General features: G+C 41.1%; 1 protein-coding gene across 1 annotated transcript; it reads left to right on the forward strand.

Moving 5' to 3' along the window:
* The first annotated feature begins 23015 nt into the window (after nucleotides 1-23015).
* Nucleotides 23016-39114, forward strand: LOC140191177 (keratin, type I cytoskeletal 19-like). Its single transcript, XM_072248329.1, has 8 exons — nucleotides 23016-23456; nucleotides 25958-26040; nucleotides 28091-28247; nucleotides 30789-30950; nucleotides 33227-33352; nucleotides 34279-34499; nucleotides 37715-37773; nucleotides 38932-39114. The coding sequence occupies exons 1-8, from the start codon at nucleotides 23016-23018 to the stop codon at nucleotides 38952-38954; spliced, it is 1272 nt and encodes a 423-aa protein (XP_072104430.1). The 3' UTR covers nucleotides 38955-39114.
* The last annotated feature ends 32975 nt before the right edge of the window (nucleotides 39115-72089 follow it).

A 72089-nucleotide genomic window follows, 5' to 3' on the forward strand; every position in this document is an offset into this window, starting at 1 on the left:
AATCACAAGCTGGGACTTCCTGTCCAACCCTCAAAGCTCCTTGCTGATTCACTTGGCAAATGGCTGAACTGCTTACTGTATTTTGCACTTTGCTCTGTAAATCTGGTTTCAGGAGGTCTGTGTGAGATCTCAGATTCCTGTTTGTGAACAGCATTGCAGTTGTTGAATTTGTCATGGCATGAACAGAGTTCTGATGCACAAAAAAGGAAACTGCCCATCTTGTTCTGTAGAGAAATGTCCTCCTTGTCCATCACTTTAATGGACTTCTCAAAGGTTTGGATAAACCCTTCAGCCAACCCATTCACAGATGGGATGCGAGGACCTGACTTGAAATGTTTCCTGCCATTTTTCTTCATGAACAGTCAGAATTCTTCTGATGCGTATTGTGGTCCATTGTCACTCACAATTTGTTCTGGTAAGCCATTTCTGACAAAAATACTCCTCAGAGCAGAAACAGTCTTTTCTGATATGGTTGACACCATTGGCATGACCTCTGGCCAATTTGAATGAGCATCCACAGCAATCAGAAACATGCAGTCCGGGAATGGCCCAGCAAAGTCAATATGCACTCGTTGCCATGCTGAAGCCAGCCACTCCCACTGGTGAAACAGGGCCTGTGGGGGTCTATTTTGAACATTTTGGCATCCTGAACTGCTTTAGGTCATCTTCAATCTGTCTATCTGTTCCTGGACATCACACATAGCCCAGGGTGAGACTCTTCATCTTGACTGTACCCAGGTGTCCTTCTAACACTTTGGTCCGCACTTTATAGAGGGAACTACAACACGAGATCCACATATCAGTATTCTTTGACATACAGACTGTCTCATCTCACTGAGAACTCTGGAAATGTAGGGTTACCATGAGCTGGCTGTCCTTGCATTGTGATGCCACAGACTTTTGAAAATGTCGGGTCATTCCTTGCTTCTCTTTCGCTTTTAAGAATTTGTTACTGGCAACTGGTCCCCCAATGCTGTGTGAAACCCTTCTGCTGGGTCACAGTATGAAGACTTTTCTACTTAGTTGCCAACAGTGGAAGACATGACAAGCCATCAGTGTTGCTCTGTTGTTTGTTACGCTTGAACTCTGAGTGATGAGAGTGGGCTCCAAGGAAAAGTGGCCAACATTGTAACTGAGCAGCAGTCATCATTGGGATTCCCTTCCTAGGATTGAAAATGGACATAAGGAGCTAGAGATCTGTCACTAGCATAATCTTCTGTCCATAAAAGTAGTGGTGCAAATTCTTTATTCCCCATACTAGACTAGCACCTCTCATTCGATCTGTGCATGGTTGTGTCCTGTGCTTGTCAGTGAACGGGTGTCCAGATCTATCTTCCATAGTGTGTGACAAAATGGCTCTAATGTCAGAAGGGGACACATCGCATGCCAGTCTGATGGGCAGAGATAGGTCAGTACGCAGCACAGGATTGACGCTCATCTTGAAATCGCCACATATGTGAATGGCCCCAGCCTTCCCTTTCTTGATCTCTGGGACAATGGGCATGGCCCAATCACTCCACTCAACCGTGGAGAGAATGCCAGCTCTGAAGTTTAGCATCCACTTTAGGATGTAGTGCATAAGCCCCAGACAAGCCTTATGGAAATCTTGGTGTTGTTGCTTCATCCAGTTCAATTCTGGTCTTCATGCCTTTGAGTTTATCAATACTCTTCTCAAGTACTTCCTCATTAACATTAAGCAGCTGCGACAATCTCTGGTTTGTGCAATCATTTGGGCTCCAGTTGCCTGTTGATGACACCTTGAGAGCTTTGAATGAGTGCCAGACTGGTTGGATTTTTCTCAAGCATTGACATCTGAAAAATGCTGGCCCTTCACTTTTCAACACATAAAGCTGTAATTGCTGTCATTTGCCTCCGTATGTCACATTCACTTTTAGTTTATCTTTGGGAGACAACTTTTTGCTTATATAGTTCTTTAGTATCACCCTGAGGCCTTTTCTAATGGTAGCTTATAAAACAGTCTGTTGTAGTCAGGCTCAGAAATTATAGACAAAACTGACTTTGTATACAGACGCATTTTCAGTTTTACATGAGATACATCTATTGTCATTCATATGATTTTGTGATTGGCTTCAGTAATGCTTTGCAGTTTTAGGCATGACAGCTCCACTTTCTCAGACTCTGTGGTGTCTGATTCAGTTGCACATACAGTCACTTTATGCATTTGTTTGGTTTTGTGTTTGATACTTTTCAGTCTGTGTGTTCTTCCCCTTTGGTTGTGCTTTTTGTCTGACTTGCACACTCTCTCTCTGTGACCTTGTCTGTGACACATTCTATAAACATTTTCTTTGAACCAAGTGTCATTTGCATCATGGGAGGATTTGCCATATTGATAACATTTATGGCATTTTGCTCCATTCAGGGACATTTTGTGCATTTCACATTCTAAAGTCTTTTTCTGCAGTTCTGCTGCATCCTTTGTTGCAGTCTGTCATGATATTGCAATGGTCAATGCCCATTTTAAGATTAGGTCTCTTTTTGCCAATAGCATCTTTTGAGTGTTTTGACGAGGCATGCCACATACCACCCTGACCTTTAATGTATCAGAAAGTCAATCTCTAAAGTTACAGTATTGTGAAGGTTTGCACAGTTCTGTGATGTAGTCAGAAATGCTTTCATCCTTTGACTGGTTCCTTTTGTAAAATATAAGTCTCAGCTATTACCAGCTGTTTGGGGATCAAATGATTTTGTAAAATTGTAACAATGTCATCAAATGTCTTGTTTGCTGGCTTTTCAGGAGTTGCTAAGTTGCATAAAAGCCTGTACATTTTAGCACCATTAAGCTAAGAAGCGTGACGGCTTTCTTTTCCTCTTTCACGTTGTTCGAGTTACAATACAGTTCAACCCTCTTGATATACGATTTCCAGTCCTCAGTAGCACTATCAAATTCATCAACTTTTCTAACTAAGGTCATCATCACGTTATTTTCACTCTCACTTTGCTAGTTGTGTGTCTTTCACTGTGACCCATGCAGCTACTTACGCTCCCTTTGTTAGAGCCTGTGACATCCTTCTGTATACTGATAAACTCTTTCCTCTCACTGTCTCTCTCCAAGGTCTGTCATCACATAACTGTCAGTGCTGGTGGTCATGTTCGCTGACATTCACGTTCGTACTCCATAAGACCATAAGACAAAGGAGTAAAATTAGGCCATTCAACCCATTGAATCTGTTCCGCCATTCCATCATGGTTGATCCTGGATCCCATTCAACCCCATATACCTACCTTTCCCATATCATTTGGTGCCCTGAACGATCAGGAAACTATCAAGTTCCACCTTAACTATATGAACAGACTTGGCTTCCACCGCAGTCTGTGGCTGAACTTTCCATAGACTCACTACTTTCTGGCTAAAAAAATTTCCTTCTTACCTTACCTCTGTTCTAAAAGGTTGCCTCTCTATCTTGAGACTGACTGTGCCCTCTACTTCTGGATAACCCCACCACAGGAAACATTCTCTCCATATCTACCCTATATAGTCCTTTCAACATTCGGTAGGTTTCAAAGAGATTCCACCACATTCTTCCAAATTCCAGTGAGTACAGGCCCAAAGCTGCCAAACATTCCCCATTCCCCAAACCCTTCATTCCTGGAATCACCCTCGTGAACCTCACATGAACTCTCTCCAATGACAATACGTCCTTTCTGAGATATGGGGCACAACACTGTTGACAATACTGTAAGTGTGGCCTGACTAGTGTCTTATAAAAGCTCAGCATTACATCCTTGCTTTTATATTCTATTCTCTTTGAAATAAATACAACGTTGTATTTGCCTTCATTACCATAGACGAAACATGTAAATTAACCTCATGGGAATCTTGCACGAGGACTCCTAAGTCCCTCTGTACCGCTGATGTTTGAATCTTCTCTCCAGTTAGATAATAGTCTGCACTTTTGTTCCTTTTACCAAAATGCATTATCATACATTTGCCCATTCTTCCAATTTGTCTAAGTCCTGCTGCAATCACATTGCTTCCTCAGCACTACCTACCCCTCCACCTATCTTCATATCATCCACTAACTTTGCCACCAAGCCATCAATTTCATTATCTAATTCACTGACAAACAATGTGAAAAGCAACGGTCCCAATAGACCTCTTGAGGAACACCACTAGGCACCGGTAGCTAACCAGAAAGGCCCCTTTTATTCCCACTTGTTGCCTCCTGCCTGTCAGCCATTCCGTTATCCATGCCAATATCTTTCCTGTAACGCCATAGGATTTTATCTTGTTAAGCATCCTCATCCTCATGTGTGACAACTTATCAAATGCCAAGTAAATGACATCCACTGCTCCTCCTTTGTCCACCCTGCTTGTTACTTCCTCGAAGAACTCTTAACAGGTTTGTCCAGCAAGATTTCCCTTCACAGAAACAATGCTGACTTTGACTTATTTTATTATTAGTCTCGAAGTACATTGAAACCTCATCCTTAATAATGGACTTCAACACTTTCCCAAACATTGAGGTTAGGCTAACTAGCCTATAATTTCCATTCTTTAGATTTCCTCCCTTCTTAAAAGTGGAGTGACATTTGCAATCTCAATAACTACTATACCCTCATAGATGAGGGATGAACAAATAAGAACAGAGAAAGAGTAACTTACAAAACAATTTGCCCCATCCAAGCCTGATGAGCCAAAGCCACGCTAAAGACTGGCAGACTCCAAAAGAATGGCCACTCCAAGGATAAAGCAGCATCCATCTTTAAAGTCCCTCTCCATTCAGGCATGCTCTCTTCTCTCTGCTGCCATTGGGAAGGAGGTAAAGAAGCCTCAGGTCCCACATCACCAGGTTCTGGAACAGTTATTAACCCTCATCCATCAGGCTCCAGGACCAGCATGGATAACATCACTCACACCAACACTGAACTAGTTCTGTAACCTAAGGACTAAAGGACTCTCAACAACTTTATTTAATTAATTCATTCATTCATTCATTTATTAATTACTAGTTTTCTTTTTCTATTTGCACATTGGTTGTCAGTCGGTGTCCAGGTAGGAGATCGGTGTGTCGTGGGAGATGGAAGATCTAAGACTGTGTGCCCAGAGACCCGAGATCTTCGGGCACAGAGCTCAGACAAAGCGATGCAATGGACTTTTAACATCATAAACCAGCAAGTTGTTTGTTATGTCTCCCCTCTCACTGTGAAACGGACACACCTGTTTCTCCCTTATTAGGGAGAGAGAGAGCCTGTGGTGTGTCGAATACCGGGTGAACAAGTAGTCTTTGGAGTACTGCAAGTCTGTTTCTTTACTGTTGCTTTGCTTACACTTGAGAGCTCGGTGACAGGTGCCAAGGCATTTTTTTGCCTGTGGGGGGAGGGGGGTATCGTTGCTTGCTGCCGTTTACGTGCGGGAAGGAGGGGGAGCTGGGGGTGGTCTTTGGGGTTCTAACATTTAACTCATTCATTCTTTGGGGGCATCCTCTTTTTTCATGGACGGTTGTGAAGGAAAAGCGTTTCAGGATGTATATTGTATACACTTCTCTGAAATTAAATATACCTTTGAAACATTTGAGTCTTTGTGTGTAGATTTTATTGATTCTATTTTTATTTCTTTGTTCCATTGTGAATGCCCGCAATAAAATGAAGCTCAGTGTAGTATATGATGACATATGCACTTTGATAATAAACATACCTTAAATTTTAAATTTGAACAGCAACCAGTACATGCCCATGGATCCTGAACATAAATATGTTGAAGGCTACATAAAGTATTCTAAAAGCAAATTCAATGAACATGAATGTTCTGTGTACACAAAGTTTATTCCTGGCGCAGAGTTTTGTTAGTGAATGATCTCCTAATAAGACCTTTAGGCAGTTTCCGAATGTTTTTCTTGGTCATGCATTACCTGCGCTATTGCGGTAGAGCAAGGAAATTATGCACACAGTCTATTGTCAGGTCGCACAGAAATGTCATTATTTGTTTGACTGTTTTACTTCGGGGGCGGGGAGGGCCGACACCAGCCCCCTAGGCCTGAGTCGATGTAGTAGTAATAGTTTACTCCAATGAAAAGAATTCTCTCTAAAACTTCAAAAAGGAAATCAAACTTGAGCTGGAAAGGAAATCAAACTGCTTACTTAGGCTGTGTGGTTATTTGGCTTGATCCCAGAATTAATTGGAAAAAAAAGATTGAAAGAGATAGGAGAATAGGCAAAGAAGTGGCAGACAGAATACAGTGTACAGAAGAGTAGAACATCGAAATCTACGGCACATTACAGGCTCTTTGGCCTACAATGTTGTGCCAACCATATAACCTACTCTAGAAACTGCCTGGAATTTCTCTAGTGCATAGCCCTTTATTTTTCTAAGCTCCATGTACCTATCTAAGAATATCTTAAAAGACCCTGTTATATCCGCCTCCACCACCGTCGCTAGCAGAGCACCCACCAATCTCTGTGTGAAAAACTTACCCCTGACATCCCCCTTCTACCTACTTTAAAGCACTGTAGAACAATGCCCCTTGGGCTAGCCATTTCAGCCCTGGGAAAAAGCCTCTGGCTATCCACATGTTCAATGCCCCTCATCATCTTATACACCTCTATCAGGTCAACTCTCATCCTCCGTCACTCCAAGGAGAAAAGGCAAAGTTCACTCAATCTATTCTCATAAGTCATGCTCACTAATCCAGGCAACATCTTTGTAAATCTCCTGTGCACTCTTTCTATAGTATCCACATCCTTACTGTAGTGAGGAGACCAGAATTGAACACAGTACTCCAAGTGGGGTCTAAATAAAGTCTTGTATAGCTGTAACATTACCTCACGGCTCTTGAACTCAATCCCACGGTTGATGAAGGCCAACACACCATACGCCTTCTTAACAACACTGTCAACCTGTATAGCAGCTTTGTGTGTCCTATGGACACGGACCCCAAGATCACTCTAATCCTCCACACAGCCAAGAGTCTTAACATTAATATTATATTCTGCCTTTAAATTTGACCTTCCAATATGAACCATTTCACACTGAACTTCTCATTCCAATTCTTCATCCTATGATGTTCTGCTGTAACCTCTGTCAACCCTCTAGACTAACCACAACACCCCAAACTTTTGTGCCATCAACAAACTTCCACTTCCTCATCCAAGTCATTTATAAAAATCACAAAAAGGAAGGGTCCTGGAGCAGATCTCTGCAGAACATCACTGGTCACCGACCTCCATGCAGAATATGAACCATCTACCACCACACCTTGCCTCTGTGGGCAAGCTAATTCTGGATCCACAGAGCAAGGTCTCCTTATTTTCTGAAGGAGCCTTGCATGGGGACATTATCAAATGCCTTACTGAAATCCAAATACACTACATCCACTGCTCTACCTTCGTCAATGTGTTTTGTTACATCCTCAAAGAATCCAATCCTTTGGTACTTCTCCCGTCCCTGTTGATGACGCAAAAATCATCGCCAAAGGCTCAGAAATCTCCTCCCTCACTTCCTACAGTAGCCTGGGGTATATCTCGTCCAGACCTGGTTTAATGTTTTTCAAAAGCTCCAGCACATCCTCTTTCTTAATGTCTATATGCTCAAGAATTTCAGTCCACTGTAGGTCATCCCCACAACTGCCAAGGTCTTTTTCCCTGGTGAATACTGAAGCAAAGCATTCATTAAGTACCTCCACTACCTCCTCCGATTCCATGCACACGTTTCCACTATCACACCTGATTGGTCCTATTCTCAAACAGCTCAACTTCTTGCTCTTCACATATTTGTAGAATGCCTTGGGGTTTTCCTTAATCCTGCCCGCCAAGGCCTTCTCATGACCCCTCTAGCCCTTTCATAATTTCATTCTTAAGCTCCTTCCTGGCAACCCTATAATTTGTTAGAGCTCTAATAGTACCTAGTTTCTTGAACCTTTTGGAAGCTTTTCTTTTCTACACTCCCACCTCTTTTACCTCCCTCCCTGTTCCCTTTTAAACATCTAAAGCCCGGCACACTCAGCAGCTTTTCCTGCTCCTGAGAAATCCAAGTCTCTGTAATGGGCAAAACGTCACCGTTTCACATATTGATGCATGCTCTAAGTTCATCTGCCTTGTTTATGATATTCCTTGCAATAAAGTAGACACATCTCAAACCATCTGGCTGAGTGCATCTTTGCACTATTATCTGCTTATCCTTCCTCACAAACTCCTTACAAGTTGTTTCCTCTTGTGCACCAACCACCCCATCCTCTGCCTTTTCTTTTCAATTCCACCCCCCTGCAAATCTAGTTTTAACCGTTCCCAATAGCATTAGCAAACCTCCCTCCCAGGATATTGTTTCCCCTCCACTTCAGGTTCAACCTGTCCCACGTATACAGCTCACCCCTTCCCCAGGAAATGGTTCCAATGATCCAAGAACTTGAAACTCTGCCCCCTGCACCATCTCCTCAGCCACTCATTCGTCTGCACTATCTTCCAGTTCTGACCTTCACTAGCCCATAGCACCAGGAGTAAGCCAGAGATAAGCACCTTGGAGGTCCTGCTCTTCAACCTCCTTCCTAACTCCCTAAACTTACTGTGCAGGATATCTACCCTCTCCTGCCTATGCCATGGGTACCAGTCTGTAACACATTATCCTGGTGTCTATTTGCTGCTGCAGAATCTTGTATCTGTCCCCCTAGCGATCGAGTCTTCTATGACTATTGCTCCATCTGACTTCACCCTACCCTTCTGAGATTAGAGCTGACCACAGTGCTATTGGTCTGGCTGCTGCTGCCTTGCCCAGATAGGTCATCCCCCTCAGCAGTATCCAAAGGGGTGTACCTGTTGCTAAGGGGATGGCCACAGGGGGACCCTGCACTGACTTCTTTTCCCTTTACCCCTCAGTGTTCACCCATCTACACCCTGAATTCTGCACTTTGTCTTATCTATCAATTGCTCTGCCTCCCGGATAATCTTTAACTCATCCAACTCCAGCTCCAGCCTCTTAATGGGGTCTTTCAGGAGCTGGAGTTGCCTGAACTTCCCCCAGGTGTTGTCCTCAGGGGGACCAGCAGGTTCCGTGAATTCCCACATCCTACAGGAGGAGCTTTCCACTGCCATATCTGCCATCCTGTCTGCACTGTACAATGGATAACCAAGACCAAATCAGCAATAATGAAAGGAAAAGCCTACCCTTCTTACCAGTTTCTTTGGCCTCAGCCTCTTCTCATCAAAGCCTTTAAGGTCCCACTCTGACTCTAGCCCCCACTCCGACGATGGTCACTCCAACGCTGGCTGCTCCACAAGACTCTATATCTCTTTAATAGTTTAAAAATTTTTTAAAAACGATGCAAGGAGAACAACTCACCATGCTTAGGGGTGCTCCACTTGCCTTTCCTTGCCGCGGATGCCTCTGACACTTCCAGTGCCTGCGCATAGAATATCTTCTAAATGAGGAGCAAATCAGAAATCAGAGGTGCAAAGGGACTTAGGAATCCTTGTGCAGGATTCCCTGAAGGCTAACTTGCAGCTTGAGTTGCAAATGTAATGTTAACATTTATTTTAGGAAGACAAGAATATAAAAACAAGGATCCAATGCTGAAGCTTTCAAAGGCATTGGTCAGACACACCTCAACTACTGTGACCAGCTTTGAGCCCCTTATTTAAGGAAGGATGTGCTGTCATTGGAGATGGTCCAAAGGACATTCACAAGAATGATTGTGGGAACAAAAGGCTTAATATGTAAAGAGAATTTCATAGCTCTTGGCCTGTAGTTGTTGAGCTAGAGGAATGGGATCTCATTGAAGTATATTGAATATTCAAAGGCTTAGATAGAGTGGACGTGGAGAGGATGTTTCCTATCGTGGGGGTATCTAGGACCAGAGGGTACAGCCTCAGAATACATAGATGAAGAGGACTTTCTTTAGTCAGAGGGTGGAATTGGATTGCTGAGGAGGTCAAGTCATTGGGTATATTTAAAGTGGAGGTCGATAGGTTCTTGATTAGTCTGGATGTCAAAGGATATGGGGAGAAGGCAGGAGAATAGAATTGAGAGGCATAATAAATCATACATGATGGAATGAAGATGCAGTTTCAATGGTACAAGTGGCTTAATTCTGCACTTATGATCTTATTGTCTGAAAGGTTGCAGATGCCAGAAACCTAAAATAAAAAACAAAGAATGCTGAAGCACTCAGCGCATGTGTCAACATGGCCGAGGAAGGTGACAGGGAAAGGGCCCAAGAACAGAAAATGTGAAAACAAGTTAATCTTTCCTTGTATTTATCATGGTTTAATATTTAGCTGCAGAGAAAATGTTGGATTAGTCTTTTCTTACTCAGAAGTTGGGAAACAGGGTGTCATCTCTGTAAGTTTTGTGAATCAGGGCACCTTTTGGCTATGAAGTTCATTTTAGGGACGGTCCAGGTAGGACGAGTAGTAGTAGTGTGGTAGTACAATCACTCTAGTGGAGTATGATGTTTTCCTAAGGGACTGTCTATTGGTGGGTCTTCAGGTGGTTGTAGAACCCATTCTGGGGTCCTCAGATTCTGGTGCATTGTGGGCAAGAGTAAATGGTTGCCATGGTCAGTGGCTAGGTGTTTTGTTTGTTCAGTCTCTGCTTTGACAAGTAGAATTCAGTGAATTCAGACTAGTGAATGGCTTCATGCAAGGGTAAACACAGCAGAGCTGCTGTTGAGTATAGGTGCAAATGGGATTGAGTTAGTGGGCAGAGGTATTAAGAGGATTATACGTATATGAACAAGTCACTGATGTATTCATCTCAGGAGTGCTTTTCTTTCCACCTTGCAGTATGTTCTGTGAAAGACTACATTTTTCCATCGAAAAGTAGGAGAGCACTCTATAGTATTTTGCTCAATGCTCCCTCATATTTTTTCTGTTCTCGCTATTGCTTATGGGAACCTGTAGTGTGAAACCAAGTTTTCTGTATTCTTATAGGGTCTATACTTCAAAAACACTTTGCCACATTTCATCCAATGCATTGAGATCTAGTGATGGGTGGTAGGATTGTGAATCCTCATTGAGGGGTTCAGTGGTGGCAAGGGTCAGCAGTTATGAATTCCTGGGTATCAACACAACACAGGATCATAAACACAAGAGATTCTGCAGATGCTGGAAATCCAGATTAACCAACACAAAATGCTGGAGGAACTCAGCACCCTAGCGAATATCTATGGAAACTAATAAACAGTTGATGTTTTGGGCAGAGACCCTTTATTCGGACTGGAAAAGAAGGAGGAAGAAGCCAGAATAATAAGGTGGGGGAAGAGGAAAGAGTACAAGCTGGCAGGTGACAGGTGAAGCTAGGTGAAGGGCAAGGTAGGTGTTTGATTAGGGGTTGTTACCTGTCCCATGAGTATCTCGTGAGCATGATGTAATTGTCTCGTGATATTGGCATGATGTAATGGTGGTGATAGTGGAGTGATGTGTTGTCATGTGATGGCATGTTCTAACCAGTATAAAAGGGGAGACCACAGTTTGTTGCGTAATTGTTTTGTTGGGGAGTCACAGTCGGTGGTTATGTAATCGTGGAAAGAGAGAGAGCGAGAGTGAAGAATTTGCCAGTTTCGTACGAACCCAAGAAATCAATGGCGTTCTGTGATTGACATTTGGTATGGTCCATACGGATATTGTGGCACGCACTTTTGGTTTACCCCTGCATGGTCTCGGGTGTTGTGTGGTGACCACCTCCGCCAAAAGGTCAGTTATTGTGAGAAATCTTATTCTTCGTGATTTTTTCGGACAAGGCATTTCTTGGCTCGGATCTGCGTCAGCAGTTTCGCCTTTTCTTCATCATTGGTTTGGGAAGTCTCCCCTCTCATTTATTTCATAAATCACTTGGACTCTTTGAACTACCACCTTAACACTGTGCTTGAGTAAGATCTGTTAAGAATTGTCTTTAAGTTCAACTGTTTGACAACTAAAGACGCATAACACTGTTAACTTCCGTTTAAGTTAGTCGTTTGTTTACTTTTCTATGTTTTTGAGTAGAGGTTAATAAATTTCATTGTTTATTTATAAAAATCCGACTCAATTTCATATCTATTGCTGCTGGTGTGTAACGGGGGATGAAGTGAGAAGCTGGGAGGTGATAGGTGTAAAGTAAAAGGCTAAAGAAGGAGAAATCTGATAAGAGAGTTGACCGTGGGGGAAAGTGAAGGAGGAAAACCAGAGGACGGTGATAAGCAGGTAAAGAGAAGGTTAGTGGTAATAGGAGAGCCAGAATGTGGAATGAAAAGGAGAGAAGGTGGAGGGGGAGAGATTACCATAAGTTAGAGAATTTTTCTTCATGCCATCAAGTTGGAAGTTACCCAGATGCAATATGAAACGTTGCTCCTCCAAACTGAGAGTGGCTTCATTGTGGCAGTAGAGGAAGCCATGGATCAACATTTTGGAATGGGAATGCGAAGTAGAATTAAAATGGGTGGCCACTGGGAAACCACTTCTTTTAAGGCAGATGCTTGACAAGAGGGCCTCCAATCTACATTGGGTCTCATCAATCTAATGGAGGCGGCACTGTGAGCTCTTGGGCGCAATGCATTGATGCAGTCATGAAGAAGGCACACTAGTGGCCCCACTTCATTAAGAGCTTGGAAAGATTTAATAGAACCTCTTGCACTGTCGCTGATGGGATTAATAGAGAAAGCGGCGTCAGGTTAAATCTACGTCAATGTGGTAGGTTTTAAGAAGAAAGAGGCAGAGAGAGAGTGGGAAAGAGTGAGAAAGGGATATAAAAGGAATAAGATTGACTGAGAAAGAGAAACAAGAGAGACACTGAGAGTGGGAGAAAGAGAAAGAGAGAAAGAAATCGAGGAGGTGAGAGAGAGAGAATTTCAAGTGTTAGTTGTGCAAGGTGCAACAAATGGTATACGGATATACTGAGGGAAGGAAAGAGACCAAACTGCAGGTGTGAGAAATCTAAGTCGATTATATGATCAGAAAAATTTATAGAAGTAGGAGGAGTACCACGCAGAAATTTGTAAAATAGGAAGTTCTTAATCCAAGGTGACGGAAGCCAGTCAATGAGCAAGAGATATATTGATATGTGTTTATGTGAAATTTAAATTGGCTATGTAACGTCCTGTGCTGCTACTGCAAAAAGGCTAATTTCCAGGACATTTATATTGTGTGTACTTATGCCTGTGACACCAAGAAGCTTTGACTTGAATTAGAAACTGTGGCTCCAAGTCAGGAAGTTGCAAATATCTGTTACACTTCATTGGTAATTTAGTCAAGGACATCACAATCAATAGATGTACACTCTGTGGCCACTTCATTTGATACACCTGTATACTTGCTTGTTATTGCAAATATCTAATCAGCCTATCATGCGACAGTAACTCAATGCATAAAAGCATGTAGATATGGTCAAAAGGTTCAGCTGTTCTTCAGACCAAACATCAGAATGGGGAAGAAATGTGATCTAAGTGACTTTGACCGTGGAATGATTGTTGATGCCAAGTGGGGTGGTTTGAGTATCTCAGAAATTTTCACGCACAGCATCCTCTAAAGTTTACAGAGAATGGTGCAAGAAACAAAAAAAACACTGCAACGAGTGGCAGTCCTGTGGGTGAAGACGCCTTGTTAACGAGAGAAGTCAGAGGAGAATGGCCAGACTGGTTCAAGCTGGCAGGGAGGTGGCACTAACTCAACTAAAGATGTGTTACAGAGCATCTCTGAACACACAACATGTCAAACCTTGAAGTACATGGGCAAGAGAAGCAGAAGACCATGAGCATAGAGCGGAGACGAGTGGCCATTTTATTAGGTACAGTTGGCCACTGAATGTATGTTCATGTTAACTTTTGTTTGTCTTGGCTTGTGCAGTATAATGCTGCTACTTCTGTGGAAAAATAATTTCCATGGCATTTATACTGTGTGTACTTATGCCTGTGATGACAATAAGCTTGAACTTGAACTAGCAACTGTGGCTCCACACCAAAATGCGAATACCTGCTACACCCTATTCGTGATATAGCCCAAAGACATCACAATCCTTTCAGATAATAGGTCAGTGCCTACTGGCCCTTAGAGAGTAAGTTTTGTGTTTAATTTCCAGTTCACAGTTTTGTGTACAAGAATTAATGAAGAATTGGGAAGGAGTTGCACTTTTGTTTGTTCTAAACCTAGACCATGCCTTTAATGTGAATGTAAAAAATCCAATGGCAGGATTGCATTGACAACCCAGGCACTTTCCTCTGGGGCTCAAATTAATTTCTCAATCAATGTCACAGATAAGCAGGTCACTCCCACTCTGCAGCTTGTGGGAGCTTGTTGTGCACAATTTAACATTAGAATAGTGAGTACCCTTCAGAAATATTCATCGGCTATAAATGGATCTAGGGTATCTTGGAAAGGCCACAGTTTATTTCAAGTTATTCATACTTTTGCAGTCTGAATTCATGTGATTAAACTTAGCATTATCCATGCAAGTGTTCATTGATTCATCATCAGCCCTTCCTAACTTTGGAATCTGGATGATTGCCAACTTTTCAATTTCAATCCTTTGAAACAGCTTTTTAAATGAATGCAAATTCACAACTATCACTCAGCACTCAGTCAACAAACTAAAGGGCCAGCCTTTATCTTAGACCAGGTGGTGGTCAAGATTATTTTGATTTAAGCATTCAGTAAACTAGGCTTCAGAAGTATTTCTTTTACTTGTTATTTTTCGTCAGATTAATAAATACGGTACATATATTTACCTAGACCTAAGGTTAGGTTTCATCTTATTGGGCTTGGTAACATTTGCTCTCCAAACCAGTTTGAACAGAACACTTGACAATGTTAAATATTAATCTGCTTTGCAGGGAGGTAACAAGACAATGTTTTTATTCCAAATCTACCATCAAGATTTACCATGGAAACCGTAGAAACCATAGAAACTACAGCACAGAAACAGGCCCTTTGGCCCTTCTTGGCTGTGCCGAACCATTTTCTGCCTAGTCCCACTGACCTGCACACGGACCATATCCCTCCATACACCTTCCATCCATGTATCTGTCCAATTTATTCTTAAATGTTAAAAAAGAACCCACATTTACCACCTCATCTGGCAGCTCATTCCATACTCCCACCACTCTCTGTGTGAAGAAGCCCCCACTAATGTTCCCTTTAAACTTTTCCCCCCTCACCCTTAACCCATGTCCTCTGGTTTTTTTCTCCCCTTGCCTCAGTGGAAAAAGCCTGCCTGCATTCACTCTATCTATACCCATCATAATTTTATATACCTCTATCAAATCTCCCCTCATTCTTCTACGCTCCAGGGAATAAAGTCCTAACCTATTCAACCTTTCTCTGTAACTGAGTTTCTCAAGTCCCGGCAACATCCTTGTAAACCTTCTCTGCACTCTTTCAACCTTATTTATATCCTTCCTGTAATTTGGTGACCAAAACTGAACACAATACTCCAGATTTGGCCTCACCAATGCCTTATACAACCTCATCATAACATTCCAGCTCTTATACTCAATACTTCGATTAATAAAGGACAATGTACCAAAAGCTCTCTTTACGACCCTATCTACCTGTGACGACACTTTTAGGGAATTTTGTATCTGTATTCCCAGGTCCCTCTGTTCCACTGCACTCCTCAGTGCCTTACCATTAACCCTGTATGTTCTACCTTGGTTTGTCCTTCCAACATGCAATACCTCACACTTGTCGGTATTAAACTCCATCTGCCATTTTTCAGCCCATTTTTCCAGCTGGTCCAAGTCCCTCTGCAGGCTCTGAAAACCTTCCTCACTGTCTACTACACCTCCAATCTTTGTATCATCAGCAAACTTGCTGATCCAATTTACCACATTATCATCCAGATCATTGATATAGATGACTAATAACAATGGACCCAGCACTGATCCCTGTGGCACACCACTAGTCACAGGCCTCCACTCTGAGAAGCAATTCTCTACCACCACTCTCTGGCTTCTTCCATCGAGCCAATGTCTAATTACACACAATTTACAAAAACGCAATTTTTCCTGAACTAGTATGGACAACTTCACTCACCTCAACTCTGAACTGATTCCATAAACTATGGCTTTACAGCCTTTGTTCTGAGTATTATTGATTAGTTACTTGCACGGTTTGTCATTCACATATTGGCTGTTTGTCAGTGTTTGCATGTAGTTTTTCATTATTGTATTATATTTCTTTATCATACTGTGAAAGCCCACAAGAAAATAAAGCTCAGTGTGGTATATGGAGGCATATACATATTTTGGTAATAAAGTTACGCTAAACTTCGATGCACTTGTACTGGTTGCAGTGCGAAATATTAGCTTCAGAAACACACTGAGTGTATGTTCATGGTCTTCTGCTGCTGAGGCTTATCCACTTCAAGGTTCAACATGTGCATTCAGAGATACTCTTCTGCACACCACTGTTGTAACACTTGGTTATTTAGGTCACCGTTTCCTTCCTGTCAGCTTGAACCAGTCTGGCCATTCTCCTCTGACCTCTCTCATTATGATATGACGTGTCAGAATGTGACTGGAGAGAGTTCTGAGCATGCGCAGAAATGTTAGAATCTGGAACATGGCTTGGTAAAAACGTGGTTTGGTTTTGTTGATGTAATTAAAAGTTCTAATTCTTCCAGAATATGATTCTTTATTGTTAACCCACGGTACGTATTAATATCAAGAACACAACATGGTGTCAGAAGTCGGTCTGGAAGAATAATATGTTCGCTAACATGGGAGAAGCGAAGATAATCGAAGAAAAAGGAGTTCAAACTGTTTTGGTGTATGTGTACAATTTTAAAAATGGAAGGTTTCAACCTCCACCAACACTTCAGCTGACTTGGAACGTAGCTGAGAACGAGAAAATTCAAGCAGCATTTTGAAATATATTTATCGGCGATCGAAGCTGATGGAAAACCGGAAAAAAACAAAAGCTGCGCTTCTACTCCACGTAATAGGTGACAACGCAGTTGAGGTATATAATCAGTTTATTTTTGAAGATGGAGATAATTTAAAATTAAAACCGATAATGGACAAATTTGAAGCATTTTATATACCGAAGCATAATTTGACGTACGAAAGGCATAAATTTTTTACACATGTGCAGAGAGCTGCTGAAACAATTGATCAATATATTACGGAGTTGAGACACCATAGTAAAACATGCGAGTTTGGAGAACTGACAGACTCTCTCATTAAAGACAGAATTATTTGTGGCATTCGGAAGAAAGACTGTTAAGAGAACAAGACTTAGACTTGGAAAAAACTTTGATGCTCTGCGAAGCTTCGGAAACAGTGACATCGCAGGCTACAGAACTTTTCATTGAAAGTTGCCACATAGACGCTGTAAAAAAGCGCGAACATATTAGAAATAATATTAATACGACAATGAAACCGACAGGGAACAAGACATCATCTGAGAGAAAAAAAGCAACGTGATTGCTGTGGACGGCAGCTTCAGCCGAAACAGTGTCCAGCATATGGGAAAATGTGCAATGACTGGGGTAAGAATAATCATTTTTCACGCTGTTGCGGAAGTAGAAAGAAAATAAAAAAAGGAAATACAGTGCTTGAAAATGAACTTGAGTGGTTTTATATAGATGTGCTTTGTGAAAACAAACAAAGTAAGAATGACTGGACTATTCCATTGCAAGTGAAGTCTCAGCATAAAAAATGAGATTACACAGTTAATGAATGAATTAGGTGAAGAAAAGAAAATTCGTATTTCATTACAAAAGGAAGTGAAGGAATTAAGAAAGCTACAGTACTTGAAGAAGTACAACTAAGATCATACATGGTCCAAACAGAAGAAGGAGCAGTGTTAACAAGAAATCGCAAAGACCTTAAGAAGTCAAGTCAAGTCAAGTCGCTTTTTATCGTCATTTCGATCATAAACTGCTGGTACAGTACACAGTAAAAATGAAACAACGTTCCTCCAGGACCATAGTGCTACATGAAACAACACAAAACTACACTAGACTAAGTGAGACAACACAAGGCTACACTAGACTACATAAAACAACACAAAAACTACACTAGACTGCAGACATACACAGGTCTACATAAAGTGCACAAAACAGTGCAAGACAGTACAATAAATAATAAACAAGACAATAGGCACAATAGAGGACAAGTTACAATATAGTAATAAATGATGTAGATGTCAGTATAGACTCTGGGTATTAAGGAGTCTGATGGCTTGGGGGAAGAAACTGTTGCACAGTCTGGTCGTGAGAGCCAGAATGCTTCGGTACCTTTTGCCAGATGGCAGGAGGAAACTTCAGAGCCAACCTCAGAGTTTCAGATAACTGATGCAGACCAGACAAAACATGGAAATAATAATGAAACACAAGAACTGTGTGAACCACCTAGATCTACTCGTGTTCGTAAACCCCCAGAGAGACTGATAGAAACACGTTAAATTATGCATTTGTTCTGGTTAATGTTGCTAATTGTTTTTCTTTTCAAGGAAAGGAAGATGTGGTGGTTTGACATGTCAGAACGTGATTGGAGAGAGTTCTGAGCATGCACAGAAATGTTAGAATGATCTGGAACATGGCTTGGTAAAAATGTGGTTTGGTTGTGTTGCTGTAAATAAAAGTTCTAATTCTTCCAGAATATGATTCTTTATTGTTAACCCAAGGTACGTATTAATATACAGGACACAACACTCATTACAAGGTGTTTTCACCCACAGAACTGCTGCTTAATGGATGTCTTTTGATCTTCACACCATTCTCTAGAATCTCTAGAGACTGTTGTGTGTGAAAATCCCAGGAGATCAGCAGTTCTGCGAGACTCAAACCATCTTGTCTGGCACTATCATTCCACAGTCAAAGCAACTTAGATCACATTTCTTCCCCAATCTGATGTTTGGTGTGAACAACAAATGAAACTTTAGACCAGGTCTGCATGGTTTTATGTATTGAGTTACTGCCACATGATTGGTTAAATAACTTTTTGCTTTAAAAAGCAGGTGTACAGATATACCTAATAAAGTGGCCACTGCGTGTATTATTAGTTTTGACACATAAATCAAATAACAAATATATTTTTCAATGCACATTTCTCACAGAGTAAGGTTTGATAATCACACTTTATCATTTATCTAAATATTATAAGGCAGGTTAAGTTTAGAAAATGATTTGGATGAATCCTGTTATGTTGCTTTGAGTTATAGTCAACAGGGTGTGTATTGATAAACTTTTGACAGCTAGATGGTTGGAAGTGATATGTGTAGGTGAGTGGGTGTGGGTATGTGTGTGTGTGCATGTGTGAACACGCATCAAGTTGTCTATTGTACGTCAAATAAAGTTAAATGCATTGGAGAGACTGAAGAAGAGATTTATGAGATTGAGCCCAACAATGAAAGGGAAAGCTATGAGAAGTGTTTGAAGGCTCTGGGCCTGTGCTCACTGCAGTTTAGAATAATGAGGGGGAGATCTCATTGAAACCTTCTGAATATTGAAAGAAGTACAAAGGGTGGACATGCAGAGGATGTTTCCAATATTGTAAGGGTCTAGGACAGAGGTTCCCAACCTAGGATCCAGAGACCTTTGGTTAATGGAAAGGGTCCATGGCATAAAGAAGGTCAATGATGAGAAGGTACAACCTCAGAATAGAGAGATGCAGGGTATTTCTTTAGCCGGAGGCTGTTGTATTTGTGAAATTCATTGCTACAGATGGTTGTAGAGGCAAAGTCACTGGGTATTTTTAAAGCAGAGGTTAGTAAGTTCTAGATTACTAAGGGCATTGAGGTCTACACAGAGAAAGGAGGAGAATGGGTTTGAAAGGTATAATAAATCAGCCATGATCAAATGGTGGAGCAGAATCAATGGGCTGAAAGGTCTAATTCTGCTCCTTTTGACATGGTCAAAATCCATTCTGAAAACATTCCATTTATTGAGAGGGGAATAAGACACCAATGCAGCTATTACCAATAAAAGCAAGATTATATCACCAGATGAATGTAATGCATGAAGATCAGTCACATACAAATCAGGAGCAGAATAGCACCCTCCGATAATCAGGCCTGAATAACAAAGCAATTGCCAAAGTGTCTTCACCCATTCTGCGAACTGCATTGATATTTCAAGGTAAGAATTTTGTTGCTATTCTTCATGGTGCATTTTTCTAGGATGTAGGCTTTAATCCAATGAACGGATCTCACACAGAGATCTCAGCCAAGGCAGAATAGATGCAGTTCTCTGTATTTTCTCCCATTACAAAAATACATACGGGAATTCAGTTGAACAAAGTAATGGGGAATGAATAAACAGGGACAAAATAAATTGGCATCAGGTCAAAAGAGGCAATATATGTGTGTGCTATCTATCCATAAGATATTCCTCCAGAGGTCTGTACCTCTGAAAACCACAAGAGATGATAATGCTTGCATTCTATGCAAGTTTGAAGTCTGGGTGATCCTCACTTTTAGGAAACTTCTCAGGATACTAAGATCTGCTGAAGTTCTGTCCCATTTTGCACCTACTACTCAATGCTGGGTGGCAGTTCCGAAACCCTTACTACCAAACTGGGAGCCTTGATTCTGTGCCATGAAATTTCTATACTCTTTGCAATAACCCTATATTCTATCTGAAATTCCAATAGCCTCTGTAATAACTGTTATACCTGCAAGTTAGCCCTTCATGTTTCAAGCACTAGGATTTCCACGTCCACCTGTAGTATCTCTACATCTAAATAATAATTTGATTTTTCATTCTTTCTTTCAAAGTGGATAGCCTTACATTTCCCTACAGTATACTCCACCTGTCAAACTCTTACCCATTTGTTTAACCTATCTATAACCCCTTGCAGATTCTTTGTATCCTTCTCATAAGTCACTGATCTTTATACCACTGGAAAAAGTGGAAATAATACCCTTGGTACTTTCATCCAAGATATTAACACCAAATGTAAATGGTTGAAGTTACTGACTATCATTCTGAAAATAATGCAATCATCCTAATTGTTTGGGTCCTGTTATTCATTGCTCATGTGAAAACGTTGCCATTTTTTAATAGTTCTCATTACCTGTATCCATTTCATCTCGAGGCACCACTTTAACTACAAACACTCTGCTAGAGGAACTCAATGGACTGTGCAGCCTCTCTTTGAGGAAAGGAATTGTTGATATTTTGTGTTGAAACCCTGAATTAGGACTCATGTGGAACTAAACAATTGTATCATACTTGTCACTAACTTCCACCCTTTCTGACACTTCTCTCCCTTTTCAAGATCTTCCTGACTCCATCCGAGGAAAGCCACTAACTCCCACAGCTCTCCTACAGCCCTAATATAGGGTGTAGACTAGGTGCTACCTGAGCCAGTGTCCAACAGATTGTATGTGGCTCCAGATTCGATCATCTGCTGTTTGTTGTGTCTAAACTTAACTACCCTTTTCCTTTTGTAATATTGTTTTTAAATACTATTCTCGAGTTTGCTGTCACATTCCAATTTTCTCTTTATTGTTTTCTGACTCCACGTTTCTGAGTATTTCACAGTTCTCCAGTTTAACACAACTCCACAATATTGTATACCTATTTTAGTTATTTATTTATCGGGATACAGTATAGAATAGGCCCTTCTGGCACTTTTAGCCTCACCACCATTGAGAACATCTTCAAAAGGCAGTCTCAAGAAGGCAGCACCCATTGGTAAGGACACTTACCATCCAGAGCATTCCCACTTCTCATTAATACAGGGAAATATCTCATCTAAGTGGTCAGGGAATTCGTTGATGGGCTAAGAGCTGATATTTTTAATCTTTCCTTCTCCCAGTGTAGAGTGCCCTCCTGCTTCAAATTATCCACCATTGTCCCTTTAAGAGGTGCAGGAGCCTGAGCAGCCATACTCAGTGTTTTAGGAACAGTTTCTTCCCCTCCGCCGCTGGATTTCTGGACGGTTCATGAACATTGCCACATTATTCGTCTTTTGTATTATTTATTTATGTTTGTTTATGCCTTGAACTGTACTGCTGTGAAACAACGTATTTCACGGCATATATTAGCGATAACAAACTTAATTTTGATTTTGATTCTGCACCCAGAGATAAATCCTGAGGCTCTGGTACAGAGAAGGAGTTTGGACCTGTATAAATCAACTGTGGTCATATTGGGTGATGGTGCAGATTAGAGAACCTGAGTGTCTGACTCCTCCTCTTGTGCATTTGTGTTCAATCAAACTTCTGTCGTTTTTCCAAACTCGTGGATAAAAGCCTAGCTTTCCAATATTTCCTTCCCATTGAATGCATTAGCACGCAAACTTTTTCTGAGTTACAGTACTTCAATTGTGATTACATTTGTCCATCAATGAGGGGCTGCTAATTCAATGGTGACACATCACTGCCAACCCTAGCTTCTGATTCTGGAGAGAAATAGCCACTCCAGAGAGCAATGAAGTTTGTCAGAGTAGAGTGTGAAAGTCTGTGTATATGTGTATGTGTGTGTGCTTGTATGTGTAAGATGGGGAAGGTGGGTCTATGGGGAGGATTAGAGGAAGGGAATGGGGTGGTAGGATCGGAGGAAGAGAAGGCTATGGGTATCGATCATAGTGAAGGATAAGGTTGAGAGTGGAGGAGGGAGGGGAAGGATTGGAAGGAGAGCAGAGGATGTGGGGAGGATAGAAGGGAGGGTGGGGGGAGGTAGGAAAGTGGAAGAAGATCCAGATAACATTGAGTGCATTGCATCTTCCAGAAAGCTCTTGTTTTATCCCCCTGCAATAGATATACTTTTATATAAAATTGAATGGGGTTGTCATAAATATTGCCACTGTCAGCACTCACAGAGTAGAAGAGAAAACAAAGGGAGGCTTTGATCACTTCTGCTGGCACCCAGCCTATTGGGAGGAGATGGTTGGAGACCAATAAGATTTGAGTGGGTGGGGACATTCACCTCATTCCTCATCTATAAAAGTAGATGTAAATCCCTGGTCAATAGGATGGTTGAGGAATCAGGGGACTTCCCAACTAGATAACTCCATCCTGTGACTTTCGGGCCAACAACTCACGCAAAATTAGCTTGTGCATTCAGAGGCTTTGCTTCATCCTCTTTTGAAAGCTAGAGCGAAATAGTCACCATGGACTTTAGTTTAGGTAAAATGTCTGGCATGCAAATGTCAGGAAGTTTAAGATCATCCAGATCTGGGGGCAGTGGAAGCTTCTCATCCATGAGCTCTATGCCATACCTAGGAAGAGGTGCGGGGTCAGGGTCTTTGGGTGAGTTTTCTAGATCTGCCCTTACTTTTGGTAGCTTTAGGGGAAGAGGACTTGGTGGAGCAGGATTTAGTAGAGCAGGACATGGTGGAGCAGGATTTGCTTCATCAAGCTTTAGTGGAAGCTCTTCCTTAAGCAGTATGTCAGGAGGCATTAGCAATGAGAAAGAAACCATGATTGGCCTGAACAACAGGCTGTCCACTTATCTGGAGCAGGTGAAGAGCCTGGAGAAAGCAAACACAGAGCTGGAACTGCAGCTTAAAGAGTTCCAAGTGGGCTCAGCTTTGAAAACGTTCGACTATTCTGCCTATGATGAAATAATCAAGCCCCTGAGAGAACAGGTAAGAAGTAACTTCTGTAAAAACACAAGCACAACAGTATTTTCCTTTTATTGATACTTAATATGTTTATTTTCGGGGGGGGGTGGCAGTGGAGATGGACATTTACTGGAGAACTGTCTTATTTACTTCTGTTGTTCTGCTTCGTTCTCTGACGGTGTTCTGAAGTGCACTTCTTGACATATCAATCATTCTTACCATGTTCCAGAAGTGGCATAGAACTTAACTTGATGGCTCACAATGTGCAATTTTTTGCGCAGAGCTCAGGACAAGGAACAAAGGAGGGGGGGAAGGGCTGATAAATTGCCAACAGATAAGGAAACGAGATTGAAGGTCTTACACTGAATTTTTTTTATAAGAAGGAAAGAATTGAACTTCAGAAGATTCAGTGAGCATGTTCAACTGGTTCAGACCCTAAGCAAAATGGATACAAGTCTAGAGAACTATTTTGAAATCTACACTACTTTAATTTCGAATTCAGGTTGGTAAGTCAGGCATGTTAGTATAGAAGGGGCCTTCATTTGACACAGAAGGAACATTTTATTGGACAGGAATGACAGTTGATGACTTTTAATTGTTGCTTATATTTGCATAGCTGAAAGGCGATCTGTTATTTAATATCTCAGTTTTTTTCTACGTAATGACAACTCTGCTGTTTTAAACTATTTCTGAAGTTGAACCTATCTCCGCAAGCAGACAGCTGTTCATTAATTATTCCACAGGCTGGTTGTTCAGTTGTGTGATAACATTTTTTATGCAGAACCTTAAGACCATAAAACATGCATAAGAGCAGGATGAGGCCACTCGGCCCATCATATCTTGTCTGCCATTCAATTACGCATTTATTTATTGATTGATTGAGACACAGAACAGAACAGGTCTATCCAGCCCTTCGAGCTGGGCCATCCAGCAACCCCCGATTTGACCCTAGCCTAATCACAGGACAATTTACAATGACCAATTAACCTCCCAACCGGTATGTCTTCAGATTGTGGGAGAAAACCGAAGCACCCAGAGGAAACGCATGTGGTCACAAAGAGCAGGTATAGGCAGTGGCAGGATATGGCTGATATATTATCCCTCTTAACCCCATTCTCCTTCCTTCTTCCCATAATCTTTGATATCCTTACTAATTAAGAACCTATCAACCTCAACTTCAAATATACTAATGACTTGGAACCCACAGACATCTGTGCAATGAATTCCACAGATTCACCACCCTCTGGCCAGAGAAATGTCTCCTCATCCCTGTTCTAAAGGGATGTCCCTCTATTCTGAGACTGCCCTCTGGTCCTAGACTCCCCACTGTTGGAAACATTCTCTCCACTATTTGGGCCTTTCAGTAGTTTTCAATGTGACCCCCCCCCCCTTTCATTCTTCTAAACTCTAACAAATACAGGCTCTGAGCCATCAAGCACGCTTCATATGTTAACTCTTTCATTGCCAGGACAGCATTGGAGAGGTCTTTTAGGCCAATAATTGCTCACAATAACAAAACAGACCTGAACTTGGAAACTTGGAACCCTTCCTTATTCTGACTGAAGGACAGTAAGTTAATAAACAATGTGCCCTTCCCTGATTGCACCAATGAGGGTTGAACCAGAATCTTTTCTGTGAATAGTACATAAGACATTTACAGATTTCTGTTCTGTGAGGAATCAACGGACTTTATTCAGGTCAATGGCACAGTGTCACCCATTTTAGAAACCTTCCCAGCCTTAGCACAGACATCCCGGGTGGTAGTGGCCACTTTATTAGGTACATCTGTACACCTGCTTGTTAATGCTAATATCTAATCAGCAAGTCGTGTGGCAGAAATTCTATGCATAAAAGTATGCAGACATGGTCAAGAGGTTCAGTTGTTTTTCAGACAAAACATCAGAATGGGGGGAGAAATGTGATCTAGGTGACTTTGGCTATGGAATGATTATTGGTGCCAGAGAGGGCTGTTTGAGCACCTCAGAAACTACTTATTTCCTGGGGTTTTCACATTCAACAATCTCTAGACTTTACAGAGAATGGTGCAAAAATTAAAAAAAAGCATCCAGTGAGTGGCAGATCTGTTGGTGAAAACGCCTTGTTAATGAGAGAGGTCAGAGGAGAATGGCCAGACTGGTTCAAACTGACAGGAAGGTGACAGTAACTCAAATAACCACATGTTACAACTGTGATGTGCAGAACAGCATCTCTGAATGCACAACACGTTGAGTCTTGAAATGGATGGGCTACAGCAGCAGAAGACCACACCGGGTTTCATTCGTAATAAAGTGGACGCTGAGCGTAGATCGTTAGGCATGATGTCATGCATGGATGATGTGGAGCAGGCTTTTATAATGGAGACACTGGTGAATATTTGAACTGGTGTACACACTTAGCACCAAAGTTTAATGCATCTTAGGGGTCACTATTCTAAATACCCATGAGGACGGCACCTTAGGGATCACAACAATTCAACTACTTGTCTGCACACCGAAGAGGTAACTCACAGTGATTTTGTTCTTCAGATTTTGCAGATTCACCTCGGAAATGCACGGCTGGCTCTGGACCTTGACAATGCAACTCTGGCGGCAAGAGACTTCCAAACCAAGTGCGTGAGCTATTTCCTGCCTTCTCCAGAATTACTTTTTAAAGTCCAAGCCTTTCAAAAATCATGTGGGTATCATTAACAAAAGCAAAATTTAGTCCCCATTCATGATTGCTGGGAGTGTGGCCACTGGAGTAGATAATAGGAACATTCGTCCTGTCTGATAATCACTAAACATATATAATTTGCTGTTTAATGTGTATGCAATGTTCTTTCAGCCACCCCTGCTCTTTCTTATAAAAATTAATTTAATTTATGCTTATGCAGTGCCTGCGATGCTGCTGCAAGTAAGCTTTTCATTACACCTGTGCACACATGTACTTGTGTTTATGACAATCAATACAGCTAGAACTTTTGCAAGTTAATGATATATCCTTCTGCTTGAACAGTTGCTGCAGCAAAGGGTCTCTTAGACTGCTGTTACCACTCAGCAGGTCAGGCAGAATCTATGGAGCGAGAAATGGATTTAATCATAACACCATAAGACTGAGGAGCAGAATTACGCTATCTAGCCTATTGAGTCTGCTGACAAGTTAATTCAAAATCCCAACTCCAAAGTCACTGTGGATCTCATGCATCTTATCGTTCTAGCTCAGACTACCATGAGGAACATTGTCAAATGCCTTAAAGAAAGCTCATGCTGACAATGCCCACTGGACCACCTTCATTAGTCACCTTTATCACCTCCTCACAAACTTCATCAATTCTAGAAGGTGCAATGCTTTTTGAATTGTGTGTAAATCCTATCCCTAAGAATCTTCTGCATTGGCTTTGAAGCCACTGATGAGAGCCAACTTTTCATATCTGCAAACTTTGTCAGCACTGGGAAAGATTTCTCATTAAAGGTTTCAGATCTGAATATTAACTTTGTTGTTTGCTTCTCATATGCTGTTAGAGAGCTTCGGTATTTTGTTCTAACATCTGCAGTTTATTTTTGATATTCTCTGCATGGTAATTATGTTATTGGATTAGTAATTCAGAAACCTGGAGTAGTAATTTAGAAGGAGGAGCACAGTAGTTGGGAAGTTTAATTTGTTAGTTAAATAAATCTGCAAGTAAAAGGGAAGTGTCAACATTACATTAAGTTCACCAATCTTCTTAAAGAAATGTGTTGATCTGGTCTAAATGACTCAAGATCCGTGGCAATGGGTTTTCCTTTCAGCTGTGATCTAAGAGCACAAACAAATGGATCCATTCAAGAAAAGTTCAAAGTTTAAAGTAAATTTATTATCGAAGGATATATACGTCACCATATACAATCCTGAGATTCATTTTCTTATGAGCATTTCAATAAACCTTTAATAGAATAATAACCATAATAGAATTAATGAAAGACTGCACCAAGTGGGCTCTCAACTAGTGTGCAAAAATCAACAAACTTTGCAAATACAAAAAGAGATAAATAATAGTAATAAATAAATAAGCAATAAACATGGAGAACATGAGATGAAAAGTTCTTGAAGGGGAGTCCTTAGGTTATGGAAACAGTTCAATGATGGGGCAAGTGAAGTTAGTCCCTTTGGTTCAGGAGCATGATGGTTGAGGAGTTATAACTGTTTCTGAACCTGGTGGTGCGAGTCCTCAGGCTCCTGTACCTTCTCCTCTATGGCAACCCCGTTCTCCTGTCTTCTCCCAAAAGATCCTTTAATGTTCTCACTAATTAAGAACCTATCAAGCTCTGCTTTAAATTCACACAATGATTTGGCCTCCACAGTCATCTGTAGCAAAGAAGCTCACAGATTAACTACCCTTTCCCTAAAGAAATTCCTCTTCATCTCTGTTCTAAAGGGACGTTCTTTATATGGAAGCTGTGCCCTCTTGTCCACTTAAGGAAACATCCTCTCCACATCATTTCTAATGGGATAATAGTAAGACTAACTAAATTATTAATACATATATTTACCCTTAAAATAATTTTTGTCTATATTTGAACCTCAATGGATATTGAGCTATAATTCCCTCATAATGTGCAAGTTTGTTATTTTGAGCCCTTTGCTTCTATAATTCCTGTTCAATTTAAACAACTTCTTTATTTTATACATCTTCAAATTAGGTTTGAAAATGAGTTCAACACCAGACAGTCTGTGGAAGCTGACATTGCTGATCTCAAAGCAATGAAGGATGAATATATTTTCAACTGCAAGGACTTGGAAAATGACCTAACTAGCGCCCAGGATGAGCTGGTGTATTTGAAGAAGGATCATGAGGAGGTAAGCTGGTCTTCACCTTTGACAGTGGCCTCTTTCTTTCTTTCTCTGAGGACCATGATGTTGGCAGGAAAAATGTTCCAAGGTGCTGTATTAATGGCAATCTAAATAAAGGATACATTTATTTGAAAAACTAATTTTTAACAACATTATATTGTGTTAGAATTGAAATTAGGTTTGCTATGACTGACCTATGTTCAAAAATTTGTTGTTTTGCAGCTTCAGTACTGTGCAAGACATAAAAATGAATGTATAAGTTACAACATTTAAATAAATAGTGCAAAAGATGATTGATAAGGTATTGTTCACAGGATCATGGGCCATTCAGAAATCTGGTGGTGGAAGGGTGGAAGGAAAGAAGCTTTTCTTGGAAGACACAAGAGCCTGAATGCATGTACCAGCAGGTTCAAGAACAGCTTCTATCCTGCCATTATAAGACTATTGAATGGTTCTTTAGTGCGATAAGCTGGACTCTAGACTTCACAATTTACCAGATCATATTTTGAACCATATTGTCTACCTGCTCTGCATTTTACCTGTACCTGTAAACATAGAAACATAGAAAATAGGTGCAGGGGTATTTTCGAGCCTGCACCGCCATTCAGTATGGTCATGGCTGATCATCCAACTCAGAACCCTGTACCTGCCTTCTCTCCATACCCCCTGATCCCTTTAGCCACAAGGGCCATATCTAACTCCCTCTTAAATATAGCCAATGAACTGGCCTCAACTGTTTCCTGTGGCAGAGAATTCCACAGATTCACCACTCTCTGTGTGAAGAAGTTTTTCCTCATCTCGGTCCTAAAAGGTTTCCCCTTTATCCTCAAACTGTGACCCCTCGTTCTGGACTTCCCCAACATCGGGAACAATCTTCCTGCATCTAGCCTGTCCAATCCCTTTAGGATTTTATATTTTTCAATAAGATCCCCCCTCAATCTTCTAAATTCCAACGAGTATAAGCCTAGTTGATCCAGTCTTTCATCATATGAAAGTCCTGCCATCCCAGGAATCAATCTGCTGAACACTCATTCTACATTCTATTTTTGTTTTCCTTTGTATTGTCATGAAATTTGTTGTTTTGTGGCAGCAGTACAGTGCAATACACAAAAAACTATAAATTACAATAGGATAGATACAATAAAAATTAAATTATATAAGTAGTGCAGAAAGAGAACTGGAATAATACAGTATTGATCATGGGTTCATTGTATGATCAGAAATCTGATGGTGGTGTTAAAGAAGTTGTTCATAAAACATTGAGTGTATGTCTACTGGCTTTTGTATCTCCTCCTTGATGGTAGCAATGAGAAGAGGGCATATCCAGGGTGATGAGGGTCTTTAATGATGGAATCACCTTGATACTTTGTACTTAATACTTTATTGTCACCAAACAATTGATACTAGAGCGTACAATCATCACAGCGATATTTGATTCTGCACTTCCCGCTCTCTGGAGTACAAATCGATAGTAAATAGTAAAAATTTGAATTATAAATCATAAATAGAAAATAGAAAAGAGAAAGTAAGGTAACGCAAAAAAACGAGTGGCAGGTCCGGATATTTGGAGGGTATGGCCCAGATCCGGGTCAGAATCTCGATGCTGCAGAAGCTGGTACCCGTGACAGAGCTGGCTGAGTTTACTGCAGCTTTTTCTGATCCTGCGCGGTAGCCCCTCCATATCAGACCGTGATCCAACCAGTTAGAAAACTCGCCACAGTACATCTGTAGAAATGTGCAAATTTCTTTGGTGACAAAGACACCAATACTGAGAGTGTTTGGAAGAGCTGTGACCTTGATGGTCCAACTATGTCCTCTACTCTCTGCATTCCTGTACCTTGAAATTGCAGTACCAGGTCATGATACAAGTCAGGCTACTGTGAACAATGTAACTGTACAACTGTTCATTAGGGCATTTGGTGACACGTTATCGAGTATCTACATTGGAAGGTAGGTGAACTTCATCAAAGTCTTTATTTCATTAGTGGCAGAGAATAGAGAACACAGCCCATCTGCAAGGAGCAATACTGCAGGAGAGCAGCAGCATTATCAGGGATGCCCAGCATCCAGAACATGCTCCCTTCTCACCACCGCCATCAGGAAGAAGGTACAGGAGGCTCAGGTGCCACACCACCGGATTCAGGAACAGTTACTGCCCTTCAACTATTAGGCAACTATTAGGGTGAACTGGGGGGATAACTTCTTACCCCAACACTGAACTGATTCCACACACTATGGACGCACTTTCATGGACTCTACAACTCAATATCTATTATTTGTTTATTATTATAATTTTACTTTTTTTCTTGTATTTGCACAATTTGTTATGCTTTGTACATTGGCTGTTTGTCCATCTTCATTGCATGCAGTTTTCCATTGATTCTATTGTGTATCTACTGTGAATGTCCACAAGAAAATGAATCTCAGCTTAGTAAATGAGAGAGATATGTATACTTTGATTTACTTTGGATTTCCTTTGAATTTTGCAATGTTGTGAATATCTAGCTGGAGAAAATGGCAATGAGTTTGTAATTTTCATTTTTATAGCAACTGGTCGAATTGAAAAAACATATTACTGGGACTGTTAGTGTGAACGTGGAGGCTGCTTCTTCTCTTGACCTGAACAAGGCACTGGAGGAAATGCGACTAAATTATGAAGCCATGTGCAAGAAGAACAAAGAGAATCTGGACAACTGGTATGCTGCTGAGGTGAGTCTGCTTTTTCTATATTTCTGCCTGTCGAGACTCTTTGAGTGAATGATTTGAAATCTACCTGCTAGAATGAAATAATAAACCAATACACACACAAAATGCTGGTGGAACGCGGCAGGCCAGGCAACATCTATAGGAAGAGGTACAGTCGACGTTTCAGGCCGAGACTCTGCTGGGAGAACAGAGCAGTACTGGTGGGAGGAAAGGACTTGCGTTAGCACAGTTTCCTAATCCTTCCCCCCCCACCAACGGATTGTCACTCCAAATTCCAGCGTCTTCAATCCCTTGTTATAGAAAAATACAGAGAAGATACAGTCTATGCTGACTACAGTGCCTCCCCAGTTAGTCACAGTATCCTCTGATTGGCTCATATCCCTCTAAGCCAAGCCCTTCCACATAAATGTCAAAGTGCTTCTTAAATGGTAGTATTTTACCAGCCTCGACCACTTCCTCTGGCAGCTCAATCCATCTGCTCACCCACCTTCTGCATGAAAATGTTGCCCCTTGGGTTCCTTTTAAATTTTTCCTCTCTCATGCTAAACATATGCCCCTAGTTTTGGACACCCCTACTCTAAGGAAAAGGCTGTTACCATAGAATTGCCTATGCCTCTCATAAATTTAAACAGCTCTATAAGGTCGCTCCTCATTTTACCCAGTGCCATGACGCTCTTTGCCAGCAGAATCTATAACTGTATAATACCATCTGGATTAACTGCAGGACTTCTGTTGTTTCTAAGAGATTCCAAGCTATTGACATATCGCAATGCAACTCTACGTAGGTAATAAGGGTGAAATTTGGACTTTATTAAATCTGACAAGTCTTGGCTTCTGAGAAATCTCGTGAAGTATTGCAATGTCCGTCTTAACAACTATACTTAGAGGACACTTTATTCAGTACCTCCTGGACCTAATAAAATGGCCATTGAGTATATGTGTTTGTATATATAGCAAACTACATCATTCAGCGATGGTCTTCTGCACAAAACTATTCTAATGTGTGATAATTTGATTTAATGTCACCTTCCTGTCGGCTTGAACCAGTCTGGCCATTCTCTTCTGACCTCTCTCTTTATCAAGGTGTTTTCACCCACAGAACTGCTGTTCACTGGATGTTTTCTGTTTTTCTCACTGTTGTATGTGAAAATCTCAGGAGACCAACAGATTTTGAGATATTCAAAACATCCTATCTGGCACCTACAATCATTCCACATTTCATTCCATATTCGGCTGAACAACAACTGAATTCTTGACCATGTCTGCATGCTTTTATGCATTGAATTGCTGCCATATGATTGACTGCTTAGATATTTGCATTAACGAGCAGGTGTACAGCTGTATTTAATAAAGAGGCCACTGAGTGCATGTCCCATTCATGACCAATGGAAACAGCTAAGCACAACAGATTCTGCAGACGCAGACATTCAGCGCAACACACACAAAATGCTGGAGGAACTCAATGTTTCAGACAGCAACATGGAGAGGAATAAACAGCTGATGTTTCAGGCTGAGACCCTTCATCAGGAATGGAAATGAAAGGAGAAGAAGACAAAATAAGACTATGGGGGCCGGGAAGGAGTACAAGCTGACAAGTGATAGGTGATGCCAGGTGAGGGGAAAAGTGAGTGAGTGAGGGGGGATCAACTGATGAGCTGGGGGGGTGGTGATAGGTGGACAAGGTAAAGGGCTGAAGAAGAAAGAAACTGATGGGAGAAGACAATGGACCAATAAAGAAAGGGAAGGAAGAGGAGTACCAGAGGAGATGATAAGCAGGTGAAGAGAAGAGAAGAGAAAGGGTAAGAAGAAAGCCAGAATGGGTGATGAAAAAGGACAGAAGATGAAGGAGGAGCAGATACTAGAAGTTAGAGAATTTACTATGCATGTCCTCAAGTTTGAGGTTACCCAGATGGAATATGAAGTGATGCTCCTCCTGTCTGAGACTGGCTTCATCATGACAGTAGAGGAGGACATGGACTGACATATCAGAATGGAAATGGGAAGTAGAATTTAAATGAGTGGCCACCGAAAAATCCTGTTATTGTGGCAGACAGACTGAAAGTGCTCAATGAAGCAGCCCCCCCCCACCCCACAATCTACTTTGAGCCTCACCAACACAGAGGAGGAGATAATTAAATGTATGCAGACTGATTTCTCAACAATCTGGGAAGTATTTGAGATAAGAGAACAGTTAGCATTTTGTTACTGTATGTTTGACCAGAGTTTTGATTTTATAAAGGATTTGTCATTTTTTTGTGCATCCTTCCCTCCAATCCAAGATCGAATCGCAAACAGCTCTGAAGGTTCAAGTGAATGAGGCAGCAGAAGGCGTAAAAGTGCAGCTGAAGGAACTACGCCAACAGTGTCAAACTCTTCAGGCTGAGTATGACTCTCTGTTAAGTGCGGTAAGTAAAATAGTGATATAGTTTCAGCAAATGGCTGGTAAGCTTCTCAACAATTGCTGACAAATTCACTAGATATAATATCTGTTTATAACCTGAACAGTGAAGCACACTTTGAACTTTGAAAACATTTATTTTGTTATGATAATAAAGACAGAAGCAGTTCAGTTCCTGCCGTCTCTCCAACAATACAACTTCCTCTCCTTTTATCTCTCTGCATCAGTGTAAATTATTCTCTCTCGCATGCCCATTAATTCTCCTTTGATTATATTGTCACATACCTACATTAAGAGAATAATTTACCTACCATAACATTTTTATGATGTGGAAGGATCAAACTTGACCCTGGAACTGTGAGGCAGCTGCACTGTTATAATACAGGAGGCAAAAAATAACAATGAATTCCCTGGCCACAAGGTTTCCAAATTCTCATTTTCATTTTAAATTCTGCACATTACCATCTGCGTCTGAAATTGATTTGACAGCAGGTGAATTTTGGAAAAAGCCAACTTGTTCTTTTCTGTAATATACTGAGGGTAAGTTTCAGAAAGTTGAATTCAAATTAGTATCCATCAAGATATGAGTTCTATTTTACTTGTCTAGATGGTGGACTAGTCTATCATGAAACCCTCTGGCTTAGCATGTCTCTTTCCATCCAGTCACTACTAGGAAGGCTGGTGCTTCATCTTAAGGAACCTTCATATGTTGAAGGGAAAATGAGTGTGATGTTAAAACCTCGATGTTCTGCTGCACGTACAGTATGCATACTATGATTGGTGGTCTAGATCCCATGACATATTGAATGGGCATAAGCCAATGACTGAAATGAACGAATTTCGAGACAATTCCTCAATATCATTAGCCAATCCCTTGAAAAATCAATAGAATAAAACTCTTTATTTTTCTCCCTCTTCGCATCAATTTTGCAGAACCTCTCTTTAGAAAACAGCATTGCAGAAATTAATGAATCATATGCCAATCAACTGAATGGTTTGAGGATGAGCATTTCTAATCTTCAAATGGAGTTAACCAATATGAGGAATGATATTATTAATAAATCGAAAGAATATGAACAGCTGATCAACATAAAGATGCAACTTGAGAAGGAAATTGAAACCTACAGATCTCTCCTTCAAGGCAGCAGTGGCAGGTTTGTGGCTTTTAAGGTTATTGACTGTTCATATTTCACATGGTAGTTCACCAATTAAATAATAGAACTTGTGATCCAGACTAAAGTCCATTGAACATGAAACTAAACTGGCCACTGCAGCTGCAAAATTTAAATGAATAATTTGTATTTTCTATCATTTGCATCAACAGAAGCATAAATTCCCAGATAATGTTATTAACTGTAAACATTGAGATGGTTGAAGATAGACAAAATTGAGAAAAATATTATTTACTTCCCATTGGATTAGATGATGCAAAACAGAAGTGCTGGAGGTACTTAGCAGAACAGGAGGTGATAGAGAATGGAGCTATTGCTTCAGGTTATAGAAGCACCTAATGCTACAAATACTCAGCATCAGGCAGCATCTGCAGACAGGAAGCAATTAACATTTCAGGTGAAAGACCCTTCGTCAGAACTAATCACCTGATGATGGATCTTCAACCTGAACCATTGATTGTTTCTCCTTCCACGGTTTCTTTCTGAGCTTCTGAGTGGTTCCAGCTTCTCTGGTTTTCTGTTTCAGATTTCTGGCACATGCAATTTTTTTCTTTTATTGATTAACTGACAAAAGGAAAGACACTCCAGGTAAAAGAGGTTGACATGAAAGTATAAAAAAAATGGGACTAGAATTTGGGTTAGTGGAGATACAGTAATGCAAATCTTTCTCAAGTCTACGGGATCAAAGCCAATTTATTTTTGTTGTTTTTTAGAACAGTACTGTGTTGTTCTTTTGGGTCCAATACCATATATTTTTACAAGAGACTGACCCCATTGAATCCCTTTGCCAATAAGAATAAAAATCAATTTCCAGTAGCTGCAGAAGTATGAAGACCAATCAAGTCAAAATAGATGAGTGCACTCATTTGAAAGGATGTAAAGGTCCAAGAGAGACTGATCAAAACATTTTCTGCATTGACTCTGGGGATGAGGAATTCCAGCCATAGGATTAGAAGCTAACATTCTTTCCCTCTTTCCTGGTAGAGATTAGGCAGAGTTGGACAACAATCATGGTGCATTTAGATACGGCTGTTCCAATTAGACCATAGGAATAAGAACATTTGACTCATTGAGTCTGCTCTGCCATTTCATTAGGGCTGATCCATTTCCCTCTCAGCCACAATCCCTTGCTTTCTCCCTGCATCCCTTCATGCCCTGACTAGTCAAGAATCTAACAACCTCTGCCTTAAATATACCCAATAACTAGATCTCCACAGCCACCTGTGGCAATCAGTTAACCACTCTCTGTCTAAAGAAATTTCTCCTCATCTCCATTCTGAAAGTACATTCCTCTATTCTGAGGCTGTGTGCGCTAGTCTTAGACTTCCCCACCATAGGAAACATTCTCTCTTCATTGACACTATTGAGGCCTTTCAACATTCAATAGGTTTCAGTGTGGACACCCCTCATTCTTCTGCATTCCAGTGAGTGCAGGTGCAGAGCCATCAAACGCCCCTCAGATGAGAAGCCTTTCAATCCAAGAATCATTTTCGTGAACCTCCTTTGAACCCTCTCCAATGTCAGCACATCCTTTCCTAGACGAGGGGCAAAAACTCCTCATAATTCTCCAAGTGAGGCCTCACCAGTGCTTTATAAAGTCTCAGTATTACATCCTTGCTTTTATATTCTAGTCCACTCAAAATGAATGTTAACATTTCATTTGCCTTCCCCACGACCGACTCAGCCTGTAAATTAACCTTTAGGGAACCTTGCACGACAACTTCCAAGTCCCTTTGCACCTTAGGTTTTTGAATTTCTCTCCATTTAAAAAAATGTCTACCCTTTTATCTCTTCTAGCAAAGTGTGTGACTATACACTTCCAACTATTGTATTGTATCTGCCACTTCTTTACTCATTCTCCTCATCTGTCTAAGTCCTTTTGTAGCCTCTTTCCTTCCTCAATACTACCAACCGCTCCACCTATCTTCATATCATCGGCAAACTTGGCCGCAAAGGCATCAATTCCGTCATCCAAGTCATCGACCTATTACATAGGAAAGAAGCGTTCCCAGCTGACTCCTGTGGAACACCACCAGTCACCAGTCACTGGCAGCCAACCAGAAAAGGCTTATTTTATTTCCACTCTTTGTCTCCTGCCAATCAGCCGCTGCTTTATCCATGCCCGAATCTTTCCTGTAATACCATGAGCTCTTAACTGGTTAAGCAGCCTTGTGTGGCAGCTTTACAAAGACCTTGTGAAAGCCCAAGTACACAGCATCCACTGGTTCACCTTTGTCTATCCTGCCCTTTTCCATCTCCCTTTGTAATTTGCAGCCCACATCATTCCGACTGTTTTGAGGTCTGTATATAGCCCCCATCAGGGTAGTTTTACCCTTGCTCTTCCTTAGCTCCACCCACAAGTTAGGTAATTTATTCATCCCAAAGGAATTTACAATGTCACAGTAGCATTACAAGTTCACAGACAAATATAAAAATATTAGAAGAAAAGTACACCTTCTATACCTTCTGATCCTATGTCACCTCTTTCTAATGATATCATTTCATTTTTAACCAACAGAGCCAGGCCATCCTCTCTGCCTACCTGCCTGTCCGTTCATTACAATATGTATGCTTGGACTTTAAGCTCCCAGCTCTAACCTTCTTTCAGCCACAATTCAGTGATTCCCACAATGTGATATATGCCAATCTGTAACTAAATTAGCAAATATTTTAAGGATAAGGAAACACAAGTTTAAAATTTGTATGCAAAATTTGTGCGGTAGATGTAATTAAAAACATCTTTACACGGACATGGCTCTAATCAGGAATTCACTGCTTGCAGTATTGATGAAAATAGAATCATTCATACCTTTGAAATGAATGTATAAAGGATGCTAAATTCTATGAAGTTAGATTGGTACCAGAGAGAATAATATTCAGAGGATTGTTTTATTAGGAGACAACAATTGGGATCTATCTATGCTGCAACAATTCTAAACTGAGGATCCACTACAGAATATGTCATATCAGATTCTACTGTCAGGTGAAATTTAAAAAATATATGTTAGTTTTTAAGTCAAGAACATGGGGGATTTTGATGATTTTAACAGCTAGACTGTTTGTCAGAACTCAAACTAACTTCCTTCAGTTATGGGAACTTTATCCATCTCAGTAGTGACACCAAATTCGCATAACATGGTTGAGCATTTATTGCCTTTGGATGCTTTATAATTAATCTGTTTTGTGTCTTGTTACAGCATTAATATTAGTGGTGGACAAGAGACATCCGGAGTAACTACAACCGTAATAACGACTGGTGAGCATTTAGTTAAAATAAAATATCTCCTGCATGATATGCTATAACAAAGTATTTTTTCTCCTGTAGGGGAATCATCCATTTTCTGGAGGTTCTGCTCACTAAATATGGCTAATCCTAGACCCTCCTCTGCTCCTCTAACTCCAAAATGATTTCATTAAGCAGCTGCTTGAAATGATTCCTATCATTTAAATTGAATCACAGCACTATGGGTTGTCAGATTTCAGGTTCCCCGTAATTCCTAATCCCATACTCATACCAGTTTATAATCTTTTCTCTTTCTAATTCTGTCTGCCTATCACCCATATACTCCTACCACTGGTTTCACTTAACCCACTGTTGTCATCCGCCCACCCTACCTCCCTTAACCGGTTCCATGCTCCACCTTAATCTCCTATCAGATTCCATCATCTGCAGCACACCTATCACCTCCCAGCTTCTGTCACTATTTCCACTCTCCCGTCCTCCATTTCCGCACCTGGATCTGCCGGCCACTTGATAGTTCTTGCTTCATACCTTCCCTTCAGCTCTTTCTACTGTCTCTATCTGCCCTCAGTTTCAGTCCAGATAATATGTCATGTCCTGAAACAGCAACTATCTGTCTCCTTCCACAGTTGCTGAGTTCCTACAGCATCTTGTTTTTTGCTCAAGACTCCAGTATCAGCCATCTCAACAAAATTCATCACTGCTATCAAATTAATTCAATTTCACATTTTCTGCCTTTTTAATAAGTCCATTGAGATCATTTTGTAGCCTAAACCATCTCCATCACTATCTCAGGGAGTTAAGAAGCAAGTTAGCTGCAACATATTGTAGCTAACAGTAATTCAGAATCAGAATCAGGTTAATTATCACTGGCATGTGTTGTGATATTTGTTTACTTAACAGCAGCAGTTCAATGTAATGCATAATATAGAAGAATCAATCAATCAATCAGTTATAGTATATGTATCATGCAAAAACAGAAATAATATATATTGAAAATGTTCACAGGTTCAATGCCCAATGTCCATTTTCTTTTAAAATGTACTTCTTTCTCAGAGATTGTGAAAGGAATACATGGAACATTTTACAAGTGCAAATGTTTCTGGCTATTGGATACAGATTTACCTGTCTTGCTTCTTCATGGTTGGTAATAATTTGTTTGTTTTTTTCCAGAAATAAAAAAACAAACATACTAGCAACTCTCCAAAACATGTATTGCAACGTTGGTATGAGCTTGGTGAAACATTCTGCTTCCATTGGGACAAAAAGCTGTGTTATTCCTCTATGTTGCAGCTTCTTCAAACCTTATGTACTCACTGACTTCTTCTGATATGTGATGGCCTGTATTTCCCTTTTCACTTTGGTTGGTAGCTTATATTCATTGTCATAGCTCTCGCTCAACAATGGACAATTGCTTATGATGGAGATGATGGGGGTGTCCGGGCAATAAACTCAGAAAACATTTAACAGCATTCGCTGTTGTGTGCGTATTTATTTATCAAAAATTACCAACAATGTGGTGTCTTTAAAGATGTAAGATGTCCCCAGGAGATGTATCAAACTAAATTGACAACAAGCCAGGTGAAACATTTTATATTAAAAGGGCGTCTTTAAAGGAGAGGAGAGAATTCCAGAGATTAGGGCTTTACCAGATGAAAGTACAGCCAATAATGATAGAGAACTATAAACAAAGATGAGGAGTATGGAGGTTCAAAGAGTGCAAGACAACAGAGACAGAGCTGAAGAGAATACATATATAGAACATAGAACAGTCGAGTAAAGAATAGGCCCCTTGTCCCACGATGTTGTGCTGAACCAATTAAAATAGTACTTAAATGCTTAACTAAACTAGTCCCTTCTACCTACAAAATCTCCATATCCATTCATTCTTTGCACATACATAGAACATAGAATATAGAACACTAACCCTAATGCGTATAGGCCCTTTGGCCCACAATTTTGTGCTAACCTGTTAACCTACTCCAAGATCAATTAACCTTTCCATCCTAAATAGTCCTCCATTTTTTCTGTGATTCATGTATCAATCTAAGAGTTTCTTAGATGTCTCTAATCCTAGAGATCAAGATGCACAGGTGTGCGGATGCTTAGGTTCGGAACTAGCTTGTGCATGGAACACAGAGGGTAGTGCTTGAAGGGACTCATTTGAAGTGGAGGTCTGTAATTGGTCAGGTTCCATGGAGATCAGTGATGAGACCTTTACGGTTTGTAATGTATATAAAAAACCTGGATGAAAAAATAGATGAGTGGGTTAGTAAATTTGCAGATACCAAGATTGGTGGAGTTGTGGGTACTGTAGAAGACTGGCAAGGAATACAACAGATATGGGCTGAGAAATGGCAGATGGAGCTTAACACAAACAAATGTGAGGTGTGCACCTCAGTATCTCCATGAAAGCGGCTACACAGGTTGATAAGGTGGTCAAGAAGGCTTATGGAATGCCTAGTTGAGGCATTGAGTTCAAAACTCAAGAGGTGATGTTGCAACTTAATAAAACTCTGGTTAAAGCACATCTGGAGTATTGCATACAGTTCTGGTCATCCCTCTATAGGCAGGATGTTGAGGCTTTAGAGAGAGCGCAGAAGAGGTTTAGCAGGGTGCCGCCTGGTTTAGAGAGCATGTGCTATCACAAAAGGCTGGAATAACTTGGGTTGTTTTCTCCGAGGCATCACAGGCTGAGGGGAGATGTGATAGAGGTTTAGAAGATTATGAGGGGGCATAAACAGAGTGGCATAAAGTACCTGCTTCCCAGGGTTCAAATGTCTAATTCCAGAGGGCATGCATTGAAGGTGAGGACAGTAGTTTCAATGGAGATGTGAGGAGTCAGTTATTTTGCTCAGAGAGTGGTGGATGCCCGCAATGTGCTGCCTCATACGGTAGTAGAGGCAAATACATTGGAAACTTGTAAGGGACATTTTGTGAGGCACATGGATGTTAGGAAGATGGGGGGATATGGACATGGTGTAGGTAGAAGCGATTAGTATTTACAGTGGTGTTAGAAAGTTTGTCAAACATAGAAACATAGAAGCAAAGAAAACCTACTGCACAATACAGGCCCTTCAGCCCACAAAGCCGTGTTGAACATGTTCTTACCTGAGAAATTACTTAGGGTTACCCATAGCCCTCTATTTTTCTGAGCTCCATTTACCTGTCCAAGAGTCTCTTAAACGACCCTATCGATATTGGTTCCACCATCGTCGCCGGCAGCCCATTCCACCCACTCACCACTCTCTGCGTAAAAAACTTACCCCTGACATCTCCTTGGTACCAACTCCAAGTACCTTAAAACTGTGCTGTCTTGTGCTAGCCATTTCAGCCCTGGGAAAAAGCCTCTAACTATCCATATGATCAGTGCCTCTCATCAACTTATACACCTCTATCAGGTCACCTCTTATCCTCTGTTGCTCTAAGGAAAAAAGGCCGAGTTCACTCAACTTGTTTTCATAAGGCTGCTCCCCAATCCAGACAATGTCCTTGTAAATCTCCTCTGCACCCTTTCTATGGTTTCCACATCCTTCCTACAGTGAGGCAACCAGAACTGAGCACAGTACTCTAAGTGGGGTCTGACCAGGGTCCTATATAGCTGCAACATTACCTCTCAGCTCCTAAATTCAATCCTATGATTGATGAAAGCCAATGCACCATATGCTTTCTTAACCACAGAGTCAACCTGCACTGCAGCTTTGAGTGTCCTATGGACTTGGACCCCAAGATCCCTCTGATCCTCCACACTGCCAAGAGTCTTACCATTAATACTATATTCTGCCATCATATTTGACCTCCCAAAATGAACTACTTCAGACTTATCTGGGTTGAACTCCATCTGCCACTTCTCAGCCCAGTTTTGCATCCTAACAATGTCCCGCTGTAACCTCAGACAGCCCTCCACACTATCCACAACACCTCCAACCTTTGTGTCATCAGCAAATTTGCTAACCCATCCCTCCACTTCTTCATCCAGGTCATTTATAAATATTACGAAGAGTAGGGGTTCCAGAACAAATCCCTTAGGCACACCACTGGTGACCGACCTCCATGCAGGATATGACCCGTCTACAACCACTCTTTGCCTTCTATGGGCGAGCCAGTTCTGGATCCACAAAGCAATGTCCCCTTGGATCCCATGCCTCCTTACTTTCTCAATAAGCCTTGCAAGGGGTACCTTATCAAATGCCTTGCTGAAATCCATATACACTACATCTACTGCCTGAAATGTATATAAAAATTTCGGTATAACTATCATTTTAATAGCATTAACTCGACCTATTAATGATAACATCATAGGTGACCATTTAGAAAGCATTTGTTGGGTGTAATCAATTAATGGGAAAAAATTATATTTATACAGGTCCTTAAAATTTTTAGTAATTTTAATACCAAGGTAAGTAAAGTAATTTTTAGCAATACTAAAAGGTACTTGATGATATTGATCTGAGTAATTATTAATCGGAAATAACTCACTTTTATATAAATTTAATTTATATCCAGAAAAACTACTGAATTTAGAAAATATAGATAGCATAGAAGGAATAGATTTCCTAGGATCTGGAATATAAACTAACAGGTCATCTGCATACAATGAAACCTTGTGTACTTTGTCCCCTCTCTTAATACACTGAACAGTATTGGAATCTCTAAGAGCAATAGTAAGGGGTTCTAGAGCCAAGTTAAAGGGCTAAGAGGACATCCCTGCCGAGTACCTTGGTATAATCTAAAGTTAGGAGATTTTTGATTATTAGTTATAACCACAGCCATAGCAGCTTGATAGATCAATTTGATCCAGGAAATAAATCCTGGACTAAAATAAAATCTTTCCAAAACCTCAAATAAGTAAAACCACTTCACCCTATCAAAAGCTATCTCTGCATCAGGAGAAACAACACATTCGGATTCTTTAGATGGAGAGGAGCGAATAATGTTTAATAATCTTCGAATGTTAAAATGTGAATATCTATTTTTTAATAAATCAAGTTTGATCATTGGAAATAACAGTAGGTAAGATACTCTCAAGTCTATTAGCCAAAATCTTGGAAAGAATTTTAAAATCCACATTCATTAAAGAGATTGGCCTATAGGAAGCGCATTCAGATAAACCTTTCTCTTTTTCAGGAATTAGTGAGATTGATGTTTCGTAAAAAGTTTTCAGGAGATTCTCAGAGGATTTTGAATCAGTGAAGATTTGACATAAATAAGGTCTAAGTATTTCAGTGAAAGTCTTATAAAATTCCACCGTATATCCATTCAGTCCCGGAGCCTTACCTGGTTGGAAAGAGGATATAGCCCTTGCTATTTCCTCTTGTTTAATAGGTACATCTAATGTGTTCATATCTTGGATAGAAATTTTAGGTATATCCAATTTTTGCAAAAATCTATTGATAAAAATAATATTGTCTGAAAATTCAGATTTATAAAGGTTAGAGTAGAAATCTATAAATACCTTTTTAATTTCATAAGGATCTACCATTTCAGTTGAATCAGGTCTTCAAATTTTCAGGATCTGTCTTCTAGCCATAGTAGCTTTTAACTGACCAGCCAATAAATTGCCTCACCTGTCCCCATGTATATAAAATTGACTTTTAGATTTAAAAAGTTGCTGCTCAATGGGAAAAGTCAAAAGCAAATCATGTTTTGTTTAGAGTTCCACCCTTTCCTTATAGAGATCTTCACTAGGCATTACTGAATAAACTTTATCTATTTCTTTAATCCTATTAGTAATTACTAAAAGTTCCGCCTTGGTTTTCCTTCTTAAAACTATTGAGTATGAAATTATCTGTCCCCTAAGAAAAGATTTCATCGTGTCCCAAATAACTAAATTTGACATTCCCTCAGTTGTATTTAATTCAAAAAATAGAGAAATTTGCTCTTTCATAAAATTTACAAAGGTTGAATCTTATATCAATGTAGCATTAAATCTCCACTGAGGTACCTTCAGTATATTATCAGAAAACTTCAAAGTTAATTTCATGGGTGCATGATCCAATGATGCAATGACATCATATGCACAATCAGCCACAAAGGGCGCTAAACGCGTGTCCAACAAAAAATAATCAATTCTTGAGTATTTATGGTACACTTGTGAAAAAAAAGAAAAATTCTTATCTTTAGGGTACATAAATCTCCAAATATTGACCAGACCGTATTCTAATAAAAAAATTAATGCAAGTCGCAGCTTTGTTAGGAAGCAACGGATTGGTGAATGAACTGCCAATCAACTGATTGAGACAGCAGTTAAAGTCACCACCCATAATCAAATTATATTCATTTAAGTTCGGCAGTACATAAAATAGCTTCTTAAAAAATTCAGGGCTATCTATATTAGGTGAATAAACACACACCAAAGCCACCTTTTGACTACATAACAGATCAGTGACAATTAATTATTTTCCAATAAATCAGTAACCATGTTGAAATGTACAAAAGGGGTTTTAGAATTAATATTGATTCGCCTTTTAGCTGGTTCAGCATAACGTTGTGGGCCGAATGGCCTGTTCCTGTGCTGTACTCTTCTCACATTCTAACATCAGCCTCTACCACCATACCTAGCACCAACCACTCTCTCTAAAAAACTTACCTTCTGCACACCTCCCCCCATACTTTCCTCCAATCACCTTAAAATTTTGCCCTTGTAATAGTCCTGCTGAAGGGTCTCGGCCCAAAACGTTGTCTGTGGAGTCCTGCTGATGGATCCCAACCTGAAACGTTGTCTGTGGAGCCCTGCTGAAGGGTCTCAGCCCAAAATGTTGACTGTACTCTTTTCCATAGATGCTGCCTGGCCTGCTGAGTTCCTCCAGCATTTTGTGTGTGTTGCAACAATACTGAAATGTGAGTTGTGGAGGCCTTGAAAAGTGAACCTGTACGTTGTGGAATCAGTTTGGAGTTCTTGTGAGTGAAATTATCCATGCTGGTTCAGGAGTCTAATTGCTACAGGCTAATAACTATTCCTGAACCTAACAGTGTGGGACCTAAGGCTCCTGAATGCATTGCCAATGGTGGTGGCAAGAAGAGAGCATGATCTGGATGGTGGGTGGTCCTTCCTGATGGGTCCTGCTTTCTTGTGGCAGCGATACATGTAGATGTGCTCAATGGTGGGCAGACTTTGCCTGTGATGAATCGGGTTGCATCCAAATTTCAAAGTTCAAAGTAAATTTATTATCAAAGTACTTCTATGTCACCATTTATAACCCAGAGACTCATTTTCTTGTGGGTATTCTCAATAAATACATAATAGAATCAACAAAAGATCGCATCAATTTGGGCATTCGACCAGTGTGCAAAAGACACAAAGCATGCAAATACAAAAAGAAAGAAATTGTAATAATAAATAAATAAGCAATAAATATTGAGATCATGAGATCAAGAATCCTTGAAAGTGAGTCCGTAAGTTGTCAGAACATTTCAATGATGAAGATGAGGTTGAATGAAATTATCTTCTTTGGTTGACGAGCCTCATGTTTAAGCAGTAATAATTATTCATGAACCTGGTGGTGTGAGTCCTGAAGTTCTTTAAATTCTTCCTGATGGCAGCAGCGAGAAGGAAGTGAGATCTGGGTGGTAGGGGTCCCTAATGATGGATGCTGCTTCCCTGCGACAATGTTCCATGTTGATGTGCTCAGTGGTGGTGAGGACTTTACCCATGATGGACTGGGTTACATCCACTAACTTTTGCAGGATTTTCTGTTCTGTTCAAGGGCATACCTGGTTTCCATACCAGGTTGTAATTCAGCCTGTCAATATAATCTCCACTGTGCATCTATAAGAAGTTAATCAAAGTTTTAGATGTAATGCCAAATCTTCGCAAACTCCTAAGGAAGTAAAAGGGGCTACTGTGCTTTCTTCATAATCACACTCACATACTGGGCCTCTGAAATAATAACACTGAGGAATTTAAAGCTCCTGACCCTCGTCACTTCTGGTTCTTCAATGAGTACTGGCTCATGGGGCTTTGGTTTCCTTCCTTCTCCTGAAGTCAATAATCAGCTCTTTTGTCTTGCTGACATTGAGTAAAGAGCTTATTGCTATGGTACCACTCAGCCAGATTTTCAATTTCCCTCCTATATACTGATTCATCAATACCTTTGATTCAGCCAGTGACACTGTTGTCTTCAGCAAACTTGAATATGGCATTGGCTCTGAGCTTAGCCACACAGTCATAAATGTAAAGTGAGTAGAGTGGGAGGCTGAACACACAGCTTGTGGTGCTTGTGTACTGATGGAGATTGTGGAGGAGATGTTGTCAATCCAAACTGACTGGTGTCTGCAAGTGAGGAAATCAATAATCCAATTGCAGAAAGAAATATTGAGGCCAAGGTCTTGGTTTATTCATTAGTCTTGAGGGAATGATGGTATTGAATGCTGAACAGTAGTCGATAAAGAGCATCCTGATGCATGCATATTTGCTGTCCAGATGTTCCAGGGTTGAGTGAAAAACCAGTGAGATGGCATCTGCTATGGACCTGTTGTGCTGGTAGGCAGATCTGAGCAGATCCAAGTTGATCTCATGTAGTTAATGTGTTTCATCACCAGTCTGTCAAAATACTTCATCATTGTGGGTGTGAGTGGATGGCAGCTACTGAGGCAGGCTACAATGTTTTTCATAGGCACTGAAATCACAGGATCATTGAGGGCTGTGGGAGTTCATCATAATTCCTGAATGTTTTGTCAGTCAAAGTGAGCATAGAAGACATTGAGATCATCTGGAAGTGAAGCTCTGTTGTCACCTATGTTACTTCATTTTATTTTATGAGGTGATAGTGCCACAACTGTCAAGCGTCCTTCATTGATTCAAGTTTAATCCAGCATTGCCACTTTGCCCATGAGATGGCTTTTCAGAGATTGTAGCTCTTGTAATTTTCTTGATCACCAGACTTGAATGCTTCTGATCTGGCCCTCAGCAGATTGTGGATCTTTTGGTTCATCCAGATGTCTGGTCGGGGAAGACATCTGAATGACTTTGTGAGAACACATTTGTCTACAGCTATTTTAATAAAGTCTGTGACAATCATGGTGCATTCATTGAGATCCACAGATGAATCCTTGAACATGGCCTAGTCCACCAATTCAAAATAATCCCAAAGCCACTGCTCTGTCTTCCACAACCGCCGCTTTGTTGTCCTACTCTAGAGCTTTATTCTTTAGCCTCTGTCTGTATGCAGGTAGGAGAAGGGCAGCCAACTGATCAGATTTACCAAATGGGCCTGGGCATTAATCAGTCGGCATTCCCTATCTCAGTATAACAGTGGCATATAGTGTGTTGGGACCTCTGATGTTACAGGTTATATATAATGGTAATTGGGCAGCGTTTTCTTCAAACAAGCCTAGCTGAAATCTCCAACTATGATTTGAAATGTGTTGGGATGGACAGCTTCTTATATGGAGACGGTATCATGAGGTATCTCAAGCACTTCATTATAGTCACTCACTGGTGGCATGTTAACTTCAGGCAGGATTATGAAGGAGAACTCCTCAGGTAAGTAGAACAGGCATCATTTGACCATTAGGTGTTCAAGGTCAGGGGGAACACAAGGTTGACAAAACTGCCACATCAGACCACCACTGAGAGTTTACCATGAAGCACATGCCTCCACCTTTCCCTTTTCCAAATCAGCAGTTCAATATATTCAGTGAATCAAGAAGCCTTTGGGTCTGATTGCCATATCTGGCTTGCTGGTAGAAAGCCATGTCTCACTCAGACATAGAACACAACAATCCCTCATTTCCCTTTGATACAGCAATCTTATCCTCAGGCCCTCAATTTTGTTCTCCAGCGACCGGCCATTTCCTAACAAGATGCTAGGGAGAAGGGGCCTCACCCCTGTGTGTTTCAGCCTGGCTTGGAGGTCCTCCCCCCCCCACCATGCCTTGTTTCCAGTCATGGCGATGAACTTTTGATGGCTTACAGGTGCCATATCTGCTTAGTCTGCTGAGTACTTCAGAAGGTCATGAAATCTGTAGATCATTAGATTATGAGGACACGCAGTCCTCTTTTATTGTCATTTAGTAATGCATGCATTAAGATGATACAATGTTTTTCCAGAATGATATCATAGAAACACAGGACAGACCAAGACTGAAAAACTGACAAAACCCACATAATTATAACATATAGTTACAACAGTGCAAAGCAATACCATAATTTGATAAGAACAGGCCATGGGCACGGTAAAGTCACAGAGTCTCTCGGAAGTCCCATCATCTCATGCAGACGGTGAACCTCCAGCGCCGCAAACTTGCCGATGCAGCATCTTGGAAGCATCCAACCACAGTCCGACTCGGAGTCCATCCGAAAACTCCGAGCCTCCAACCAGCTCCCCGACACCAATGCACTGAGCACCATCTCTGCAGAGCGTTTCGACCCCGACCCCGGCAGTAGGCAAGGCCGAGGATTTGGGGCCTGCCCTCCGGAGATTCTCGATTGCGCAGTAGCACCGGCAGCGAAGTTGGCATTTCAGAATTTACTCCAGATGTTCCTCCGTGCTTCTTCACGTCTGTCTCTATCAAATCAGGAATGTGCACGGCATCCTACTTCACAGATGCGATATCAATTCGGATTGGCCGTGCGTACTGCGTCGCGCCGCTATCTTCTCCTCCCTCCTGCTGATTTAAAATTGATTTAAGTTGATTGAAGAGTACTTTACTTAAAGGAAAGTTACATGCTGCAGATTACAGTCAGTGTAATTCAAAAGAGATATATTTAAAAGTATTGTACGTAGCCCTCAGAATGCCAATGTGGTTTACTTGTGTCTCTTGATAAAGACCTCTTTCTGTATACCTAATGTGGAATCTGCCAAGATTTTTTGTGCATTAAGTTGGAAATTAATTAAAAGACCTTCATTGAAGTGAGTTGAATATAATGAGTAACTTTACTGTCGTGTTGTTTTGTTATTGAGATGAGTCTTGTACGAATATTGTTAATATTTGCAGGAATAATTATTCCAAAATTATTTTTAAATGCCAGGTAAGAGTATGCAACTGTATTGGTACATAAAAATACGTAGAAGGCTGATAAACTCTTCTCGAGCTTCCAGTCAGGTACGGGAATCGATTATAACTGACGTTTCAATGACAAACTCAGCTATCTTTCTCAGGAATGACGCCTGGGTGTGTTTAGTACAGTGGTATTTATATGCTTGTATTCTGTCCTTCCTGATCGGTTAGTCATCACCCAATCAGGTTTCTGCTCTCCCACCTAGTTTCTACCATGTGTCTCATCTGAAAGCTCAAATCGCAGCTTATGCAGTCAAAGATGAGCTGGGACCCAGGTCTCCTGCCGCTAATAGGATTCCTTGTGAATGTGAAGCAACATATATCTGCCAGACGGGACACACGGCGGAAACCCACTTCAAGGAGCACAGGAGGTGTATCCATTTGGGTTACCGAGAGAAATCAGTGGTAGCAGAACATTGCATTTGCAATGGCCATTGGATTGACTTTGATGGCACGCCAATGACTTCTGGGACCACCTGGTAAAGGAAGCCATTGAAATAAAACTGGAGGAAAAGAATTTTAACAAAGACTAAGGTCTCGCTTCAATTAAGAACTGGAATTCGATTGGAAACAAGGTGGGAGAGTGGAGACCTGATTGGATAAGGACTAACCTATCAGGATGGACGGACAATGGGGGTATAAATACCACTGGACTAGACACGCTCAGGTATCATCCCTGATGAAGGTGACAGAGTTTGTCATCGAAACATTGCTTATAATCAACACTTGCAGCGGGCTGGAAGCCTGAGAAGAAATTATTCATCATATACATGGGAAAAACACTAGATACATTTTCAATTAGACGCTGATTAAAACAAGTGAAGTTGTCCATGCCATGCCTGCTGTAATAATGCTTGCATGAAAAGAGGCTAACAGAGCTGGGCCACTGTAGCAGTAAAAGAACGTATCAGAAGCATATTTCCAAACATTGACTAATTGTGTGGTGTTTGCATGTGTTTTTACAAAAGCATGCTTTGTGAATGTACAAGTTGTGGGAGGAGTGACAGAGGGAGGGAGACATACAGTAGAGAAACAGGGCCTACTGACTTCGTGCCAAGTAGCAAACACCCTTTTACAATAATCCTGGATGAATCCCATATTATTTTTTCTCTATGATCATCAATGCCTCACAAATTCCATCACTAATCAGCACATTAATGACAATTTACAGTGGCTGCTTAATGTACACATTTTGGGCTACAGCTATAGATCTGTACAGTACAGAAACAGACCCCTCAGCCTACATATTTATGCCTATTTTTCTCACCATCTACTCTGATAGTTTTTGCCACATTCGGACCCCATCCTTCTATACCTTGTTTACTTATGTCTGCCACTTAAACATAATAATTATATCTGCTTCCACCAGAGGCCACACATTCTAGATATCAACATCCTTCTGTCTAAATAAACTTACCCCTTCCAAACTCTTTCCTCTCATTTTTACTTTAATCTCTCTGGTGTTTGATACCCCGATCTTGGGAATAGAATTGGATGATTTACTTACTTGTGTCTCTCATAAGTTTATAAACCTCTCAGGTTGCCCCTCAACCTTCCCTGCTCTGAGGAAAACAAGCCCACCTTATCCAATCTATCCCCATAAATGAAGCCCTCCTTTCTAAAACATGGATTTCTTGGGAGATCCACATAGGATCACAGGAAAACTCTCCAAACAGATAGCACCAGAGGTCAGGATTGAACCCATGTCACTAAAGCAGAGAGGCAACAGCCCCTGTTGTTATTCTGCTGAATGCATCTGATCTCCTGTCGTTTTTGGTAATGGACAGAATTATTACATTCATTTCATAGTCATAGTCATAGTCAAAGTCAAAACCTCAGATGTCTGTTCAAAATGGTTCCTGCGTACGAAGTTCCTTCGACTGACATCTTCTAGGTAGATCATGAAACCATATATTTCACTCCTCTTATGTCTTTTCAGTTTGCTTTTTTGTCGAATGTGACTCTGGAGCTGTTGGAGCCTGTGATTTGCAGTTTGGAAATCGTTTGGGTGTTTCAGTCTCCAAGAGGATTCTGGGAAGCAGAGGCAGTGTTCACAAACCTGGTGGTGAGAAGCCTGCAGGGTGGGTTACGAGCCCATGTTCGACTCCATTATACTGATTAAAGCTTCTACTGTTCACCAATTAAAGTGACGAGGGAGGTAGAGCGAATGCGGAAGGTGAGCGCCAGTTGCCTGTCTTTTGATTGCTGGTTGGATCACTCTACTGCGAGAGAGGGGAAAGTCCCTTTAGCTTGCTGGTGGGATTGCTCTAATATGGAGAGAGAAAGCCCTGTCGCTGAGACTGGAGAACTTTGCCCAGGTTTTCTGTGCTTTAGATACAGACTTGGACTATAAACTTTTTCTCAGTCTTATTGTTTTTTATATTCTGCATCTTTTGCCCTATCTTTCTCATTTTTTTGTATATCAGGGAGGGGGATTTGGGAGGTTGATGTACCTGTTTCACTTTTGTTTGCTTTGTGTGTGGGGAGGAAAGATTTAGGGGATTGATGATCGTGCTGCCTTTCTTTTCTTTCTTGGTTTCATGGCTATCTGAGAAGAAGAATTTCAGAGTTGTACCGTTGGGCCTCTGAACCCTGTCTCTTTATTTTCTGCAACAGAAATTTGACAGTCTCAAGACTTGTAAAATGAAGGCTCAAAAAGGTTCATCCTTGAAAACTCTTATAAACAATGATGAAGCACAGTAATCTATTTCCATGGAAACAGTGATTCAGAAACGGAGAACAAATACACTCTGTGGCCACTTTATTAGGTATCACCTGTACCTACTAAAGTGGCCACTGTGTGTACGTTTATGATTTTCTGCTGCTGTAGCCCATCCACTTCAAGGTTTGACAAGTTGGGCATTCAAAGATGTTCTTCTGCACGCCACTGCTGTAATGTGTGATTATTTAAGTTACTGTCACCTTCCTGCCAGCTTGAGCAAGTCTAGCCATACTCCTCTGACTTCTTTCATTAGCAAGGTGTTTTCACTAACAGAACTTCTGCTCACTGGATGCTTTTTGTTTCTCTCACCATACTCTGAAAACTCTAGAGACTGTTGTGTGTGAAAATTACAGCAGATTAACAGTTTCTGAGAAACTTAAACCACATGTCTGGAACCAGCTATCATTTCCTGGTCTGATGTTTGGTCTGAACAACATCTGCCCCTCTTGATTATGTCTGCATGCTTTTATGCATTGAGTTGGTACCATGTGATTAACTAATTAGATATTTACATTAAAGAGCAGATATACAGGTGTACATGATAAAATGGCCACTCAGTGTATTCCAATAGGAAACTTGGAATAGTCACAAGTGGCTTCAAGTGCTGGAATCTGTAGCATGAGAAACATAAAAAGGTTAGAATGCCAATGTTTGTTTCCCATGATAGAGGTGCCCAAAACTAGAGAAGAGAGGTTTAAGGTAAGAGGGAAGAGACAGAGAGGATCCAAAGGGGAATCTATTCACAATGGGGAATAGTCAGAGTCAGGAGCATGTTTCCTAAGGACATGGTGGAGGCAGACAATCTCCTAGCATTTAACAATAATCTACACAAGCATATGAGTTATCAGGGCATAGAAAGCTTTGCATCTCGTGTGGGTAAAGGGAGTAGAATAGATGTGTGGAATGGTGGTGAAATCAATTGCTTTATGATTCTGTGCTCAGGAGAAAGGAGGGAATGGACTCAGTCAGAGTAGGGAGGAGAGATTTAGATGTCCACATGGCATATGTCAGGAGCATGCTAGGAAAATCCAAGTTAATTTCAGTGAGGGCTTCAGCTGTGGATTGCCTGGAAGTCGATTGGCCAGGAAATGTTTATCAAGTGGGACAGAGCAACCACAGGGATACCATGAACCCATGAACCCAAGGCTCAACTCAAGATCAAATATATTCTTAGGGAAAGTGGTGAGATCAATAACAAGGGAAGGGAGTGTATGACAGTAACCAAAGACATTGATCTTCGTGATATTTAGCTCGACAAAATTTCTAGTACTGCGTGTAAGACAGGAAATCTGACAAATAGAGGTAACAGAATAAACTGGGCTAGGTACATTATCATTTACATGGAAATTTCTCCTGAGCTGCCTTCCAGTTCATCTGGGGATCCAAGGTGGAAGGAGTCTGATGATTCATCATGCACAACAGAATAAAAGTGTACCCAGAAGACCACAAGGCCATAAGTAACAGGTGCAGAATCGGGCCATTCAGCCCATCACCTTTTCCACTATCCCATCATGGTAGACTTATTATCCCTCCTAACCCCATTCTCCTGCCTTCTCTCTGTAACCTTTGACATCCTGAATAATCAAGAATCTATCAACCTCCACTTTAAATTTCCCCAATAGCTTGGGTTCCACAGCCATCTGTAGCAGCAAATTCCACTGATTCACCATACCTTAGCTGAAGAAATTCCTCCTCATCTCTGTCTTATAGGGCTGCCCTTCTATTCTGAGGCTGTGCCCTCTGATCTTAGACTTCCCCATTATAGGAAACATCTTCTCCATGTCTACCCTATTGAGCCCTTCAGTATTCAATATATTTCAATAAGATCTTGCCAATAGTCTTCGAAGCTCCACAGAGTACTGTGCCAGAGCCATCAAATGCTCCTCATAAATGAATCCTTCCATTACTGGGATCATTCTCATGAACCTCCTCTGAACCCTCTCCAACGTGAGCAGATCCTTTCTTAGATAAGGGGCCCAACACTGCACAAAATACTCCAAGTATCCAACATTGCCCCCACCCTGATGACTAATTTCATATGTGGCTGGATTAGGAAGTGAATGTCCTCTAAATTTGACTGAGGCTATAAAGTAATCCTATCAAGAAAGACATTAGGGCAACATAGAGAGTTCATGTGCCACACTGCTGTAATTTAATTAGGTTTGCGATGTCTGCTGTGCACCAAGATAAAGAGGAATAGCCTGAAGGAAGGGTGGCTCTCAAAATCACTGGAGATTTAGAAACTGTCAACACACACTGAACTACTGCCAGGGAAAACTATTATTGTTGGCTGTGTTTCTCTCCTTGCTGATGATTTTAGATGTGACTCATCCCTGAGACCACTTTCTCTCAGTTATGTTTTGGAACTCCAAAATCCAATTGAAAGAAAAACACAGCAGGCTGGGAAAATGTGTTAATTTAATTTTACTTTGGTGAAGCGCAGATTTATGACATGGCAGCGTCTTATTCCATTCATTTTCAGGAATGACTGAAACTTCATGGCAACTAACTATGATCCATTGTCACTGACTAATTGCTCTTGAACACCAGTCCTTAAGAGAGGCTTTTCAACTCATCAACAGTGTGCAAGGTTGCAGTAGAGGCCACTGGAGACACTTTTGGCCACTTTGTAGCTGCATCGGTTACTACCAAGAAATTTTTGCCGATGAACAGTTGGACAAAATCAACATGACTCTTCTGCAAGGGCAATGCAGGCCACTACCAGGGATGGAGAGCTGCTGCTCCTGGCATCTTCTGGGAGGATGGGAACCAGCATGACAGGGCTAAGAATGAGCCACCAAGTTTACAAGTAAATGATGGGTGTAATATGAACATAGGAAAGGACAAGCCAATAATTAGGCACAAGTGCAGACAGCGCAAGGAATTAAGTTGTACCACAGAGGCAAAATTCAAAAGGGCAAAGAATGCAGAACTGAAGGTGCTGTATTTAAATGCACATGGTATTTGGAATAAGATGAATTAATTCATGGCGCAATTAGAGATTTGTCAATATGACGTTGTGGACATCACTCAATTGTAGCTAAAAGAAGGTCATAGTTGAGAGCCTAATATCAAAGGATATAATTTGTATTGAAAGGGCGGGCAGGAAGGCATAGATGGTGGTGTGGCTCTGTTGGTAAGAGATGGAATTACATCTTTAGAAAGAGTTGATATAGGGTCAGGGAATATCGTATCTTTGTGGGTGGAGTTAAAATATTGCAAGGGTAGAAATAAACATTATGGGTATCAGGCTGGTGTCAGATCACAAGAGAGGGAACTTGTTGAAAGCCTATGAGATGGCTTTACAGAGCAGCTTGTGCTTGAGCCTACTAGGAGAAAGGCTATCTTAGATTAGGTGTTGTGTAATAATCTTGATATTACCAGAGAGCTTAATGTAAAGGACCCTTAGGAGGCAGTAATCATAATATGATTGAATTCATACTGCAGTTTGAGAGGGAGAAGCATAACTCACAGGTATCAGGATCGCAATGGAATAAAGAAATTACAGAGGCATGAGTGAGGAACTTGCCCAGGTGGATTGGAGAAGGATACTGGTGAGTTGTTGGCAGAGCAGAGGGGTCTGAAGTTTTGGGAATAGTTCACAAGGTGCAGGATAGGTATGTCCCATAGCAGTAGTTCTCAAATGGAAAGGGTAGGCAACTGTGGCAGACAAGGGAAGTTAAGGACTGCATTAAAGCCAAAGAAAGGGAATAATGTAGCAAAAGTGAGTGGGAAGTTGGATAATTGGGAAGTTTTTTAAATTCAACAAAAGGCTACTGAAAAGCCATAAGAAGGGAATAGAAGAAATATGCGGATGAACTAGTCAATAATTGAAAGCAAGATACTAAAAGTTTTTTTATCAATTATATAAAGAGTAAAAGGGAGATGAGAGTTGATATTGGACCACTGGAAAATGATGCTGGTGAGGTAGTAATGTGGGACAAAGAAATGGCAGATGAATAATGCGTGCTTTGCATCAGTTTTCACTGTGGAAGACACTAGCAGTGTCCCAGAAGTCCATGAGTGTCAGGGAGCAGGAGTGAGGGTCATTGCTATTTCAAAGGAAAATTTGCTAGGTACCTAAAAGTCTGAAGGTGGATAAGTAACTGGGACCAGACGGACTACGTTCCAGTGTTTTGAAAGAGGTTGCTGAAGAGATAACAGATGCATTGGTTATGATCTTGCAAGAATCACTAGAGTCACATGGTTCTGGAGGACTGGAAAATTGCAAATATCACTCCACTGTTTAAGAAGGGAGTGATTATAGGCCAGTTAGCTAATCTCAGTGATTGAGAAAGTGTAGGAGTCCATTGTTAAGAATGAAGTTCAGGGTACTTGAAAACTAATGATAAATAATTCAAAGTCAGCATAGTTTCTGTAAAAGGAAATCTTGCTTGACAAATCTGTGAGGGTTCTTCGAGGAAGTAACAAGCAGGGTAGACAAAGGAGAGGCAGTGGATGTCGTTTACTTGGATTTTCAGAAAGCATTTGATATGATGCATCACATGAGGCTGCATAACAAGGTAAAATCCCATGGCTTTACAGGAAAGATACTGGCATAGTTAGAGGAATGGCTGACAGGCAGGAGGCAGTGAGTGGGAATAAAGCGGCCTTTTCTGGTTGGCTGCCAGTGACTAGTGGTGTTCGTCAGGGGTCAATATTGGTTCTGCTACTTATCACAATCTTTGTCAGTGATTTAGACAATAGAATTGATGGCTTTGTGGCAAAGTTTGCAGATGATATGAAGATAGCTGGAGAGTAGATAGTGCTGAGGAAGCAATGCAGTTGCAGAAGGATTTAGACAACTTGGAAGAATGGGCAAAAAAGTGGCAGATGGAATACTGTGTTGGGAAATGTATGATAATGCATTTTGGTAAAAGGAACAAAAGTGCAGACTATTATCTAAATGGGGAGAAGGTTTAAACATCAGAGGTGCAGAGGTACTCAGGAGTCCCTGTGCAAGACTCCCAGGAGATTAATTTACAGGTAGAGCCTGTAGCAAAGAAGCCAAATACAACGTTGCCATTCATTTCAAAGGGAATAGAATATAAAAAAAGCAAGGAGATAATAGTGAGGCTTTATAATACACTGGTCAGGCCACACTTGGAGTATTGTCAACACTTTTGGGTCTCATATCTCAGAAAGGATGTGTTGTCATTGGAAAGAGTCCAGAAGAGGCTCACGAGGATGATTCCTGGAATGAAGGGGTTAACATATGAGGAGCATTTGGCAGCTTTGGGCCTGTACTCACTGGAATTTGGAAGAATGCTGGGGAATCTCATTGAAACCTATTGAATGTTGAAAGGACTAGATAAGGTGGATGCAGAGATGATATTTCCTATGGTGGAGGTGTCCAGAACTAGAAGGCACAGCCTCAAGACTGAGGAGTGAACTTTTAGAACAGAGGTAAGGAGGAACCTTTTTAGCCGGAGAGTACAGAATCTGTGGAAGGCTCTGCCAGAGACTGGTGGAGGCCAAAACCATGGATATATTGAAATTTGATAGTTTCCTTATTGGTCAGGGCATCAAAGGTTACAGAGAGAAGACAGGAACGATATGGATCATAATGTATGAATACACTGTCTGTCACAATATTTTCTTTGTCTGTTAGGAAGCCTCCTCACACTACTTTGTCCATTGCCATTTCTTCCCAATCTGTGGTAATGATTTCAAGGAGTGGAGCACAGTACCCTGGTTTGGAAGGAACCTGTTATGGTAACTGACAAGTCCTCAAAAGAACCACAACTATGACATTTCCTTCGGCCTTGGGGCACACACCATTGCTTGAATTTTCAAAGCATACTTGTGTAAATCTTATGCATCAATGGTGAGACCACAGTCAGTGATGCTTGGTTTAAAGAATTCACTCTTGTCATATTGTGCTCTGAGCCCATAATCTTATAATTTATTTTAACACTGTCTTGTGATTTTAGAGATGTTTCTTCTCACCCTCACCAGTAACAATGTTGTCATCCAGGTAACAATGAGTGCATGGGCAGCCATGCAGCTCCTGGCCCATAACTTTCAGCCCAAATGCAGGTGGAAATGCCATTCCAAAAATATATAGGTCTATCGTAGTGATAAAGCCTTTTGTGAGTGCTTATGGTGAGAAATACTTTGGACTTTTCTTCCATCTCTACCTGTAGCTAAGCCTCAGCTAAGTTCACTTTGCTAGTGTTTTCCTCTAGAAAGGTTTACAAAGATATCCTCTATCCTGGGCAGAGGGTACTGATCTATCTTCAGTGTTGGGTTGATGGTGACTTTAAAACCCATCCTTCTTGGTATCTGCAGCCATTGCTGTTGCTCATGGGCTCCTCTCAACCTTGGAAAGAAATATTTCATCCTCCACGCAATCTAGCTCACAGGCTACTTTATCACTCATGTTATAAGAAACTGGATGGGCTTTGTAAAATTTGGTTGTGGCCTTCTCATTTAACACTATTTTACCTTTCATATGTTTGAGTTTTCTAATGGCATCCTTGAACACTGCTGTAGCATCATCCAGTCCCTTTCTTGATGCACTTTCAGTTGACTGTATTGCAGAGGATGTGACATACAAATGGCGGATGGATCTCCAATCAGGTTGTAGTTGTCTCAGCCAAACACAGCTCCACAATGCTGCTACTCCTGTTTTTGCCACATACAAGCCCAATGTAGCTTGTTTTTTGCATTTTCAGCAAGTTTTGCCTTTAAACCTGCATTGGTATGGTGTATATGAGCCCCTGTCACAATGACACGATTTGTTGAGCCAGGTAGGTTTCTGTTTAGACATTGCAATTTTGTTCTTGAACTTTCATTCCTGGCAGCAACTTAATTGCGTCTCTGTCCACGGTTTCCCTTGATACAGCAATTTCAACTGCTCTTTAAAATGTGAGTTTTATTTCAGTTAGAAGCCAATTTTGATGCTTTCTTGTAAGATTCTACAAATTAAATGATCTCTCAGTGCATTATTAGACCCATCACTGAACTGACAACTGTCAATCAATCTCTTCAATTCAGCCATGTAATATAAAATGGACTCTCCTTCCTTTTGATTCTGCTTATAAAAGCTAAAGTGTTCTACATCAACAAAGGGTCTGTTTATAAATATTCCTGCATTACCTTCATGATATCAGCAAAGCTCAGTCTGGCTGGTTTGGTTGGAGTAGCTAGACTTCTAAGCAAACTGTATTCTTTTCCACCTATTTCACTTGGTAACACTGGCAATCGTTTTTCATTGGCTATTTCATTTCTTTTAAAATACTGCTGAATTCATTCAGTATGTATCATCCATTTTTCTGTTGTGCAATCAAATGCATCTATCTTTCCAATGTAGCCTGACAATTTTGCTTTTTAAATTTACTATTATTACTGTCCAGTACTCTGCTTTTTTGGGTAGTGGAGTAGAGATATGTCTAAACTCTCCTCCTCCCCTCCATTAACCTGCAGATTACCCTTGTGCAAGGTTCGAAATCATTTCGGATCTCCCCCTCCCCTTCCCACTTTCAAATCTCTTACTAGCTCTTCTTTCAGTTAGTCCTGACGGAGGGTCTCGGCCCAAAATGTCAACTGTACCTCTTCCTAGAGATGCTGCCTGGCCTGCTGCGTTCACCAGCAACTTTTATGTGTGTTGCTTGAAACTCCAGCATCTGCAGATTTCCTCGTGTTTGCGTGAACCTCTGAAGTGTATTGATAATGGTCTGGGTCACCCGTTTTGTAAGAAAAACATAGGAGCCTGGGAAAATGTGTCTACTTACTTTTACTTTAGCAAAGCACACACATATGATGTGATGGTGGAATGACATGTGCCATTCACATACTTCTACGTATAAACCATACTGAATTATTGAAACCAAGAATGCTTAATAAAACAATACATTTACAATATTACTGAAATATTAAATACACAAAAACACGCAGTGCTGCATCATGGAACTGACTGGGACACTAAGCAACAACGTGGGTGTAGACGGCTGCATCAGGCCGTGTATGGACTCAGTGTATGTAGACACCGAGCGTCAACATGTGCTAGGTTCTACCTGTCTCTGTTGTTGACCGATACAATGAATCTTGGTACAGACAATGCAAAGGTCCTGTGAGAAAGCGCTACAGTCTAGGCTTCTTCCACTACTGGGTACTGAAGAACTGATTTGGGTGGGGAAGTCCCTCAGACAATGAAATGGTTTATCATTCAGAGGGCTAGTCAAGTCGAGTCAAGTTAAATTTACTTATATAGCACATTTTAAAACAACCCACGTTGACCAAAGTGCTGTACAGATCAGAGCAGAATAGCTAAAATTACAAAAACAAGAAACACAGACATAACCAACAAGGCAAACAGCTTACAGGCACAAAAGAAACAACACAAGGGCCTAGGCACAAGCCAAAAGTCAGACACATCAGGAGGATTCAAATGCTAGTGAATAAAAGTAAGTTTTGAGCCTGGATTTAAGAGTCGATAGAGGGATTAGATCTGATCGGGAGGGGAATGCTCTTCCACAGTCTAGGGGCTACAATAGCAAAAGCACGTGTACCCTGAGCTTAAGTTTAGATCGCAGGACAGCCAGGAGCCCCAGGTCAGCCGACCTGAGGGACCTGGAAGTAGAATAAGGGGTTAAAAGGTCTGTGATATAAGGGGGGGGGAGCCCATTTAGGGCTTTATAAACAAACAGGAGAATCTTAAAATCAATTTTGAACTGTACTGGCAGCCAGTGGAGGGAGGCCAGGATAGGAGTAATATGGTCCCTCTTCCGGGCACCTGTCAGGAACCTGGCTGCAGCATTTTGGACCAGTTGCAGACGGGACAGGGATGATTGACTAATCCCAGTATACAGGGAATTGGAGTATGACCAAGCAGGAGGATATAAGGGCGCGGATGACCTTCTCGAGATCTTTGAAAGAGAGAAAATTATTGATTTTGGCAATAGTACGATGCTGGAAAAAACAGACTTTTACTACTGCATCAACTTGCTTGTCAAACTTAAAGGTGGAATCAAATATCACATCAATGGATTTAACATGGGGTTTGACAAGGGTGGACAGGTTGTCAAGACTGTTGGTAATCACTTTGATGGAGTCAGGGGAGCCAAATAGGACAACTTCAGACTTGCATTCATTCAGTTGTAAAAAGTTATATGCCATCCAACACCTTATGTCCTCAAGGCAGTTCATGAGGCTGACTAGATTGTCCCATTCCCATTCTGATATGTCTATCTATAGCCTCCTCTACTGTAAAGATGAAGCCACACTCAGGTTGGAGGAACACCACCTTATATTCCGTCTGGGTAGCCTCCAACCTGATGGCATGAACATTGACTTCTCTAACTTCCATTAATGCCCCACCTCCCCCTCGAACCCCATCCGTTATTGCCCATCCTCTGGGCTTCCCCCTGCCCCTTTCTTTCTCCCTAGGCCTCCCATCCCATGATCCTCTCATATCCCTTTTGCCAATCAACTGTCCAGCTCTGATCCCTCCTCCTCCTGTCCTCTCCTATCATTTTGGATCTCCCCCTCCCACTTACAAATTTCTTAATAGTTCTTCTTTCAGTAAGTCCTGACAAAATGTCTCAGCCCGAAACATCGACTGTACCTCTTCCTATAGAAGCTGCCTGGCCTGCTGCGTTCACCGGCAACTTTTATGTGTGTAGACTTGACTGGTCATTTGGTTTTAGGGGGAGATAAAGCTCTGTGTCATCAGTATAACAGTGGAAAGAAATGTTGTATTTTTGAATGATTTGGCCGAGGGGAAGCATATATATAGAGAAAAGAATGGGACCTAGGATGGAATCTTGTGGGACCCCGCAGGAGAGACTAGCTGGTGGAGAAGAGAATTTGCCAATGTTGACAGAGAAGCTTCCATTTTTGGGGTAGGCTAGGGCTCGGTGAGTGGCAGTTTGCTAAGGTATATATATACTCTCATTCTGATCCTTGCTTAGTGAAGTTCCAGAACAGTTATTCTGTCTTATTCTAGATTAGCAAACACCTTGTAAGATCCACTGTTTTGTCTTGTCTCTTTTCTTAATAAAATTCCTAGTTTTGTTTAACCCTTCCAAGTCTCTGGTGATCTTGCACCAGTCCAAAGATGCAGCGTTACAGGACCACTGAGCCCTGAGAGGTTTAACACTTTAAATACACTCCAGGGCATGAAGGAATTGTGCTCAGCTGATTAAAACCCCAGAATCTTGATCAGCTTACAAGTAAGCATTCTGATAAGAGTCTAAAGTCCAAGGATACTTAATTGAACACCTGCTAAGTCTCAAGGAGAATTAGTTGGAAGTATCCAAAGACAATTACAACTTAAGTTTAAACTAGAGAGAACCCAACTATAAAACATAATAAACTCAAAATGCAACAATACATTATATTGATAATTAATAAAACACAGAGAATACAGAAGAAATACATCAGTAAAGAATCTCAGAACTCTCAAAATACTGTACCGATGACCCAAGGTTGTGATATAGCTAACAACATCTGCACAAAGTGCATCCAGTTGCAGCCCTTAAAGACTGTGTTAAGGAACTGGAGCTGCAGATTGATGACGTTTATTTCATAAGGGAGAATAAGAGCTACAGGGAGGTACTGTATTCAACGTAAGTTGCACAGTGTAGGTCCCTGGGTAATTGTTGGGAGGGGGAAAAGTAATAGGCATTCAGTACAGAGTACCCCTGTGGCTGCTCCCCTCAATAATAGGTATACTGCTTTGGATTCTGTTGGAGGGGACATCTTCAGGAGAAACCACAGTGACTGCATCTCTGGATAATGATGGAGGGTCGCTGCAGCAACCAGGTCTCTGGTAATGAGTTTGATTTTGTAGCTCAGAAGAGAAGGAGTGAGAAGACAAATGTAGTAGGGATAGGGGATTCCATAATTAGAGGAGAGAGAGCAGATTCTGTGGATATGAAAGAGACATCTAGATGGTATGATCCCTCAGGTGCCTGGGTCAGGGATGTCTCAGATTGGACCCATAGCATTCTAAAGGGGGAAAGTCAACAGCTGGAAGTCAAGGTACATATTGGTACTAATGACATAGTAGGAAAAATGAGGAGGTACTGAAGAGAGAACATAGGGAGTTAGGCAGAATGTTGAAAAGCAGGACCTCCAGGGTAATAATCTCTGGATTGCTGCCTGCGCCATGGTCCAATGAAGGGAAGAATAGGATGATTTTGCAGATGAATTTGTGGCTGAAGAATTGGTGCAGGGAGCAGAGTTTCAAATTTCTAGATTATTGGGATCTCTTCTGGGGAAGATTGAACTGTACAAAAAGGATTGGTTACACCTGAACTGAAGAGAGATTTGTGGGCAGGTTGGTTAGAACTTTTGGGAAGGGTATAAACTAATTTGGTAGGAGGAGGGGAATTGGAGTGTTAGGGTTGAGGATGGAGCAGTTGGTGTACAAGTAGATGCAATGTGTAATGAGTCTGTGAGGAAACATAGGCAGGTGTTAGGGCAAAATTTCAGTCAGTGTGATGAGCTAAAGTGTTAAAGAGGTCCAAAATCAAAAAGAGTGATGCATATGGGACTGAAGGTGTTATATCTGAATGCACACAGTATACAGAATAAGGTGGATGATCTTGTCACACAGTTAGAGATTGGCAGGTATGATGTGGGCATCTCTGAGTCATGGCTGAAAGAAGATCATAGTTGGGAGCTTAACATCCGAGGATACACATTCTAATAAAGGGACAGGCAGGTAGGCAGAAGATGAGGGATGATGCTATTGTTTTAAAAAATGAATCAAATCCATAGAAAGAGGTGACATAGGATCACAAGATGTAGAATTTTTGTGGGTAGAGTTAAGAAACTGCAAAAGTTAAAAAAAGACTCTGAAGGGAGTTATATATAGGCTCTAAACAGTGGACAGGATGTGGGCTACAAATTAGAAAGGTAGATAAAAAAGACATGTAAAAAGGGCAAAGTTGCAATAATATTGGGGTATTTCAATACACAGGTAGTTTGGAAAAATTTGTTTGGTGCTGTCTCCCAAGAGAAGGAATTTGTAGAATGCCTATGAAATGGCTTTTTAGAGGAGCTTGTGGTTGAGCCCACTGGGGGAATGGCAGTTCTGGACTAGGCCAGATTTGATTTGGAAGATTAAGGAAAGGGAACCCTTAGAGTCAATGATCATGATATGATAGAATTCACCCTGCAGTTTGAGAAGGAGAATCTAAAATCAGATGTATCAGTATTAGAGTGAAGTAAAGAGGCATAAGAGAGAAGCTGGCCAAAATTGATTAGAAGGGGACATTGGTAGGGATGATGTCAGAACAGCAATTGCTGGGGGTAATTTAGAAGCTGTAGGATAGATACATCCCAAAGATGAAGTATTCTAAAGAGAAGATGAGGCAACTGTGACTGATGAAAAAAGTCAAAGGCAGCATAAAAGCAAAAGAGAGGAAATACAATATAGCAAAAAATACTGGGAAGGTAGAGGATTGGAAAACTTTTAAAAGCTAACAGCAGGCAACTAAAACACCATAAAGTGAGAAAAGATGACATTTCAAAGTAAGCTAGTTAATAATATGAAAGAGAAAACAAAATTGTTTTCAGATTTATAAGGAGTAGAAGAGAGATGAGAGTGGATATTGAAAATGACACTGGAGAGGTAGTGATGAGGACAAAGAAATTGTTGAAAGAACTTAAGAATTTTTGCTTCAGTCTTCACTCTGGAAGACACTAGCAGGATGCCAGAAATGCAGAAGTGTTCGGGCAGAAATAAAGGTAATTGCTATTACAAAGCTGAAGATACTTGGGCAGCGGAAAGGTCTGAAGTTAGATAAGTCATTTTGACCAGATGAACTACACCCCAGGGTTCTGAAGCGATTGTGGAGGCATTAGTAATGATCTTTCAAGAATTATTAGATTCTCAAATGGTTCCTAAGGACTGGAGAATTGCAAATGCCTCTCCACTCTTTAAAAAGGGAGAGAGGCAAAAGAAGGCAAGTTATAGGCCAGTTTGTTTGACCTCAGTAGTTGGAAAGATGTCGGAGTCGATGCACTTGGAGATGTATGATAAAATGGGTCAAATTAGCATAGTTTTCTAAAGGGGAAATCTTACCTGACAAATTTTTTGGAATTTTTTGAGGCAATAACTGGCGGGATAGACAAAGGAAAGTCTGTGGAAGTTGTTTACTTTGATTCTCAGAAGGCCCTTGACAAGGTGTCATACATGAGGCTGCTAAACAAGATAAGAACTTATGGTATGATGGGAATGGTACTAGAATGGGTGGAAAATTGGCTGACTGGCAGGGAGCAAAGACTGGGAATAAAGGAGGTCTTTTCTGGTTGGCTGTCAGTGACTAGTGGTGTGTCACATAGGTTGGTGTTGGGACACTTTACATTGTATGTTAATAATTTGGATGAAGGAATTGATAGGTTTATGGCTGCATGTGGCTGAGACACAGATAGGTGGAGGGACAGGTAGTGTCGGGAAATAAGGTGCTTGCAGACGGACATACAGATTGGAGGAATGGGCAGATGGAAGATACTGTAATGAAGTGCATGGTCATGCACTTTGGCAGAAGGAATAAAGGCATGGACTATTTTGTAAATGGAGAGAAAATTCAAAATCAGAGGAATAGAGGGATTTGCCAATCCTTATGCAAGATTCCCTAAAAATTAACTTGCAGGTTAAGTTGGTGGTAAGGAAGGCAAATGCAATGTTGCATCCACTTTGAGAGGACTAGAATATAATACCAAAGATTTAATGTTGAGGCTTTCTGAGGCATTGGTCAGACTGCACTTGAAGTATTGTGAGCAATTTTGTGACCTTTATCTAGGAGAGGATGTGCTGGCATTGGAGGGAGTCTATAAGTGATTTGTGAGAATGAGACTGGTCCCAGGAGTGGAAATGTCAACATATGAGGAGTGTTTGATGGTTCTATAACTGTACTCACTGAAGTTGAGAAGAATGAGGGGGGATCTCACTGAAAACTATCAAGTATTGAAAGGCCTGGATAGTGTAGAAGTGGAGAGCATGTTTCCTAAAGTGGGTGAGTCTAGGATCAGAGGGCATAGCTTCTTAACTGGCAGACATTCCTTTAGAACAGAGATTACGAAAAATATCTTTAGCTAGTGGGTGGTGAATCTGTGGAATTATTTGCCATATACAGTTGTGCAGTCCAGGTCACTGTGTATATTTAAGGGTGGAGAGGTGGAGGTTATTAGATTCTTGATTAATCAAGGCATCAAAGGTTACAGGGAGAAGGCAGAAGAATCTCCCATGATGTAATGGTGGAGCAGACTCAATAAGCCAAATAGCCTATTACTGCACCCGGATGTTATGGTCTTACATATGGGATGTGGACATGGGGAGAATGTACAAACTCCATAAACACAGTGGCAGGAATTGAACCCTATTCATTGGCACTGTAAAACTTTATACTAATGTAATGGCTTCTTTGTAATGTTTTCCTGCTAAGGCTAATGTAATGGCTTCTCTGTAATGTAACGGTTACTGTAACTGCTGAGGTAACGGTTTCTCTGTAGCAACAATGTTTGGGTTATGGCTGGAGATAACAGGAATGTGGATGCATGTTAGCCAGTCAGGATTTTGTTGCCCTGTCTTGTGATTCTGGAACCAGTTAATTTTGTGGGCTTTTGCCAGAGGGAGAGAGAGAGATGAAGAGTAAAGATGCGAATGGAGAGATTTGGTAGGCCGCCGGACGGGGTGGACTCGGAGCAGGGGTCCGAAGGTCAGCGATGCTTGGAGGAGACCGATGGTGGAAGAAGGACTACTGAAATGCGTGAGCTCCAACTTTGTGTGCACAGACTGCTTAATAAGATTTGGGCCCTTTTTCTTTTATATTTTGTTTCTCTACTAACCATATAGACAAGGTAAGGGTTATAAAGCTTAATCGTTTAATCATATTGTGTAGTGTTTGTTATTTCGGGGTACTGATTAGTAAATGGGGACAGATCGCGCAGCGTCCACCCAAACGAGATTTCTTAAGTTTGGCCGGGCAGGGGGTTATCACCCCCTATATTAAGTCGTTAGGCGAAGCAAGTGTTACACTAACCATTATGCCACTTTAAAAGAACCATCTCTCCAAGTGAAGTTCTTCAGGAAGTTCTACAGACTTGAAAGAATTTGTATAAGTGTGAGTTTTTTCTTTAACAAATAAACAGATATAAATATTTTGTAGTTTTGTTGTTTTTAGAATTCCACAATCTCCATCAGCACAGGAGTACAGCAAGGATATACTTAACCCCCAGCTCCACTCACCTGACACCTATGACTGTGGGGCAAAGTAAAGCTCCAACACTATGTACAAGTTTGCTGATGACACCACTGTTGTGGGCTGTAACAAAGGGGGTGTTGAATCAGCATACAGGAGGGAGATTGAAAATTTGGCTGAGTGGTGTAATAACAACAACCTCTCACTCAATGTCAATAAGACCAAGAAACTGATTGTAGACTTCATGAGATGGAAACCAGAGGTACATGAGCCAGTACTCATCAGAGGATCAGAGGTGTAGAGGGTCAGTAATTTTAAAGTTCTGGGTGTCACAATTTCAGAGGACCTGTCCTGGACCTATTGTATAAATATTATTGCAAAGAAAGCACGACCATGACTCTACTTCCTCAGGTCTGCGGAGATTTGGTGTGTCGTCAAAAACCTTGGCAAACTCCTATGGATGTGTGGTAGAAAGTGTGCTGACTGGCTGCATTATAGCTTGTTATGGGAACACGATGCCCTTGAGCAAAAAATCCTACAAAAGATAGCCCAGTCCATCACAGGTCAGACCCTCCCAACCAATGAGCATATCTACATGAAACGTTGTTGCAGAAGAGCAGCACCCATTATCAAAGATCTCCACCACCTCGACCAGGCTCTTTTCTTGCTGCTGCCATCAAGTAGCCGGTACAAATGCCTCAGGACTTACACCATGAGGTTCAAGAACAATTACTACCCCTCAGCCATCAGACCCTTGAACAGAAGGGGACAGCTACACTCACTGAAGGTCTCTGTTCTGCTGTTATTTCATGCTCTTTATTTATTGCTATATATTCATATCAGCATTTGCACCGCTGGTTTACAGTTAAGAGTTCCTGATATTTACAGTTTACAATTACTGTTCAATAGATTTGCTGTATGGCTGTAGAAAAAGAATCTCAGGGTTGTATCTTTTGACATGTATGTACTCTGATAATAAATTTTACTTTGAGCTTTGCACTTTGTAGAATCTCACAAGGTAGAAAGCATCTGTGTCTGTACCAATTTTAAATCACCATCCAATTAGCCCTTTTCCATTTTCTTCCCCGAGTTATTTTCACTCTTCAAGTACTTACTTAAGAAATGGCAGATGAACGTAATGGGTACTTTGCATCTGTCTTCACTGTGGAAGACACTAGCAGTGTGCCAGTTGTCCGTGAGTGTCAGGTGCAGGAGTTGCTATTACAAAGGAAAAAGTGCTCAGCAAACTGGAAGGTCTAGATGGATAAGTCACCTGAACCGGATGGACTACATCCCAGAGTCCTGAGTGCTGAAGAGATAACAGATGCTTTGAATTGAATTAAATTGAATTGATTTTATTACTCACGTCCTTCATATACGTGAGGAGTAAAAATCTTTGTTACATCTCCATCTAAATGTGCAATTTGTAGTCATTTATAATATATTTTGTGTACAACAGGATAGAAATGCAGTTGCATCAGCATGAATTAAGCAGTCTGATGGCCTGGTAGAGAAAGCTGTCCTGGAGCCTGCTGGTCTGGGCTTATATACTGCGGTAGCATTTCCCGGATAGTAGCAGCTGGAACAGTTTGTGGTTGGGGTGACTTGGGTCACTAATGATCCTTCCGGCCCCTTTAACACACCTGTCTTTGTAAACGTCCTGCATAGTGGGAAGTTCACATCTACAGATGCGCAGTGCTGTCCATGCCATTTTCTGCTGAATCCTGTGATTGAGGGAAGAACAGTTCCCATAGCAGGCAGTGATGTAGTCAGTCAGGATGCTCTCAGTTGATCCCCTGTAGAAAGTTCTTAGGATTTGGGGGCCCATTCCAAACTTCTTCAACCGTGTGAGGTGAAAGAGGCGCTGTTGTGCCTTTTACACCACACAGCCAGTATGTACAGACCACGTGAGATGCTCGGTGATGTTTATGCTAAGGAACTTAAAGTTGTTCACCCTCTCAACCCCAGATCCATTGATGTCAATAGAGGTTAGCCCGTCTCCATTCCTCCTGTAGTTCACAACCAGCTCCTTTGTTTTTGCATCATGATCTTTCAAGAATCACCTGATTCTGGTATGGTCATGGAGGACTGGAAGTTTGCAAATGTCACTCCACCCTTTAAGAAGAGAGGGAGGCAAAAGAAAAAAATTATAGGTCAACTAGCTAACTTCAGTGATTGGGAAAGTTTTGGAATCCATTATTAAGGATGAGGTTTTGGAGTACTTGAAGATTAATGATAAACTAAGTCAAAGTCAGCATGGTTTCTGTCAAAGGAATTCTTGCCTGACAAATCTATTACAGTTCTTCGAGGAAGTAACAAGTAGGCTGGACAAAGGAGAGGCAGTGGATGCCACTCATTTGGATTTTCTGAAGCCATTTGATAAGTCCCTCATGAAGCTGCTTAACAAGATAAAATCCCACGGCGTTACAGGAAAGATTCTGGCACAGAAAAAGAGTGGCAGATGGAATACAGTGTTGGGAAATGTGTGATAATACATTCTGATAAAAGGAACAGTAATGCAGAGTGTTACCTAAATGGGGAGAAGGATCAAACATAAGAGGTGTAGAGGAACTTAGCAGTCCTTGAGCAAGTCTCCCAGAAGATTAATTTGCAGGTTGAGTCTGTGGTAAAGAAGGTAAATGCAACGTTGGCATTCGTTTCAAGGGGAATAGAATATAAAGACACTGAATCACATTTGAAACAAGCTCTTTGGCCCAGTCAAGAAGAAGTCTATCTGAGCAAGTCCTAGTTGCCTGCATTTGGCCCATATTCCTCCAGGATATCTACCTGTCCAAACGTCTTTTGTAATTACTGTAAGCCCACCCCTACAGTTTCATCTAGCAACTCATTCCATATAGCCACCATTGTCTGTGTGATTAAATTTTTCCATTCTCGTCTTAAATCTATGTTCTCTAGTCTTGGACTCAACTACCCTGGGATAAAAAAGGGTGTGATCATTTACTTTAATCATGCTCTTTGTCATTTTATAAATGTCTCTTCAATCACTTTCACCCTCCTATGCTTCAAGGAAAACAGTCCCAGCTAATCCAGCCACTCCTTAGAACTCAAACCCTCCAGCCCTGGTAAAATCCTTGTGAGTCTTTTCTACACCATTTCCATCTTAAGGCCATCCTTCCGATAACTGGGTGACCAGATCTACTCTCAATACTCCAGGTCTTGTCTCACCAACAACTTGCATAATAGCAACGTGACAGCCCAATTCCTGCGGCCAGTGCTCTGACTAATTAATGCACGGGAACTCTGTGCCTGTACCACAAGGACTTTCTGTTCTACAACACTTTCCAGGATCCTATCAGGTACAATGTAAGTCCTGCCCTGGTTTAACTCACTAAAATGCAACTCCTTGCCACTGACTGAGTTAATTTCCATCTGTCGTTCCTCGGCCCAGTTCCCCAATTCATCTCAATCCTGCTTTGAGAGTGTAATAAACATCAACTGTGATATCAGAAAAGAAAACTCCTGCAGGTGCTGGAATTCTGAATTTACACAGGAAATGCTGGAAATACTCAGCACGTCATGCAGAAAATGCAGCTATGGAGAGACAAATAGTTAATGCTTCAGGCTGAAACGGTTAACGTTTCAGAAGTGCTGGAAGGTCACCCTACTCAAAACATTAATTCTGCTTCTCCCTTTGTCACTCTCTGACCTGCTGCATGTGAGTGGCACTGTAGTTCAGCATTTAGCACCAGAGATCTGGGTTCGATTGCTCCATTGTCTGTGAGGAGTTTTTGCATATTCCATATTTCTGTGTGTCTCTCCTCTGGCTGCTCCTGTTTCCTCCCACATTCTAAAGATACATGGTTAGGGTTAGGTTTCAAGATTAGATTATGAGGACACTCAGTCCTCATTTATTGTCATGCATGCATTAAGAAATGATACAATGTTCCTCCAGAGTGATATCACAAAAAAAAACAGGACAAACCAAAGACTAACACTGACAAGACCACATAATTATAATATATAGTTACAGCAGTGCAAAGCAATACCATAATTTGATAAAGAGCAGACCATGGGCACGGTAAAAAAAAGTCTCAAAGTTCCGATCGACTCCCGACAGTTTGGATTGCAGGTGGCAAAAGGGAGAAACTCTCCGTGCCATAAACCTCCAGGCGCCGACAACTGCCGATGCATTGGAAGCACCTGACCACAGCCGACTCTGAGTCCGTCTGAAAACTTCGAGCCTCCGACCAGCCCCTTTGATACAGCCTCCCGAGCACCATCTCTGCCGAGCGCTTCGACCCTGTCCTGGCCGCCGAGCAACAAGTAAAGCCGAGGACTCGGGGTCTTCCCCTCCAGGGATTCTGGATCACACAGTAGCAGCAGTAGTGAAAGAGGCATTTCAGAAGTTTCTCCAGATGTTCCTCTATTCTCTCATGTCTGTCTCCATCAAATCAGGATTGTGCACGACACCCTACCTGACAGATTACAGATATCATTCACCGGAGTGGCCACTGCGCGCTGCGTCGCGCCGCCATCTTCTCCTCCTCCCAGAAATCCAACTTGATTTATTACATGTATATTGAAACCATAGAATGAAGCACATCATTTGTGTTAGCAAACAACACATCCGAGAGTTAGTGAGTTGTGGGCATGCTATGTTGAGTGTGGAAGCAGGGTGACACTGCGAGCTGTCCCCAGCACAATTCAGAGGTAGTTTATCAGACATCAAATCCTGGCTGGATTGATTTGATACAAGTGATGCATTTCACTGCATGTTCCTTCTCTTACCTTGTCCTCTATTTCTGTTTTTAATAACTCCAGCAGAAGGTTGTGAGCTGACTTTTGTATTAGCTTAGAACTTAATGTCAGTTAATCTAATACTTCCACAAGTGCTATCTGCTCTGAAAATACAGCTGTGAATTCTATGCATGTGACTATGATTTAATATACTTCAAGCTCCATCCTTATAACATACAGATGCAACATAATTCCATATCTCCAGCATTCCTTGCTCTTTTTGTCTGTCTAAGTTGCACATCTGATAAACTATCCCCGAATAGCAGTTCTGATGCATCAATGTTCCATTTGTCTTCTAACTCAAGAGCTTGCTGACAGTTTACAGACCAAAATATTTGAGTAAATAACACTCTACGTGCCATCTTCACTGTAATGCAATTGCTTTACAGCACTAGTGATCAATGATTGGGTTCAATTCCCACTACTTGTGGGAATTTGTGCATTCTCTCCTTGACTGTTTGGTTTTCTTCAGGTGCTCCAGTTTCCATCTGCATTCCAAAGACTACAGGTAAGAGTTAGTACGTTGTAGGCTTGCAATATTAGGACTGGGAGCACAGTGACACTTGCCGGCTGCTGCCAGCACATCCTTCGTGTATTCTGGTTGTTGATACAAGCAATGAAGTTCACTGTGCATTTTCATGTTGTGATGTAGAGTGCATGTGGCAAATAAAGCTAAACTTTCTCAACATCACAAG

The sequence above is a fragment of the Mobula birostris genome, chromosome 32 (assembly GCF_030028105.1).
Source record: "Mobula birostris isolate sMobBir1 chromosome 32, sMobBir1.hap1, whole genome shotgun sequence".
NCBI classification, from domain to species: Eukaryota; Metazoa; Chordata; class Chondrichthyes; order Myliobatiformes; family Myliobatidae; genus Mobula; species Mobula birostris.

What these genes read in the sequence shown, in the direction of transcription:
- LOC140191177 (XM_072248329.1), top strand. Translation starts at nt 23,016, where the DNA reads ATGTCAGGAAGTTTAAGATCATCCAGATCTGGGGGCAGTGGAAGCTTC. An exon ending in GCAAGAGACTTCCAAACCAA is followed by an intron (nt 26,041 to 28,090) that starts GTGCGTGAGCTA and finishes TCTTCAAATTAG; the next exon opens with GTTTGAAAATGAGTTCAACA. An exon ending in CTTCAAGGCAGCAGTGGCAG is followed by an intron (nt 34,500 to 37,714) that starts GTTTGTGGCTTT and finishes GTCTTGTTACAG; the next exon opens with CATTAATATTAGTGGTGGAC.